The 72,089-nt window shown below is 34.8% G+C and overlaps 1 long non-coding RNA gene across 1 annotated transcript; it reads left to right on the top strand.

Annotated features, from left to right (window-relative positions):
• Positions 1–18,262: 18,262 nt before the first annotated feature.
• On the top strand, positions 18,263–45,408 carry LOC113465634. The gene is made up of 2 exons (XR_003390277.1): positions 18,263–18,539; positions 45,245–45,408. It is a non-coding gene; the product is annotated as an uncharacterized LOC113465634 (long non-coding RNA).
• The last annotated feature ends 26,681 nt before the right edge of the window (positions 45,409–72,089 follow it).

The raw sequence follows: 72,089 nt of genomic DNA, 5'->3' as shown, positions 1-72,089 counted from the left end.
TAAATTCAACATGGCCGTAAGGCAAGATCTTGTACTGCCCGAATCTAGAGACATTTGTCTTGTCCTGTTGGGAGTTATTTTATTAAATTAAGTCATTAGTCATTTGTCAGATTAAGATTATTATTTCAAATATGTAGATTGGGGAAATTTAAGTTGATCTTGGTCCAGTTTGGTGTGAACAACTAATTTGAATAACTTCTCCCTTATTGAATTTGATATCGAAACTCTTATCATAGCTGCATAGGTCCAATATCCACAATTTTATAAACATATTGAAAATTTGCATGATCTTTCCTAACTGACAATTTGAATAAATGGCCCTATCGCACGAAGGAACTTTGAAGGAACATAGTAGACTTGTAGATTCTTTGGTCATAAGAAGTCGAGCATGTAATGTGCTTTCCCTGAGGCAATATCGAACAATTGAAATACCATCACATATTTGAAAATATGGATCATCTAATTCAATGGTCAATGAAACTTTGGAACATGTTATCAAAGTCATTACTGTGTAACAGTAGTCGAAAGATGATCCAATAGATCTACTTTTAATCGAAAATTCCATATTTATTTTCTTGTACCTTCTTGTACTGCCCGAATCTAGAGACATTTGTCTTGTCCTGTTGGGAGTTATTTTATTAAATTAAGTCATTAGTCATTTGTCAGATTAATATTATTATTTGAAATATGTATATTGGGGAAATTTAAGTTGATCTTGGTCCAGTTTGGTGTGAACAACTAATTTGAATAACTTCTCCCTTATTGGATTTGATATCGAAACTCTCTTCATAGATATCCATAACTTTGTAAACATAGGTACTGAAAGAAAAGTTACATGATCTTTCCTGACAATTTGAATAACTGACCCTATCGCATGAAGAAACTTTGAAGGAACATGCTCTAGACTTGTAGATTCTTTGGTCATCAGAAGTCGAGAACGTAATGTGCTTTTCCTGAAGCAATATCGAACAATTGAAATACCATCACATATTTGAAAATATGGATCATCTAATTCAATGGTCAATGAAACTTTGGAACATGTTATTAAAGTCATTACTGTGTAACAGTAGTCGAAAGATGATCCAATAGATCTACTTGTAATCGAAAATTCCATATTTCTTTATTTTCTTGTACCCACTAATACTCTAATGGAGTCTTGGTCTATTTCATTGATAAATAGTAGGTCAATAGGTAATTCTAAAAGAAGGTACCAAATCCGGAAGTGAGAATAAACATTTAAATTAATATTCAAGAATTACAGAGCGATATTGTTCTTATGGGATGATTTATTGTTAGAACCCATCAAAAGGCGATGTAAAGAACACCGAGCAACATCGAACAATTGAAATACCATCACATATTTGAAAATATGGATCATCTAATTCAATGGTCAATGAAACTTTGGAACATGTTATTAAAGTCATTACTGTGTAACAGTAGTCGAAAGATGATCCAATAGATCTACTTGTAATCGAAAATTCCATATTTCTTTATTTTCTTGTACCCACTAATACTCTAATGGAGTCTTGGTCTATTTCATTGATAAATAGTAGGTCAATAGGTAATTCTAAAAGAAGGTACCAAATCCGGAAGTGAGAATAAACATTTAAATTAATATTCAAGAATTACAGAGCGATATTGTTCTTATGGGATGATTTATTGGTAGAACCTATCAAAAGGCGAAGGAAAGAACACCCCAGTCTCTCGATTATTATGTTTTAATTCACTACTGTTTATGAGTTTGAACATTTTCATAATGCTGCATTTATAAGATTAGCAGTATTGTCCACCCACACCTTGGTAATAGTCTACATAGTTCCATTGTCATTATAACATATAACATGGAGCTCAATTAATTTCTGACCTTGCTTCGTTTTTCATAATGCTGCATTTATAAGATTAGCAGTATTGTCCACCCACACCTTGGTAATAGTCTACATAGTTCCATTGTCATTATAACATGGAGCTCAATTAATTTCTGACCTTGCTTCGTGTCCACTGGTCCACTGGATTTTCTAACAAGAACAATAAAAATAGATAATGTAGAGATACTTGGAGGAAAGTTGCATATAATTACACTTAGGAGACCACGCCAAGCACTCCTAAATAATGTACTGTAGGTGAACGCAAAGTAGGACAACTAAGCATTTGTATGTTGGTGGAATTTTCAATAGAAATTGTATCTTTATGTTGGTCTCGAGGCTTATTCCATGAAGCCCTTCGCACTCTATTTCAAAATAAGGAGATTAAAAGAGCCTACCTTTCAAAGGTACCAAGATTCGTATAAAAATCAGCAAAATATAGTTTATTCTCAAATAATCCAAGGAGTGTACATAAATTTTGTAGACATTAAAATAAAACAGATAACAAATAGACTTATTGATAAGCTGATAAAAGAAAGTAGAGATATAAATAGTTGGAAATATTTAAAAAAGGCTTTGATGACACATAGTGAATCACATGTTGTTAGGGCCAAATGATGAATAAGGACATAGATAGTTCGATGTGCAATTGACGCACAGTCAGTTACAAGTATTCTCAGTACTAAATTATCGGTAATAAGAGTTCCTTGTCCGTAATACAGAATAGATGACTTTGTCACAATACTTTCATTCTCTCGACATGCAAGCTCGCATTATCCAACTTACATGACGTAGGATTACAAGTATTCTCAGTACTAAATTATCGGTAATAAGAGTTCCTTGTCCGTAATACAGAATAGATGACTTTGTCGCAATACTTTCATTCTCTCGACATGCAAGCCCGCATTATCCAACTTACATGACGTAGGGATCATATCTATTGATGACGTCATGATTGTCAATTAAGACAATGAGTTCTATTAGAATGGATTCGACCAGTTCATGCAGCCTATTAGTCACTTCTCGTACGTTTATCTGCTATACTTGGGCACGTGTGTTTCTAGAATCTAGATTGATTTGATCTCCTTTCGAACACAAATATGGCACAGATTGTTACCTTGTCCCATTAATAGATTTGTCAAACCCTAGATTAGAATGATAATCTGTTCGAAGTTCCCATACTTCCTATTCATCTGAATTAAGCTGATGTAGAAGCTTAATATGTCACTGGAATGTCTTCCTGGAGCTTGGAGTGTCTTGAAATCTATGTAGATGTGGTATGTGATTTAGACAGACTCTGGTGCTCTGGTGGTCTTTGATCTAAAGAATGTGTAGACCCTCCTTCAATTGGGTTGTCATTAAATTTGATTTCAAGTTATGTATTGTGCCCAAAAAGGAGAGCCGTCCAAAGAACAAGAAGCTTCTCTGGTCAAAAAGGAACCAATAAGAAGATTAATGAATCTAAGAGAAGAACTCTCTTGAGGACGCTAAAGAGTCTGAAAAACGAGCTATCTTTTTCTACAATTATGTTTGGTAATAATTGTCGAGGAACATTATTTTCTAGAGCACTTTAATTTATCTTATTGAAAGACTGTCATTAACTTAATATTGTTTTCCATAATTTGCTGGACAACATATAGGTATTTCAACAAAATCATTGGGCAATGTGTTGACTTTATACCTACTCGTTTATCAGACACTCTAGATTTGAAATCTAAAAGAATAGGCCGAACATAAGTCATACCGGTGAACTTTGTGGTGAAGCCCAAAAACCACAACTACTGGAAATCAATAACAGAGTGTAGATAATGAATGAAATGCATGAGTGGAACAAGTAGAAGGTCTAGGGCTAAGGGGTCTCATAGTGAAAGTACATGAATGAAACTTCTCAAGTTCACAACCGGATCCCGGATTCCATGAAAACTTTGGCACAACTATTTCTCATTCATATCGAGTTACAACATCGCCTAGTCAGGTTTTTGGTATGTCTGACGAATTTCCCATGACGATATCAAGTGTTTCAACAAGGTGACTGATGGTCACTTCTCTGCTTTTATTTCTCAGACACAACTATTTCTCATTCATATCGAGTTACAACATCGCCTAGTCAGGTTTTTGGTGTGTCTGACGAATTTCCCATGACGATATCAAGTTAGTGTTTCAACAAGGTGACTGATGGTCACTTCTCTGTTTTCATTTCTCAGCCACAACTATTTCTCATTCATATCGAGTTACAACATCGCCTAGTCAGGTTTTTGGTGTGTCTGACGAATTTCCCATGACGATATCAAGTGTTTCAACAAGGTGACTGATGGTCACTTCTCTGCTTTTATTTCTCATCTCGAAATAGGTATTCCAAAGTTGTTGTCCTTTGGTTATTTGATAGATACATATGTCTATCTTTGGTTTTATTTGATTGCCAAGCGAATAAAAAAATCAGTTTTATTTCCAACAATAAATTTTGATTTACATTTTCGAGCTATTTTTCTGGTTCTTTCAAATTGGTGATTTGTAAACCCTAAACTCCAATTAGAGATACATCATGTAAACAATAAAGATGGGTAATAAAAGTTGGACACAAATTATATTATTAGTAGCTCCGTAGTAAAAATTTGAACCAATAAAAGTGAACATGTACAGGAATTTGCCATACTCAAGACCCTGAAATGGCACGGCTATTATTCAAAATACAAAGTTGTAGGAAGGCAGAAAGATTGTCCAAATAATTGGAAAATTTGGACAGTAATAAAATATCTTTTTGGTTATTCAATATCGATTAGGTGTTCTTTACTACTAGTTTCCATCGCCATACGTCCTTGTCATTCCTCATTATTTTTACTGCTGAGAACTTTGCTGAGTAGCAGGATGCCAAAAACCAAAATGTGAAAAGCAGTTTTGACCATCTACGAGTATTTCATCTACGGGCATTTTTTTAATTCGATTCACGGAGCAGACACCTATAAAAAACATCAATGATTTCCAAAACTCATCAACCAGAACGGCAGACCTATCAAAAAACGGAAAGCCTGTCCAATACTCCCCAATAATGTCCATCAGTTTAATTACAAATTAATAGTGAGCTCTGTCTGTCTGAATGTTAATGGAATAATTAAAACGTTCCACTAGGAACAGTTAAAATCCTGTTTCTGAGGGAAGTCAATCTCCTCTGGGGGGAACACAGAGCGGAGAATCTTTTTACATTTCCATAAACAATCAAAACATAATTCTAGGGTAGACGAACCAATACTGTCCACCATTGGTAATTAAATAAATGGGATCTTGAACGACAGGAAAAATGAGTCTGAATTCAGATTCCTTCCTTTCCTGCTTCCTGGGGAACACAGAGCGGAGAATCTTTTTACATTTCCATAAACAATCAAAACATAATTCTAGGGTAGACGAACCAATGCTGTCCACCATTGGTAATTAAATAATGGTGGGATCTTGAACGACAGAAAAAATGAGTCTGAATTCAGATTACGTCTTTTTTCCTGCTTCTATTGAAGTTATAGCGGTTTTCTGAAGGAGTTTTTCCACCAAAACACTGATCTTTTCTCTCACCGCGGCAACGCCGTGAGCGTTCAACACATACACGACCGGTTGGGTCACCGGTGGTACAAACGTGTCTTGACTTACTGGATCAGTTGGGCCATAGAAGTATTGAATATTTCTAGACTTTTTGTGCATCTTCTTTACCTACTGAGTGACATGTGTTAGAAGCAAGGCCTACTACCTGGGTTCTCTACCCGACACGTAGGATCTTGGCTCATGTTCTGTTGGCTTCCTGCTGCTCCCCGAAGTCATGATCCTTATATCCTGTTCCATGCTTCCATGTTCAATACACTTGTCCTCAGTCCCCCGAACATCTGTAAACTTACGACTGTCATTTTTATTTCCGTATCCTCCCGGATTTGATATGTACGTGGGGATTCCAAGCGCGTTCATTAGGAGCAGCTTCATCTGGAACAAAAACATGGAAAACAGGTGTAATAGTTACAACATATCACGAGAATAGAACAAAAACTACATAATATTACCTCTATGACTCTATGGAATCAAAAAGGAATTGAAAATTAAGTTTCAGACGCCTAATTTCGGTCATTTGGTGTTTCATTTAGTAATTATGGTTAATTTTAAGCGAGTATGACACAAATGGAGCCTTGATTAAAATTTCCCAAGAACAAGAAAACAGTAGGATTTTCTGATGGGAAAAATTCCTCCGACCATATCAGTACAGTTTGTATTACCCAATCTAGAAATGTTGCAACTTGCAACGATCATCGGGTATTGAATGAGATTTTCAATGCCATTGTAATTATTTCTTAATTAAATGTCAACATCCAATAAAGAAAATCAGAGTGAACTAATAGTTACAACATATCACGAGAATAGAACAAAAACTACATAATATTACCTCTATGACTCTATGGGATCAAAAAGGACTTGAAAATTAAGTTTCAGACGCCTAATTTCGGTCATTTGGTGTTTCATTTAGTAATTTTGGTTAATTTTAAGCGAGTATGACACAAATGGAGCCTTGATTAAAATTTCCCAAGAACAAGAAAACAGTTGGATTTTCTGATGGGAAAAATTCCTCCGACCATATCAGTACAATTTATATTAACCAATCTAGAAATGTTGCAACGATCATCGGGTATTGAATGGGATTTTCAATGTCATTGTAATTATTTCTTAATTAAATGTCAACATCCAATAAAGAAAATCAGAGTGAACGATTTTCTTTACTTCAGTATCAATATTATCAATTGAAAACGTCGATCAAAGCGGTTGCGGATTCAAGAACACATTTACTTAACTTTCCACTGAACAAACTGATCTTGTGATCTTGATAGTCATATAAACTTGAAACAAATCCAATCACAAGATAGTTCAGTGGCATTTGGATGTGCAATTAGGTTGCTACACATCTGTTCGATACATAAGTAATGGTGTAGCCTTGGCCTTCACTATTTCATCATCAAATGAAGTTCAGACAAGTACAGTAATGCTCCAGAGTCCAGTGTATCTATAACTCTTGTGCTCGTAATAATCGCGTATTTGCCCATTTTAATCACTCGAATAACAGTATCAGTGAACCCATTATTACCATCACTTCTATCACTATCTCTAAAAGCCAGAACCATCAAGCTTCTGACATTGAGTGTTGCTATTGAACTCAAGCCATTGTTGACTGGATGTTGATGTCTTCATAATAAACTTGGAATGACTGAGCGGTACTTTCAACAAAAAAATATCTTATGTCGGTCAGAATATTAATATTAAAATTAACAAGGTATGCCAGGATGATACTCACACGGCTTTCATTCAGATTCTAGTTATTTCGTTTTGTGAATTTACTGCAAAATAAACGCTGATTGAAGAGAGGATTCACACACAAATAATAATCTGAAAAGAAACAACAAGTTGTAAATGAAATTTTAGTTGTGAGTTATAATAAAAGTTAATTACATTCCCCGCCTGCTTTCTCCGCGGTTCAGTCGATAGTTTTTTCCTCTCCCAAATTTTTTGAATAACTTTGGTAATAATGGTTTAAGAGTGGTGTAATTTTGCATAGACCCTCATTTTGGGGCAATAATTAATATAAAGGTACTTTTTTCTACTAATCAGTGCATTTACTCTGTTTTTCATACGTTTTTTAGTTGTGTCCATCCCCCTCTCACTATTTTGCATGTTTTCCTTTGTTTGCTAATGCCCTGTCTTTAAATTATGTTCCATATCTAATTTTCTTGTGCCTCTTTTTGATATCTATCTTCTTTTTTTCTTTTTTAGGGGAGTGCAGAATAGGGTCCTGGCTTAGAACGCCCCAGGCAGTACTCCAGAGTCTACAGTCTACAGCCAAACGGATTTTCGAAGTAACTATGACGCACAGTCAGTTACAAGTATTCTCAGTACTAAATTATCGGTAATAAGAGTTCCTTGTCCGTAATACAGAATAGATGACTTTGTCGCAATACTTTCATTTTCTCGACATGCAAGCCCGCATTATCCAACTTACATGACGTAGGGCGTAAATCTTTCTCCAATACTTCTTATAAAAAGAAAACATGGGTAGGTAAAACCTTTCTCGGAACCTATTTATATCGCAAGACACAATGGCGTGTGTCAATACAAGGTAGAATTTGCTATTACCTGATATGGTTCACTAGGGACATTCCTACATAATTGCCGTAATGTCTTACACGTACGTTGATAGTATTGCGAGTGACTCCCCCGTCTGATTCTCAGTACAGTAGTATACTGTTTAGGTGTGGTATGCTATGCAGAGGTGCGGTCCGAATTCGCACCAAGCCACGTGATATGGTTCACTAGGGACATTCCTACATAATTGCCGTAATGTCTTACACGTACGTTGATAGTATTGCGAGTGACTCCCCCGTCTGAGTCTCAGTACAGTAGTATACTGTTTAGGTGTGGTATGCTATGCAGAGGTGCGGTCCGAATTCGCACCAAGCCACGGCAGCAAGCGACTAGAATTGGAATAATTACACATGGAATTTTCAAATAAATCATATCTATTGATGACGTCATGATTGTCAATTAAGACAATGAGTTCTATTAGAATGGATTCGACCAGTTCATGCAGCCTATTAGTCACTTCTCGTACGTTTATCTGCTATACTTGGGCACGTGTGTTTCTAGAATCTAGATTGATTTGATCTCCTTTCGAACACAAATATGGCACAGATTGTTACCTTGTCCCATTGCGAGTGACTCCCTCGTCTGATTCTCAGTACAGTAGTATACTGTTTAGGTGTGGTATGCTATGCAGAGGTGCGGTCCGAATTCGCACCGAGCCACGGCAGCAAGCGACTAGAATTGGAATCTAATTATGAACGCAGATAGACAGCCATGTGGTCTGCTTTGCCGATACTATGATAAACCATAGGGTTGTTATGTTCGACAAAAGGCCAAAGCGGAACCTATCAGTAATCAATAAGACACGATTAGACGAAGTGTGTGTCTTGGAATCAACTTATCATTGGACTTTGCGTGAGACTATTGGCAATTTTATTGCACTTTCGAGGTTAGTTTTCAACCATATCTCCTTGTAAGATGACATTTTGGATTTTGATAATACTGCTGAAGTATGTACCTAACTGAATACTCTAATCATTATTCAAGATTCAATTCCCCAGTATCCTAGGAAGAGTGTCGATGAGTCGATATCATATAGGTTCATTGGACTTTGCGTGAGACTATTGGCAATTTTATTGCACTTTCGAGGTTAGTTTTCAGCCACATTTCCTTGTAATATGACATTTTGGTAATAATGCTAACTGAAGTAAGTACCTAACTGAATACTCTAATCATCAGTCAAGATTCAATTCCCAAGGTATCCTATAGGAAGACTGTCGATGAGTCGATTTCATATAGGTACTGAACCCTGTAAGTTATTTTCAATATTTTCTATTCAAAGAAAATCTTGAACTAAAGAAGCTTAATCTATTCTTAGCACCCACCCACTACTCCCCCGTGCATATTTTACTAAATAATCTTTAGGAAGGGTGTTGCTTGCAAAGCTTCTCAATTTTAATTCAAAATTCACACGGGAGTCTTGTTCTAACCCTTGAGTAATTTTATAATTATAGGTTCCCTGAATTACCTGATGCTCAGTGATAGACAAGCCCACGAAAGGGTTTCAAACATCTAGATCTGACATAGTGAATCACATGTTGTTAGGGCCAAATGATGAATAAGGACATAGATAGTTCGATGTGCAATCCCAAATGGTGCATCATCACTCGTGGCTGTATACTACCTACGTTAGAATTTGATAAGGCTTTGTTTACGCAACACCCACATGTGAATTCTTCAGATACTCGTATGTTTATGTTTGCTTCCGAGGTTATCATAAATAGCGGAAGCACAGAAAACATCTATACCTATAATATCCTATATCTTTGGTCATTATTATTATTATTATGTATTATAATATTTTTTATACTTGCATTTATTTGCTTTTCAAAGCTGTCTGGGTGATTTTCTTTCAGTTTTGTCCTAGAGCTCCTTGAGATGTTTCCTTGAAGCTTCTTTGAGAAAGGCCTCTTTATTTCTTCTCGCGAGAAAGTTTTGTGAGAACCCCAAGTATACTTGCATTTATTTGCTTTTCAAAGCTGTCTGGGTGATTTTCTTTCAGTTTTGTCCTAGAGCTCCTTGAGATGTTTCCTTGAAGCCTCTTTGAGAAAGGCCTCTTTATTTCTTCTCGCGAGAAAGTTTTGTGAGAACCCCAAAGTCGAAGTTCCGTTAGATATTGAATATTTATCTTTCTAATTACACATGGAATTTTCAAATAAATCATATCTATTGATGACGTCATGATTGTCAATTAAGACAATGAGTTCTATTAGAATGGATTTGACCAGTTCATGCAGCCTATTAGTCACTTCTCGTACGTTTATCTGCTATACTTGGGCACGTGTGTTTCTAGATTGATTTGTTCTCCTTTCGAACACAAATATGGCACAGATTGTTACCTTGTCCCATAAATAGATTTGTCAAACCTTAGATTAGAATGATAATCTGTTCGAAGTTCCCATACTTCCTATTCATCTGAAATGGATTTGACCAGTTCATGCAGCCTATTAGTCACTTCTCGTACGTTTATCTGCTATACTTGGGCACGTGTGTTTCTAGATTGATTTGATCTCCTTTCGAACACAAATATGGCACAGATTGTTACCTTGTCCCATAAATAGATTTGTCAAACCCTAGATTAGAATGATAATCTGTTCGAAGTTCCCATACTTCCTATTCATCTGAATGGCCCACCTGTGAGTCTACGCTACATAAGTCTGAACCGGACGAACTTTTTCAAGATCCAATTTTATCAAAAGAAAGGGCTTAAAGAATTCTATCGAACCAGTGGTATTCCAAAATTGTAGTCATAAAAACAAAAATTAGAAAAATCAAAGTTTCTTCCTAAAAAAAGTTTTTGGTCGACTTTTGCTAAAATCTAACCGTTTTTCTTAAGGATTCATATTTACGCCTTAAGGTTTCTACACGTTATTTTTCATTATTATTCAATCTTAAGATATATGTGATAAAGTAGACAATATTCCACGTCTTTTGGTTAAAGTATCATGCCTTTAAGTAAATCGTGATACTCTTCAGATTTCTAAAGGGTTTTTGGAGAACTTCCATTTTGTCTCCAAAATCCAAAATAGAAAGCTGGGACATACCGGCCTAATATTTTTTACAATGTCAATTATTATGGTCCAGGTTTTTATAGTGATTCCACTACTTCCTGAAGGCACCGATATCATATAGGTACTGAACCCTGTAAGTTATTTTCAATATTTTCTATTCAAAGAAAATCTTGAACTAAAGAAGCTTAATCTATTCCTAGCACCCACCCACTCCCCCGTGCATATTTTACTAAATACTCTTTAGGAAGGGTGTTGCTTGCAAAGCTTCTCAATTTTAATTCAAAATTCACACGGGAGTCTTGTTCTAACCCTTGAGTAATTTTATAATTATACGTTCCCTGAATTACCTGATGCTCAGTGATAGACAAGCCCACGAAAGGGTTTCAAACACCTAGATCTAGCTCAGGAAAGGTGATGGATTCAGGACTTCCTTTATCTCTTGTGAAAGGGTTGCGCTGAGAACAAAACACACATTTGCAACACTTTCAATCCCTCATCTTCTCTAGAATGAAATACTAGGGTGAGTTCATCAGAACTTCATTTTCCTATAACAAAACACACATTTGCAACACTTTCAATCCCTCATCTTCTCTAGAATGAAATACTAGGGTGAGTTCATCAGAACTTCATTTTCCTATGTTGTCTCCTGCCGCAGGATGGCCACAATGATGGCAATCTTTTCTATTGGAGCTTTTGGAGTCACAATGTTCCATGTATTGTCTCTCTCTCCAAAAATGAAAGTACCGAAAAAGCCACTATCGCATTTTCAATTGCATGTAACGTCAGTTCCGAAAACGTCACCAGGACTTCCTTTATCTCTTGTGAAAGGGTTGCGCTGAGAACAAAACACACATTTGCAACACTTTCAATCCCTCATCTTCTCTAGAATGTTGTCTCCTGCCGCAGGATGGCCACAATGATGGCAATCTTTTCTTTTGGAGCTTTTGGAGTCACAATGTTCCATGTATTGTCTCTCTCTCTCCAAAAATGAAAGTACCGAAAAAGCCACTATCGCATTTTCAATTGTATGTAACGTCAGTTCCGAAAACGTCACCTATTTTCAATGGACATACCGGCCTAATATGTTTTACAATGTCAATTATTATGGTCCAGGTTTTTATAGTGATTCCACTACTTCCTGAAGGCACACTACACTACTCAGTACGATTTGGGAACATGGGGAGTTGTTCACTGTTCCATTGAGGCAATCATGTGGAAGTCAGAGTGTTAATCTGGGGTAACTGTTCAATTATATTTCAGGTATTTTTTGGCTTCTGAGTACCACTGTTTCCTTTCCTTGCTGTTCAATTGCTCAGGAGTCCATATGGTTGTTTTCCCATGTTTTGTGTAGTGTACAGTGTACCAATATAACAGTTCAACATCTGGATTTTATGCCTTTAAGTAAATCGTGATACTCTTCAGATTTCTGAAGGGTTTTTGGAGAACTTCCATTTTGTCTCCAAAATCCAAAATAGAAAGCTATCCATAGTTAAAACAAAAGAATCTTATCTTACCATAATTAAAAGCATAGGTTCAGGTTACATAAAATCACAAAACACGCCTCAAATAATCAAAATAAATACCCATCATCAAATTCCTACCAATTTAGTTTTTGCTGACTCACCAATAATCTGGTAATTTGACGCCTCCACTAATGGTAGCGACGATATGTCTATGACTTATATTCTCAGTCTGCTTGATTGACCTTGATAATTTCTGCTGACTGGGTTGTAAGTGCTGACATTCGATACCACGATTACCAGCTATTTGCAGTTTTTATTGGTAACAAATGAGTTCAGCAAATGGAAAAGACAACATGGAATATAGAATGTTTTGTTTACTGTGTTTAGAATTGTAGCTTGTAACTGGGTTGTAAGTGCTGACATTCGATACCACGATTACCAGCTATTTGCAGTTTTTATTGGTAACAAAATGAGTTCAGCAAATGGAAAAAACAACAAGGAATATATAATGTTTTGTTTACTGTGTTTAGAATTGTAGCTTGTATGGTGAAGAGGTCCTTTACCTTTGCAGTCTAAATAAAATTGAATTCATTAGATTAAAACGTATCACGGTTCGGTAATTCGAGAAATGAATGCCTTGAGAAAATTTGGTTATCAATTACACTAATTGAGGAGTGTCAAAGTTTTAATAGGTACCTTTGGAGACCAATTAAAGCGAAGAACAGTAATCTAGCTGAACAACCAAAAAAATCCAAATAAGAATTTTCTGCAGAAAGGTCTACGAAGAGTGCGAAGACTACGAAGTCGATAATCTACAATTTATATTTTACCCAAGCTCACAGAACTAAACAATATTAAAGGGATCATGCGGCTATCAAATTCTGATCCTAGTATTAACTTTACCATACAGGTAAAAGGGGCCAAGTGTTGTTTGGCTTCCAACTTCCAACACAAAACCCCTGCGTATCAATTATGTACTTCCGTTTCATTTTATTTAGGTAAACGTCGATAATCTACAATTTATATTTTACCCAAGCTCACAGAACTAAACAATATTAAAGGGATCATGCGGCTATCAAATTCTGATCCTAGCATTAACTTTACCATACAGGTAAAAAAAAGGGGGCCAAGTGTTGTTTGGCTTCCAACACAAAACCCCTGCGTATCAATTATGTACTTCCGTTCATTTTATTTAGGTAAAACTATTACTTGTATTGGATATTTCTGTACTTAAGGTTTCCGTAATAAGCTCGGGTGATAATTTGATAAATAACCATTTAACGCTCATCACTTCTTATAAACATGTCAGTTACAATCTATCAATCAACGATCAATATTTGCCTCCGAGATTATCGGTCTACTGGGTGGATCAAGATACCGAGAATTTCAATTTGAATTCCGTCAAAATCTACTTCAGTATCATTCAAGAGGAATCTTTGGAAATTAATTATGACATCTATCTTTTACATTATAGTTATAGCATTATGCCTACTGATTTCTTTGATTGCATTTTGAGTTTTTTGCCTTGAGAAAATTTGGTTATCAATTACACTAATTGAGGAGTGTCAAAGTTTTAATAGGTACCTTTGGAGACCAATTAAAGCGAAGAGCAGCAACCTAGCTGAACTACCAAAAATTCCAAATAAGAATTTTCTGCACAACTAGATTAAAACGTATCACGGTTCGGTAATTCGAGAAATGAATGCCTTGAGAAAATTTGGTTATCAATTACACTAATTGAGGAGTGTCAGAGTTTTAATAGGTACCTTTGGAGACCAATTAAAGCGAAGAGCAGCAACCTAGCTGAACTACCAAAAAATCCAAATAAGAATTTTCTGCACAAAGGTCTACGAAGAGTGCGAAGACTACGAAGTCGATAATCTACAATTTATATTTTACCCAAGCTCACAGCTCACAGAACTAAACAATATTAAAGGGATCATCAAATTCTGATCCTAGTATTAACTTTATCATACAGGTAAAAGGGCCCAAGTGTTGTTTGGCTTCCAACACAAAACCCCTGCGTATCAATTATGTACTTCCGTTCATTTTATTTAAGGTAAACCTATTACTTGTATTGGATATTCCTGTACTTGAGGTTTCCGTAATAAGCTCGGGTGATAATTTGATAAATAACCATTTAACGCTCACATTATTATGTAGAGCATGAAATTGTGTAACTCCGTAATCGAAAGGTTAAACGTAATCTTTATTTACAAAGGTTAAGCGTTCATTAACTAACTACTGCGTATACAACACCGCCGTGCCGACATGATATTTTTCCATAAGGATGTACATTTTTTAACTGAATGAATTACGTATTTGTTCAACTAATGGACTGGCTACTTTGCGTTGGCGATTGACGGTCTCATCTAGTAAATGGAGTAAATATAGCGAATCTAGTAAACCTACTTACATATTTGACTTCTGGTGGTCATTTGTTGTTTCTTGAATGCGTTTTAAAATTAGGTAAATTATTTTCATCAATATTTTTCCATAAGGATGTACATTTTTTAACTGAATGAATTACGTATTTGTTCAACTAATGGACTGGCTACTTTGCGTTGGCGATTGATCGTCTCATCTAGTAAATGGAGTAAATATAGCGAATCTAGTGAACCTACTTATTTGACTTCTGGTGGTCACTTGTTGTTTCTTGAATGCGTTTCAAAATTAGGTAAATTATTTTCATCACTGTTTGTATTTCCGACTTGATATTCAGATTAATAATTTCTACGTAGAACTCAGAAGAACAGGGTCTTTAGCAGTTAGCACCCATTTTCAGGCAAATATTAGAACTATTTAATTAATTATTTTTCTCCCTTTGATTTTAGGCAAAAGGGATTATCAGACAACATAACATCAATACAAGTATTTCGTCAAAGGTTCCCTGCACTGAACTATCACAAAGACCTGTTGACTGGGTCAACTATGCAATATAAGACAGGACTGCACTCCAACGATACGACTAGTTTCTCACACACGCTGCAACCAAAAACTCCCACACCACATGAAGATAGTTGCAACAGATGCATTACATATATTCTATTGATGGGAAGCTGGCTATCCTGATTTCGGTGTGGCTGGTGGCTCATTAGAAGCTAATTACTTGACTTCAGATTAATAATTTCTACGTAGAACTCAGAAGAACAGGGTCTTTAGCAGTTAGCACCCATTTTCAGGCAAATATTAGAACTATTTAATTATTTTTCTCCCTTTGATTTTAGGCAAAAGGGATTATCAGACAACATAACATCAATACAAGTATTTCGTCAAAGGTTCCCTGCACTGAACTATCACAAAGACCTGTTGACTAGGTCAACTATGCAATATAAGACAGGACTGCACTCCAACGATACGACCAGTTTCTCACACACGCTGCAACCAAAAACTCCCACACCACATGAAGATAGTTGCAACAGATGCATTATATTCTATTGATGGGAAGCTGGCTATCCTGATTTCGGTGTGGCTGGTGGCTCATTAGAAGCTAATTACTTGACTTCGACAAAGAGTGTCGATCTAAACTCGTAAAGTACCGCGAGAACCTATCCATATTCACACAATTTCGTATAAATTGCTAAACCTACTGTTTTTTCTTCTTTTTTATTATTTGAGTGCAAGATATTGCAAAAATTAACAAGGTATGCCAGGATGATACTCACACGGCTTTCATTCAGATTCTAGTTATTTCGTTTTGTGAATTTACTGCAAAATAAATGCTGATTGAAGAGAGGATTCACACACAAATAATAATCTAAAAAGAAACAACGAGTTGTAAATGAAATTTTAGTTGTGAGTTATAATAAAAGTTAATTAAGAGGATTTCTGATTTCTCTTGACTTGAAAGTAAAATGATATTTCTTCTCTATTGTTATTCATAAAACAAGGATAAATTTAATGTTCGACATCATTGTACAAATAATAAGTCTGATAAACAGTGGATGTGGGTAAAATACTTTTCGCTACTTACCTAGATTTGAGCCCTTTAATCCAGGAGGTGTTTTTTTTTTTCAAGTGATCATTTATTCTAAAATCACAATGAACAAGATAATAACATGCTGATAGTCAAAGATTCTGTTGATAATTTTAAAGACACATGCAAAATATATGTATTAGAAAGTCCAAATCCAAGAAAAAACAGAAGGAAAACAGATACTTAGTTGATGGGGAAAAGAGTAGAAGCTCAGGTATTCATAATACCCCCAGATCAATTTCATCCTCATATGATACCTATGCTTGATATGCTATTGATGATGTTAATCAGAAAGAATCAATATAACATGTATGGGAAAAAAATCAGGTCCGGTGATTTCTTTTCAATGAAATATTTCTTCATGTTTCCTCACAGAGAGTGTTCTGTTCGAAAGTTGGTAGACCTGAAAATGTGAAACTATTTATTTATTTTATTTGCCATGCCATGTTGATGTTTTTCTTTAGCTAAACATTTACAAACTCTTCCAACCTTCGTAAAAAGACTTTCAACTTCAGCAAAAAATAAAGCAAATTTACCGGACAAAGGAAAGTTTTGAGTTTTGGATTCACATTGCTACAGATATTGATACGAGTTTTTAGAGTAAGCATCTAGATGTCTTCATTTTCTTGTTGTGCTCTTTCAAAAGGCTCTCTATGATCTGACCTAATCCCAACATTGTTATCTTCAAATCCACCATCCTGATCACTTTGGAGTGTTATTCCTTTACCAATATCTTCAGCAGGGGGTCGAACCTAATCCCAACATTGTTATCTTCAAATCCACCATCCTGATCACTTTGGAGTGTTATTCCTTTACCAATATCTTCAGCAGGGGGTCCAATGTGATTGTTTTTAACAAAATCACTGCCCAAATCCGTTCACAAGGATCAGTCCGGGAATTTATGGATTTTGTTTTCAAATATCGTGGAAAAATGTGATTTGTTTTATCGTTAATCTTCCTCAATCATTTATCAATTCTATCACATTTCCGTGAATCTCTTCGAGGCTTGTAAGTTCTAAGGGTATCTCACACATTCCTTTGGACCTTTTTCAATTTATCTGAATCACTGCCCAAATCCGTTCACAAGGATCAGTCCGGGAATTTATGGATTTTGTTTTCAAATATCGTGGAAAAATGTGATTTGTTTTAACTTTATCGTTAATCTTCCTCAATCATTTATCAATTCTATCACATTTCCGTGAATCTCTTCGAGGCTTGTAAATTCCAAGGGTATCTCACACATTCCTTTGGACCATTTTCAATTAAATTCTTATTTGTTCAATTAGACAACTTTGAATGACGGTAGTGTTGTCTCATATCATATATCTGAAGAGGATGACATTGCCATTACAAATACCTGATGTACGTTGTGTGTGTTAGTGCAGTGAATTGAAGATAAAAAAATCAAGACAGAAAAATGTGGATTAGTGAATTGAGACGATAAAAAACTTTTGACTTCCAAACCAATCCAGATAAATCAAGACCAAAATAATAAATTGGAACACTAAACACACAAAAATCCCGACCTTGCCAAGGGGCATCCCAACTGATCGAAAATCTTCACATCTCCAGGCCCAAGACAGATGGAACGACTGTGGTTCTCATGAGATCCAAGACTGCACTCCATATGCAGCTATAGATGCACTACACAGTCTGTACACCCCCTCACTGCAGTGAGAACTTGGTTTGGTATCACTAATCACTGAAATTCCAAGCGTTTGGACCTCTACACTATACCTAATCAGAAAGACACGTTATTCTACGAGCAATGTTCAGTGTTAGATTAGACGCTGATGTTGTTGGATTACTCGTGACCGAGGGTTTGCGTGTCCGTGGGTAAATAGTGTTTTAAATAATTTTTTTACGAGTTGTTTTTTCAGTGATTTTCACGTTTTATTTTTCTTTTTAAATATTATTTTAATTGTCAAATAAATATTAATTGTCATTTTTTAAAATGGGATAAGCCCTAGTGTGAAGTGTTTTGTGCTGATTGAGTGAAGTGTGTTCCTGCCTTTACTACTATTGCTAGTAGTAGGAGTAATTTCTTTGGATAACCTTTACAGCTAAACCGGTAAGTTTGAGACTTTTGTCTGATTATTGTAGCATGTAGCTTGTCAAAATAAATTTTAGCTTTAGCTCACTAATGAAAGCAAAATTATCTTTTATTAATTTTTTTTTTTCATTATTATTACTATTATTTTACTAGTTACCTTTTCTTTAATTTAGATATGTAGATATTCTTCTTCTCTAATGTATGCCTACTAAGGTATCATGAATCATGATGTACTTACCTATATGATACCTATACATATTATGTACTCAATTACTCATGTATGTTTTGTTGGTTGAGTATTATGGCACTGTGTTCATTAGTACTTCGCTGATATCCATGATCCATGTTTCTCACTGTATGGAGTATGCATGTTGCTGATATTATTGTTTGTGGTTCAAGCGGTTTTACGTATTCCGGCGAAACGAAAACTTTCCTGACACATACTCAATTACTCATGTATGTTTTGTTGGTTGAGTATTATGGCACTGTGTTCATTAGTACTTCGCTGATATCCATGATCCATGTTTCTGACTGTATGGAGTAAGCATGTTGCTGATATTATTGTTTGTGGTTCAAGCGGTTTTACGTATTCCGGCGAAACGAAAACTTTCCTGACACACAACTTTTTCTTTAACCCTCTTCGTTTGTGTTTCACCTGTTAGAAAGAACTAATGAAAGTTCTGAGCCATGTGTTAAAACCTAGTCATCATAATAATGAATGGTATTTCCCAGTAGTAGCAAAGGTGAATTCCCCATACATGACACCAGTAAATTCCGTAGAATAGGTAGATAATATCCGATTGTAGGTATTAGGTAAAACCTACAACTGGTTAGGGAAAATCATGGAAAAAATTATTTTATGAAAAACAATTGTGTTATGAAAACAACTAATAAGTAAGTGAAGATGAACGTCCAAATTTACAAAATACTTATATAGATATATTCGAAACAATCAACAAAGAAAGTAGTATAATGACACCCAGTAAATTCCGTAGAATAGGTAGATAATATGCGATTGTAGGTATTAGGTAAAACCTACAACTGGTTAGGGAAAATCATGAAAAAAATTGTTTTATGAAAAAAAATTGTGGATGACACCCAGTAAATTCCGTAGAATAGGTAGATAATATGCGATTGTAGGTATTAGGTAAAACCTACAACTGGTTAGGGAAAATCATGGAAAAAATTGTTTTATGAAAAACAATTGTGTTATGAAAACAACTAATAAGTAAGTGAAGATGAACGTCCAAATTTACAAAATACTTAGATATATTCGAAACAATCAACAAAGAAAATAGTATATATTTTAAGAACTTTTCTTACTGTTTGGGTCACAATGGGTTAGTAATCAGTATTAATAAGTACCTAATTTTATTCTTAAATGAAATTATAGCTAACTTTCAAGTTAAAAATAAAAACCGCCAGACCGCCAGACATATCCGCCTAATACTAATAGCTCCTTAGCTCCTAATATCAACAAACATGTTACTGTTGAAGATTTCTCGAAATTTTTCAAAATTCAAGAACATTGATCAAAAGATTATTACACCAGCCATTAATTCTTATTAATTTTGAGTAAAAGGATTGTACAAATAATCAAACGTATAAAAAATTAAAACAATAATGTTGGAATGTTGATAATATTGTTATCGTGTGTTCCCCTAAGCGTCTTATTTTATCCTTTGATTTTAGTGGCGTACACTGCTATGAGTGCTATGTAGCCGATGCGAAGGGACTATTTTGAGCAGTTTAATTTTCAATTATTTGAAACAGATGGAAGCCCAACACAACAAAGTACCAGTAATGAACTCTCTTCAACTTCAAAGCCAGAGCCATTAGTCATCCCTATTAATGTATTAATCTTACCCTACTACCCAATTTGGCACAAGCAAATCATGCTGTCATTATCATTCTATTGGTTTGATGTCTCTCCTAATCTATGAATGTGGTTGAAATTAATATCAACACGTTGACTGCGGTCAAGTCGCCACTGATCAAGAGGTTCACTTCTTATAAACATGTCAGTTACAATCTATCAATCAACGATCAATATTTGCCTCCGAGATTATCGGTCTACTGGGTGGATCAAGATTCCGAGAATTTCAATTTGAATTCCGTCAAAATCTACTTCAGTATCATTCAAGAGGAATCTTTGGGAATTATTTATGAAATCTATCTTTTACATTATAGCTATAGCATTATGCCTACTGATTTCTTTGATTGCATTTTGAGTTTTCAAACGGCCAAAGCCCAAAACTAACCAGAACTCTTTTGACGATATACCTAAACATGAATCACTTTATCTTCTGTTAATGTTTGCAGTTTAAATACCTACTCTGTTATCTACTTACTGACCACCAACACCAACGTAATTTGCGGATGTAGAAATTGAGGATTGGAGCCTTAAATGTTGCTACCCACTCCATGGAGAAGAACCTACAGGAATTGTCCATTTGCAGATTAAGGTCCACTAAGAATTTGATTTGGAAATGAACTGACGAATATCATCATCTGACGAACTAGATTTCAAGTTTTTTTTTTCTTTTTTTAATTTTAATTTGGACTTGATGTTACTGTAGGTTTATTAAACGTTGTGTATATTTAGCAAGATTGAATCAGATAACTGAGTAGGTACCTACCAGTAGTCGGATCTTCACAAATCGTCTCATGAGCCATCCTGTAGGATATAATATCATGATCTAAATAGGCTCGTATAAACAAACCAAATACATGTTTGATTTTATACTTGTTATCACAGGGAATCATCTAGCTTTCTTGGTTTTCGCTTAATATTATGAGGTGATTATGACGAATAAATATATTTTATATCACCGGTGTTATGTCCTGCTACCGCATGAACCAATGTGATTGGTCTTACTTTCTTTCAAACCTTATATAATCGAAGAAATGCTAATGATATCTTGGATATAATCTTCACAAAGAGGAAGAACATTCACGTCAATGTTTCAATGTAGCTTGAAATGATAAATTGATAGGTTCAGTTTAACATGTTCAGATGTATTCGAACTGACTCGACTGCCAAACACAAATTTGACCAAGTGCGAACTGTTATTCGGCTTATCTTACATCTAGATTAAGATTTTGCCAGATATAATCATAAACTTGCAAGGTTCAGTTTAACATGTTCAGATGTATTCGAACTGACTCGACTGCCAAACACAAATTTGACCAAGTGCGAACTGTTATTCGGCTTATATTACATCTAGATTAAGATTTTGCCAGATATAATCATAAACTTGCCAAGTGTCTGACGCGTAAGATTACACTTGAACCGAAATCCGCCAGAAGTTGATACCATCTGATACAACATTCCCAACAAGGTCTTCTCAGTGAAAGGTCAAACAAATCCTCTGGGCGACCAACCGGACCATAATGTTTGAGAATATTGTTTGCAGAACTAATGTTCAGATTTGGAAGACGTTGACTTTTTTCAATTAAAAATAAAACCTCCGGGTCTCTTCTGCATGTTAATGGTGATGGGTTCTTTTAATTGTTCATAACTGCTTGGATAAATTTATTATCACTTTTTCGTTGCACTTTTGCAGGCGCTTTAGTTGTTTCAGGTCTTTACTATGAAATAATCAACTTGCGCAAACAAATCCTCTGGGCGACCAACCGGACCATAATGTTTGAGAATATTGTTTGCAGAACTAATGTTCAGATTTGGAAGACGTTGACTCTTTTCAATTAAAAATAAAACCTCCGGGTCTCTTCTGCATGTTAATGGTGATGGGTTCTTTTGACTGTTCATAACTGCTTGGATAAATTTATTATCACTTTTTCGTTGCATTTTTGCAGGCCCTTTAGTTATTTCAGGTCTTTACTATGAAATAATCAACTTACGAGCAAACATTGACACTTCCTGTCCATATTTGACGTTGATAATAGAGATCAACATTCAACATTCTTGATAGAATTGTATCAAAATAGTAAACAGAAGTCGATAAACAACTGACAAAATACTCCAAAGTTATCAAAATAGTAAACAGAAGTCAATAAACAACTGACAAAATGCTCCAAAGCTTCCTAATATCAAAACCTTATAAGGGCTACGGAAATCGGAAAAATTCTCCAAAATACGGTTCAGATTTGGAAGACGTTGACTTTTTTCAATTAAAAATAAAACCTCCGGGTCTCTTCTGCATGTTAATGGTGATGGGTTCTTTTAACTGTTCATAACTGCTTGGATAAATTTATTATCACTTTTTCGTTGCACTTTTGCAGGCGCTTTAGTTATTTCAGGTCTTTACTATCAAATAATCAACTTGCCAGCAAACATTGACACTTCCTGTCCATATTTGACGTTGATAATAAAGATAAACATTCAATATTGTTGATAGAATTTATTATTTATCAAAATAGTAAATAGAAGTCAATAAACAACTGACAAAGTGCTCCAAAGTTTCCAAATATCTTATCAAAACCTTATAAGAGCTACGGAATTCGGAAAAATTCTCCAAAATACGCCTCCCTGCCCCATTAGTGAATGATCAATAAAATTTATACCAAAACTAACCAGAACTCTTTTGAGGATATACCTAAACATGAATCACTTTATCTTCTGTTAATGTTTGCAGTTTAAATACCTACTCTTTTATCTACTTACTGACCACCAACCACAACCACCAACGTGTTTGTATCGTCTCATGAGCCATCCTGTAGGATATAATATCATGATCTAAATAGGCTCGTATAAACAAACCAAATACATGTTTGATTTTATACTAACTTGTTATCACAGGCAATCATCTAGCTTTCTTGGTTTTCGCTTAATATTATGAGGTGATTATGACGAACAAATATATTTTATATCACCGGTGTTATGTCCTGCTACCGCATGAACCAATGTGATTGATCTTACTTTCTTTCAAACCTTATATAATCGAAGAAATGCTAATGATATCTTGGATATCGAATATCAAACATATCTAATTAGCTATAGTCCCAGCTTTAATTACCAGGTAGCAGGTACATTAGGGCCGCGGGCCATTTCCATGACTACTTCTGTGGCTTTACTAATTTGTTGAATTTTGGGAGGTTTTGTGGACTTTATAATATGGTTCATCATTACAGTTATCACTGGATCCTGTATAGTTTCAATGTCCAGAAGGGATAATCTTTCATATGTTTTTGGCTTCTTGGTACTTGGAATTTTAAAATCTTTGACCAAATGGTTAGAATGGAAGGTTTTCATCACCTGAGAGACAGGTTCCCCTTTGACGTCTGAGGAACTCATACAAGTTAGCGATTTCAAAGACATTGGTAAACGTATTTTTCCAATAGATGTGATAATCACGATATCAGTATTACCTGACAGTTATGCAAAAACAGAAACAGCTTCAAAGAATATGATTACCGAGGGAATGAGACTAGTTTTTACAATGAGAAATCCTAGTTTTTGAACCAAGTTGTTGTGCTATCTCCTTGCACTGTTTAGATTAGGTAACATTAGTGAGATGGGCAAACTTAATCCACTGAAGAACACGTTTGATTTATCCATACAATATCAAATGATTAATATTTTGGTGACATTTTACGTTTATAAAGGTTTTGTGGACTTTATAATATGGTTCATCATTACAGTTATCACTGGATCCGGTAGTTTCAATGTCCAGAAGGGATACTCTTTCATATGTTTTTGGCTTCTTGGTACTTGGAATTTTAAAATCTTTGACCTAATGGTTAGAATGGAAGGTTTTCATCATCTGAGAGACAGGTTTTCCTTTGACGTCTGAGGAACTCATACAAGTTAGCGATTTCAAAGACATAGGTAAACGTATATTTCCAATAGATGTGATAATCACGATATCAGTATTACCTGACAGTTATGTAAAAACAGAAATAGCTTCAAAGAATATGATTACCGAGGGAATGAGACTAGTTTTTACAATGAGAACTCCTAGTTTTTGAACCAAGTTGTTGTGCTATCTCCGTGTTACTTTTTAGATTAGGTAACATTAGTGAGATGGGTAAACTCGGCCCACTGAAGAATGAACAAGTTTGATCTATCCCTACAATATCAAATGATTAATATTTTGGTGACATTTTAACATTTTACGATTATAACTCTACTATGGGTACTGGAATCCTGGAATGTAGTTTGGTTGCTTTAATAATACCCAAATTTTGAAGTTTTGTTTACCATTTGCCTAATATGAACCCATTTCTGGTTGGTTAAGATGTCGCTATAAATGTCCTATTTTGCCTAGTTCATAAGAATTATAATGAACTCAAAGCAAAGCGAGACTACTTCTCTCCATAATGAAAATAACACACTTTTGTAATTCGTTGCAAAAATAATAGCAAGCCATATTCTGTTTCTATTAATTTGAATAATAGCGCGGAGTGCCCTATCAGAGCCATAAGTGGTAAGGCAAGTGCTTATCATCTAATGCTCGAGACTTGAAGACACTTGAACAGATGTGAAGAACCGGTCTAGGATTGCTCTTCGGTCTTTTGGTGGAATGGTTTTGCCACTCAGTGGGAGTTATTGTTTTATCATGACGTTGTTCATGGCTTCGATGCTTTATCTGAGTTTCAACAAGCTTCTGATCCTGAATCCTGGCAGGGGCCTTGCTCAAGACCGAGCGCAATAGAGGTACAGAGTGGAGTAGGCATATGGTCGACAAGGCCTTAGCCACGGATAAGTAAATAAAGTAAAGTTCAACCAGCTTTCCTGAACGTCCAACAGAATCGAACAGGCTCGACAATTTCATCCTCATATGATACCTATGCTTGATATGCTATTGATGATGTTAATCAGAAAGAATCAATATAACATGTATGGGAAAAAAAATCAGGTCCGGTGATTTCTTTTCAATGAAATATTTCTTCATGTTTCCTCACAGAGAGTGTTCGAAAGTTGGTAGACCTGAAAATGTGAAATTATTTATTTATTTTATTTGCCATGCCATGTTGATGTTTTTCTTTAGCTAAACATTTACAAACACTTCCAACCTTCGTAAAAAGACTTTCAACTTCAGCAAAAAATAAAGCAAATTTGAAATCCCATGTGGGTGGATGCTAGGATGCTTGGTTCATGGGTCCGGGGTTCAAGTTGAGATTACGTTGAGTGGGCGCTGAGTACAACGATGACCACATGTGGCACTAGGGGCTCTCGAGATCTTGAGAATGTGTTCTGGTCTTTTTAAATTTGAAGTTTTTGAAGCTAATATGTACATTTGTTATGTTCCGATGTGAACCGATCTAAGTTTGAATGAACTAGTACCTATTACAAAATTGGTTGGTCCATCTATCTTGAATAAGTAATGTAGCTCGTTATTCTTATTTGTTTTGGGTGACAGTCATCTTGCAACTTGCACCATTTCATTTATTTTTACATTCGCCTTCATTCTAACTAACCTTTATTTAGCTTTAAATTTAAGTTCTTTTAGACATTTTTTCACCATCTAGGTAATTAGTAATTACCATCAAAAACCTATTGATTTCTGAGATTGTATTTATTCTTTGGAAACATACCTAGGTAATTCGAATTTCAGAGAACAACCAGACCAATGAACTTGTCTAGAAATAATTCATATACAATCAGTTTGATCAGGTAAATATTGATTATTAAATTATGTAATACACTGCCTGATTGCCAAGTGATAGATGATGCCTGATTGGAACTCTTTCCCAGAATATCTCAGGTAAATATAACATATTTCAAATTGACAAGTTTTCACCTACAGTACCTACTATTGAAGGCTTACCTATTAATGATTAAGCGCCACTTGATTTTAATCTTTTCAGAATCAATTTACTTACAGTTCCACTTCAGTTTTCGTAAAATACAAAACAAACATAGATTCTTTGTATAAAGTAAGCATGTATAGTTCACAGAATTGCATATTACAAACCTATCCACATGCTTTACAAAAACATTTACCTGATAACATTGACTGATAATTAATCTTTATCATGTAATTTGTTGTCCAAGAATCTTCGCTAATTGCTATTGCTACAAGTACTATGTACCTGTCTTGGTTCCTGGAAAAAAATGGATCTCTCAACCCTTGTCAAAGTGGTGGCCGCTTCAAGCGCTCCACCATGGATAATCTTGTATCACTAGAACATGAAGTGACCCAAGGGTTAGCCAAAAAAGAGATCTTCACAAAGAGGAAGAACATTCACGTCAATGTTTCAATGTAGCTTGAAATGATAAATTGATAGGTTCAGTTTAACATGTTCAGATAAATTCGAATCAACCCGACTGCCAAATACAAATCTGACCAAGTGTGAACTGTTATTCGGCTTATCTTACATCTAGATTAAGATTTTGCCAGATATAATCATAAACTTGCCAAGTGTCTGACGCGTATAACAAATTGCCAAGTAATGGCATGATCTTGCAGTACATCTACTCATAAAGCACGTGTTGGATGGCTCTTATTGAATAGCAATACATGAGTAACATGAGAGTTCAATACAGGGTATTACGAGGCAAACCAGTAAAATAAAACGATCTCTTGCTCATCTTTAACTTGATTGCCTTTAGTCTAATGATACAATAATCCAAGTTCTCTAAGCAAAAGAAAATGCTAGGGAATTCAAGCTCTCTTAGACTTTGCTCTTAAAGCATAACAAATTTGCTCATCTTTAACTTGATTGCCTTTAGTCTAATGATACAATAATCCAAGTTCTCTAAGCAAAAGAAAATGCTAGGGAATTCAAGCTATCTTTAGACTTTGCTCTTAAAGCATAACAAACACATATAGTATCCACAAACTTACCATCACATCCCTAATTGTGTATGTCCCTTCCACTTGAATGCCAATTTTCGTATCTCTATCAAAATATTATTAACTGCTTCACTATCAGCTTCTTCATCTCTTACTATACCAAGTACCATTACGTCAATACTATAAATAAGACTCGCACACATTTTCACATCGTGTTATTATTGACTATTGTGTCTTCTTGTACTATGGTACGTAATAGTGTGATTGTAATAACTGAGATAACAAATCACACTTCCCAAGACTGATGTCTTTCTTTATCACTTGACACTTGTGTGCGCTCTTTCAACTGATTAGCACATCCTTTGTAAAAACAATGCGCCTTTTGCTCAATAGCCTTCTAGTTTTCCATGTGTTTGTAGGCAATATAGTGATTGTGATAACCTGATAACATTAAAATAAAACGTTGCTCATCTTTAACTTGATTGCCTTTAGTCTAATGATACAATAATCCAAGTTCTCTAAGCAAAAGAAAATGCTAGGAAATTCAAGCTCTCTTAGCCTTTGCTCTTAAAGATGCTCTTTAGCACTACAATACCTATAGTATCCACAAACTAACCATCACATCCCTAATTGTGTATGTCTCTTCCACTTGAATGCCAATTTTCGTAACTCTATCAAAATACAGGTGTTATTATTGAATGGTTCACTATCAACTTCTTCATCTCTTACTATACCATTACGTCAATACTATAAATAAGACTCGCACACATTTACACATCTATTATTGACTATTGTGTCTTTTTGTACTATGGCACGTAATAGTGACTGTAATAACCGAGATAACAAATCACACTTCCCAACAAGAGTGATGTCTTTCTTTATCACTTGACACTTGTATGCGCTCTTTCAACTGATTAGCACATCTTTTGTAAAAACAATGCGACTTTTGCTCAATAACCTTGTAGTTTTTCATGTGTTTGTAGGCAATATAGTGATTGTGATAACCTGATAACATTGACTGATAATTAATCTTTATCAAGTAATTTGTTGTCCAAGAATCTTAGCTAATTGCTATTGCTACAAGTACTATGTACTCGTAAATACTTACGAGTCAGCAGTCAGATCAGATTCTGTATTCATAACAAAGTGTAAGTTCGAAGTCTTCGCCATAGTCTTGTGTAATCGTCATCATAGACTTGTGTAGTTCTTTTCCAACTCAAGGAAACTTTACTGGAAAATTTGACCACTTTTGCTGTGACTTTACAAATAAATGCTACCACCAGATCACCACAGGAGAAATAGGTAATCTATTTTCTTGGCATGAGGATCCTAATAGCATTATACTGTTCTAGTGTACGTTAATCGTGTCAAACATATAAAATCCTATATCCTACTGAACTTTATTACGATTTTGGCTATAAAACCCAGAAAAAATGTGTCAAAGTTTCTGTTCTAGTCGTAAGTGAGACATCACAGTTCTTATTTGATCTCGAGGACAATAGGGACCAGATAGAAATCTTGATAAGATCTCTCCGTTGTTTTACGGAGCCCTGGCTCCTAGTGCTGTTTACTGTTTGGTGAGTAGGTAACCTGAATACAAAGTATCATAACCGTTGCGGTTATGATTTGTGATTTGTTGTGATACTTTTCCTAACCTTTCTCGGCAGTATAACATGTCATGCTCACACTCAAAGTCCGCTTTCAAATTGTTGGTACTAATCTTAGTAGCTTGAATGAATTTCATATTTGGAATAGCTAAGTAATTATGAATAATCATTGAAATAAGTTTGGGCTTTTAATGCTATTATGTCGGTTAAACATTACTCAGAGAATCTGGATGGGAACAGTTTTACACAGAAGCAGCACTTATGTTCTAAAAAATTTAACACCAAACTTTCAAAGTTCATTGAATCGTTCAAATTAATACATTCAATAGAGAAGCTAGGAAGCAATGAATTATACAAAACAAACCAAGTATCAATAACTGTGGGAACAGAAACCAAAAACAGAAAACAATCCTCCTCCAGTCTGATTTAAATACCGGAACATTTCAACAACATACGAGTACTACACTCAAGAACAAAGTTGTTCTGTTTGTGTTTGATGTTAATGAACATCAAATTGATAAACTGGGCATGAAAGAAGAACGAAAATTAAATCCAAGAGAAGAGAGAGACGTAAATGACTCGCAGCTTGATCATGATCTTATTGGGTGTGGAGACGTCAAGCTGATATCAGGTTCAGGAGGAAACTTTATGATCTTGTTCAATATGGTATCAGGATTCAGAACTTCAGGACTGGGGAGTCTATTGTTTTACATAATCATGACGGACAAAGAATTGGACCACCTTTGAACAGATTAACACTCGGACATAGTCTGGCCGTCTTTAGTCTGGATCCTGAGATTCGTCTTGTAGGATCATACGTGAATATACCATTGAAGTCATACAACGGTATCGTACAATTTGTATTCAAAAATGAGGAATACCGAATGCAAATAAAATGTCGACTGAATAATGCATGGTACCTTACACCTACTTACTATTCTGTAATGATTAGAAATTCAGATGCAGGAAAATAAGGTATCAAGCAGAATTCAGATTTTGGCTCCATAAGCAAGGGCTGAGTCAAAGTTACATTTATGTATAATGCCCGAAATGTTTGGAAAAGAGCAAATTTTAACTAATAATGACTTGGTACTAGCGTGGCTAACCACAGCCTTACCAGATGGGTACATTTGCTTCCAATATTGTTGTCGGCATCCACTATTGATTCTCCAAAGTTCCCTGGACCTTCTGGCAAACACTTTCGTTGCCATTTCCAGCACTAACCTAATGAGGTCTCCGCCACTTTCACGGGTTCTAATTGAGGTACTTAGATGAAGATGGTTTTTGCTTGCCAGATAGACGAGAAAATCTCCTCAGACGTTCTTCCATAGTACAATAAGTTCCATTAGTAAGAGAACATTTAACAACAAATTAAGACTCTAGGGAACAACAAACCCAAACCCAAAGCAGTCTAGTCTAGTCTACCAAACCAGTCGGTTTTGCTAGATTACCATGCCATATCCGGCATACGATCTCGACGAAAGAAATAAGACCAACATTAAGTTCCATTAGTAAGAGAATATTTAACAATAAATTAAGACTCTAGGGAACAACAAACCCATAGCAGTCTAGTCTAGTCTACCAAACCAGTCGGTTTTGCTAGATTACCATGCCATATCCGTCATACAATCTCGACGAAAGAAATAAGACCAACATTCTAACAAAACAGCAAATTGCGAGGAGCGAATTTGATATGGAAAAAACTGAAGATAGATATGTCCACATCATGATCATCATCTTCACGGACAACAGTATTTCCACGATGTCCAATTTTCACATTCCTTCAAACAGTTTTTCACGGAGCTTGTCAATTGCCAATAGTTTAACCATAACAAGTTCTTACTTTACGCCCCTTTAGTTTTTGTTCTACAAATAATATGAGTCCCAGAAATGTTATTCTTGTCTTCTGTTATTATAATCATAAAGAGCTCCTTGTTTTCTAATTGTTCTTATTTTAATATAATTATTATCCTAGTTGTTAGGTTTCGTATTCATAATCCCTTTGATGTTTTAACGACCTGTCATTTTCTCTTCTTTGAACGCTTCCGTTAAGGTCACAATCATATGTATCACAGCTCTGCATTATGCATTGTATTTTCATTTATGTAGATTACTTAGTTGGTTTTGGACCTTTTCTTCGAATCAACTTATTTGAAATTGATCTTCAAAATCATCTGGATCTGAAGAAACATCTTCTAAAGTTCACTATTGCTCTTTGAAACCCGTTCAGAAAAAAAATCCACTGAACTTGGCTTTCAGGAACCCTTTTGCAAAATTCCTTCAAAACACCCGCTTCCGTTAAGGTCACAATCATATGTATCACAGCTCTGCATTATGCATTGTATTTTCATTTATGTAGATTACTTAGTTGGTTTTGGAGCTGTTTGTTTCATTTTTCGAATCAACTTATTTTAAATTGATCTTCAAAATCATCTAGATCTGAAGAAACATCTTCTAAAGTTCACTATTGCTCTTTGAAATCCGTTCAGGAAAAAAAAAATCCACTGAACTTGGCTTTCAGGAACCCTTCTGCAAAATTCCTTCAAAACACCCTCCAGAGTCCAGAGGATGTAGCATTGTAGCAACCCACTAAGTCATTGTGTAATGTAATTCTGTTCCAGTCTAGTCCGGAATTTCAATGAAATAACTTCTCCTGTTGTCAAGGCGAAGGAAGAATGGTCCATTAGGTCTGATAGTATTGTATGTGAGGGTGTGTCATTAATAATAATCATATGCATTGTGCTGGGGACTGGGTTATTGCTTCTATTCGGTACTACAGTTGTGATCCCTTGGTATACAGGGTTTCTTGAAGAGGAAAATAGTTTGGTGACAGGACGAAAGCCCTTGCTTTTCCATAGGTTTTCCGTTGAAACTTGAAAGTTTTACATGTTGGGCTCTTTAAAAGTTGAACCACCTAATCCGATTGATCCGTGAGGGTGTGTCATTAATAATAATCATATGCATTGTGCTGGGGACTGGGTTATTGCTTCTATTCGGTACTACAGTTGTGATCCCTTGATATACAGGGTTTCTTGAAGAGAAAAATAGTTTGGTGACAGGACGAAAGCCCTTGCTTTTCCATAGGCTTTCCCTTGAAACTTAAAAGATTTTACGTGTTGGGCTCTTCCCTTGAAACTTAAAAGTTGAACCACCTAATCCGATGGATCCGTACGTGTTAAATTAACGTACCTACAATCCTGAATCCTGCTGGATTAGATTTATTAAAATCTCACTCAACCCACCCTGGATTGTACCCAACGAAAAAAGGTGTCTAAGTTTTTATCAAAGGAAGATGATTGCTCTTGAAGGAATAAAATTTTATTGTGGAAGTGTTTTTTATTTCCTCTCCGAGTCCCATTATGTTTACCCATGGAATTCCTTGATCCCTTCTTCTAGGCTTAATCAATTAGGACCTATTTATACCCCGCTATAGTAAAGGTATTATCAATAGAGAACAGAATGCTTGAGGGAAAATGAACCTGTGCTCATATTTATCGGATACAGTCAGAATGGGATAGGAAATAGTCTTGTGTAATCGTCATCATAGACTTGTGTAGTTCTTTTCCAACTCAAGGAAACTTTACTGGAAAATTTGACCACTTTTGCTGTTAGATGTGAAGTCTATGTAGGTAACTAACTTTACAAATAAATGCTACCACCAGATCACCACAGAAGAAATAGGTAATCTATTTTCTTGGCATGAGGATCCTAATAGCATTTAGCATTATACTGTTCTAGTGTACGTTAATCGTGTCAAACATATAAAATCCTATATCCTACAGAACTTCATTACGATTTTGGCTATAAAACCCAGAAAAAATGTGTCAAAGTTTCTGTTCTAGTCGTAAGTGAGACATCACTGTTTTTATTTGATCTCGAGGACAATAGGGACCAGATAGAAATCTTGATAAGATCTCTCCGTTGTTTTACGCATCACTGTTTTTATTTGATCTCGAGGACAATAGGGACCAGATAGAAATCTTGATAAGATCTCTCCGTTGTTTTACGGAGCCCTGGCTCCTAGTGCTGTTTACTGTTTGGTGAGTAGGTAACCTGAATACAAAGTATCATAACCGTTGCGGTTATGATTTGTGATTTGTTGTGATACTTTTCCTAACCTTTCTCGGCAGTATAACATGTCATGCTCACACTCAAAGTCCGCTTTCAAATTGTTGGTACTAATCTTAGTAGCTTGAATGAATTTCATATTTGGAATAGCTAAGTAATTGCATGCTCACACTCAAAGTCCGCTTTCAAATTGTTGGTACTAATCTTAGTAGCTTGAATGAATTTCATATTTGGAATAGCTAAGTAATTATGAATAATCATTGAAATAAGTTTGGGCTTTTAATGCTATTATGTCGGTTAAACATTACTCAGAGAATCTGGATGGGAACAGTTTTACACAGAAGCAGCACTTATGTTCTAAAAAATTTAACACCAAACTTTCAAAGTTCATTGAATCGTTCAAATTAATACATTCAATAGAGAAGCTAGGAAGCAATGAATTATACAAAACAAACCAAGTATCAATAACTGTGGGAACAGAAACCAAAAACAGAAAACAATCCTCCTCCAGTCTGATTTAAATACCGGAACATTTCAACAACATACGAGTACTACACTCAAGAACAAAGTTGTTCTGTTTGTGTTTGATGTAAATGAACATCAAATTGATAAACTGGGCATGAAAGAAGAACGAAAATTAAATCCAAGAGAAGAGAGAGACGTAAATGACTCGCAGCTTGATCATGATCTTATTGGGTGTGGAGACGTCAAGCTGATATCAGGTTCAGGAGGAAACTTTATGATCTTGTTCAATATGGTATCAGGATTCAGAACTTCAGGACTGGGGAGTCTATTGTTTTACATAATCATGACGGACAAAGAATTGGACCACCTTTGAACAGATTAACACTCGGACATAGTCTGGCCGTCTTTAGTCTGGATCCTGAGATTCGTCTTGTAGGATTATACGTGAATATACCATAGAAGTCATATTGAACAGATTAACACTCGGACATAGTCTGGCCGTCTTTAGTCTGGATCCTGAGATTCGTCTTGTAGGATCATACGTGAATATACCATTGAAGTCATACAACGGTATCGTACAATTTGTATTCAAAAATGAGGAATACCGAATGCAAATAAAATGTCGACTGAATAATGCATGGTACCTTACACCTACTTACTATTCTGTAATGATTAGAAATTCAGATGCAGGAAAATAAGGTATCAAGCTGAAGTCATACAACGGTATCGTACAATTTGTATTCAAAAATGAGGAATACCGAATGCAAATAAAATGTCAACTGAATAATGCATGGTACCTTACACCTACTTACTATTCTGTAATGATTAGAAATTCAAATGCAGGAAAATAAGGTATCAAGTAGAATTCAGATTTTGGCTCCATAAGCAAGGGCTGAGTCAAAGTTACATTTATGTATAATGCCCGAAATGTTTGGAAAAGAGCAAATTTTAACTAATAATAACTTGTTACTAGCGTGGCTAACCACAGCCTTACCAGATGGGTACATTTGCTTCCAATTGTTGTCGGCATCCACTATTGATTCTCCAAAGTTCCCTGGGCCTTCTGGCAAACACTTTCGTTGCCATTTCTAGCACTAACCTAATGAGGTCTCCGCCACTTTCACGGGTTCTAATTGAGGGTACATTTGCTTCCAATTGTTGTCGGCATCCACTATTGATTCTCCAAAGTTCCCTGGGCCTTCTGGCAAACACTTTCGTTGCCATTTCCAGCACTAACCTAATGAGGTCTCCACCACTTTCATGGGTTCTAATTGAGGTTTTTTCTTCCTTAATTTGGACTTTCTATCTGGTTCAACTCGTAGATCTATGATTATTACAATTAGAATAAATTCGCTTAATTGATACATCCGCAGTCCGCGCGGGATCATGCCTCTGCTCCGGTCATTGCAGTAATCCTCACAGGATGTGTTCAATAATTGTTCGCGTTTAGAGTAGTGTTTAGCATGTTTTCTCCATGTTTATTTTCTGAAAGTTAAACAATCCGGCACCGTGCCGCCGAGAGTATCTTGAGGAAAGTAGAACAATGATACAATGAACTAATTTGCGGTGTAATCCTCACAGGATGTGTTCAATAATTGTTCGCGTTTAGAGTAGTGTTTAGCATGTTTTCTCCGTGTTTATTTTCTGAAAGTTAAACAATCCGGCACCGTGCCGCCGAGAGTATCTTGAGAGAGTAATCCTCACAGGATGTGTTCAATAATTGTTCGCGTTTAGAGTAGTGTTTAGCATGTTTTCTCCGTGTTTATTTTCTGAAAGTTAAATAATCCGGCACCGTGCCGCCGAGAGTATCTTGAGAGAAGTACGTCTTTACATGCCTGCTTCATATTCATCACTTCAATGAGAGAACTTTCAATTTCATTTATTTCTTTGAACCCTTAATAAAAGATAAGCTTGAAAATATAGAGTAACGATGTGGGATACATTTAGAAGGAAGTGTAGGATTTATTTAGTGTGCAGTAAAAAGACTGCATTCTTGCTCAACCCACTGCACTAATTTCCCAAAACTACTCGTGGATTCATCATTTTCATTACAAATTTGAGGGAAACAAACTAAAACTTTCATTGTGTATTTTGCTGAAAACTATTTATCTTCATCTCCTCAATATCAATAGATCATTGACAGTAGGCATCGACAGATTATCCCTAGAGAATACCCAAAGCCCCTGTACATAACACACGGATCATTCTAATAAAAATACAATTAGAACGTATCATGCTGACAAATCGTGAGCCATGAGCAAATGAGTATAACTTATGGAACTCATAGTATACCTGTATATCTCTACATTCTCTACACTAGTACTACATATACAGCTGTGCGCGTTAATTGAGTATGTAGTGCTCAAATTATCGAGTAATTCCCTGGACATAAGTATGTACCCTTGCCCATGAACTGACCAACCTGTTTACACGCGATATGACTGAGGTATTATTAGACTGCCAATTTCTGTGTTTAAGTACAATATTTAGCTACTCACTTATCGAAATAAAATTCATACACCTACCATAAAGCATAAACTAATAAAAAAAAACTACTTAACGAACTAATAACAGCACACTGGCATATTTTTCCGCTGACAGAAAGTGAAATTCGCTTGTGGTTGTTGGGGCTTTACAGACACCAATCTGATAATGATCTTATCACGATAGATGCTGAGTCTAGTACTTCTTTGAAGAATTTCCCCGAGTGGAACGTCTGCCTTTGCTGCTCAAGGCAGACTTCTTCATAATACGAATTGACGGAACAATGTTAGTACTTGACGATAATCCGGGAGAGCCCATGATATTCTACTCATAGATAAAGCCAAAAGATGTTTGCAAATTTTGTTGATTCAGTTTCTGGCAGAGAAGGAGCTTTCTTTAAGATGCTCAAGAGATCTCAAGATCTTAACAGGAGGAAATTTCCATTACATCGTAGAGTGACGTAGAGACAGCTGCTGGCAGTTCTAAACACATTGTACCAACACCATGATCTCTGACCAAGGGATAACAAGTGAATTACGGAGTAGTAATAAGTGATTTGACTTTACCTATCAATCCAAATATTTCCCCTTACGAAATTGTTTATCGCGGTGTTATAATGTTGTTTCCAGGAATTTCGATCGTTTCCTGTTGGAGTTTTAACACCTTTACTGATAATAATATCAACGTTCCTATTGAGTAGTCTTCCATTTTAACTTTTGTAGTGAGTAAATTATTTATAAGAGCTTTCAGCTAAAACACATCCACAAAAATCTTAGTTACCGGACTTGGCGAATCTTGCCGAAAAATGTCAAATTGATTATCGAGAAACTCGAGATTTCTAGAGTCACTTCTCCAAACCATTTTGACAGATCCTACCAAATAAATCAGATGAGATCTACAAGTGACATTGTTCCCAGTTTCCAGTCCAGGAGGTCTCCAGGATGTCTTTAATTAATGGAAACATTTCATGACCGGATGAGAGTGTTTGGGAGAATCAATATCTTTTGTTATCTAAATTGGATAAATTTATGAACGCCTCTCATGTTGAGCGCAGGATAATCCTTTTGTAAGAAGTGCAGACACGGATACAAATATCCAAGATCCGCTTCTCTGCTTGGAGTGCTTCGTTATTTTTGAAGATGCTGGCATTCGTTTATATTTGACAATATGAGACATCCTTGTAGTTTTTTTTCCATCATTCTTAACATTTTAAAACATTGACACTTCCTGTCCATATTTGACGTTGATAATAAAGATAAACATTCAATATTGTTGATAGAATTTATTATTTATCAAAATAATAAATAGAAGTCAATAAACAACTGACAAAATGCTCCAAAGTTTCCAAATATCTTATCAAAACCTTATAAGAGCTACGGAAATCGGAAAAATTCTCCAAAATACTCCTCCCTGCCCCATTAGTGAATGATCAATAAAATTTATAGTTTATCAAAATCAAATAACTTCCAAATAACCTAGAGGAAATCGAGTTTAAACGAATACATTGTGGAATCCAATCTCTCTATCATCAAAGTGATTAGCGTCATCGGAATGGTTATATGGTCTGACCTAGAGGAAATCGAGTTTAAACGAATACATTGTGGAATCCAATCTCTCTATCATCAAAGTGATTAGCGTCATCGGAATGGTTATATAGCCTCATATAAATCCCATGTGGGTGGATGCTAGGATGCTTGGTTCATGGGTCCGGGGTTCAAGTTGAGATTACGTTGAGTGGGCGCTGAGTACAACGCTTAGAATGACCACATGTGGCACTAGGGGCTTTCGAGATCTTGAGAATGTGGTCTGGTCTTTTTAAATTTGAAGTTTTCGAAGCTAATGTGTATTTTTTGAGTTCCGATGTGAACCGATCTAAGTTTGAATGAACTATTATTACAAGAGTATGTTTATGTAGCTAGTTACCTACCTACTTTCTTTTGTTTTTGGGTGACAGTCATCTTGCAGCTTGAACCATTTAATTTATTTTTACATTCGCCTTGATTCTAACTAACCTTTATCTGGCTTAAGTTTTTATCTGACTTTAAGTTTAAGTTCTTTAAGACATTTTTTCACCATTTAATACCATCAAAAAGCTAATGATTTCTGAGATTCTAGGTATTCTTCGGAAGCATACCTAGGTAATTCGAATTTCAGAGAACAACCAGACCAATGAACTTGTCTAGAAATAGGTAATTCATGTACAATCAGTTTCCCTTGTGATCAGGTAGGTAAGTAAATATTGATTATTGTATTATGTAATAGCGTGCCTGATTGCCAAGTTATAGATAATGCCTATTTGGAATTTTTTCCCGGAATATCTCAGGTAAATATATAACATAACATATTTCAAATTGACAGGTTTTCACCAACAGTTCTATTGAAGGCTTACCGACCTATTAATGATTAAGCGCCACTTGATTTTGATCTTTTCAGAATCAATTTACAATTCCACTTCAGTTTTAGTAAAATACAAAACAAACATAGATTCTTTGTATAAAGTAAGAATGTATAGTTCAGAGAATTGCATATTACAAACCTATCCACATGCTTCAAGAACATGGGAAGCCAGAGAATTCCGAAAGGGTTACCTTGTCCTCCACACTATACTTATCTCGTGGTCCGGACTCCTCTCTGATTACTCTTCAAAACTTGTAGACGACCGCTCGAGAATTTCACTGATTCAAGGGATATTCGAATCCTATATCAATATCAATAAACCAGAAGTTATAGGAAGAACATGGGAAGCCAGAGAATTCCAAAAGGGTTACCTTATCTTCCACACTATACTTATCTCGTGGTCCGGACTCCTCTCTGATTATTATGACCGCGGGGGACGTGACCTAAAGTCCTAAAGATCACAGGATCGCTTTTAATAGCCTCACGGGTCCTAACTGCGGTAGGTTGACGGACGCACAAAACACCCCAAAGTCATTCCAGATAACATAAATTTAATTTTATGATTTTGTTATTAGAAGATATTCAAATATCTGTTCCTGTTGTTTTGATCATTTGATTTATGGGTGTTTACCTACATTGTGGCAGAATATGGGTACCGGGGACCTTTCTAATAGAACAATATCACTTTAGGTTGTAGTAACATTTTCATGTACATTTTCCATTGTAGATAAGATTTGATTTGGATACCTATAGGTTTATAGTTACAAAGTTACGTCAAATTGTATAATTCTTTGATTGAACTAGCCATTGTTTTGATCATTTGATTTATGGGTGTTTACCTACATTGTGGCAGAATATGGGTACCGGGGACCTTTCTAATAGAACAATATCACTTCAGGTTGTATTAACATTTTCATGTACATTTTCCATTGTAGATATGATTTGATTTGGATACCTATAGGTTTATAGTTACGAAGTTACGTCAAATTGTATGATTCTTTGATTGAACTAGCCACATGACTTGAATGACATGTATGTTCATTGCTTAATGAAACCGTTAGAAGCGGACAGTTCCTTTTAAAGTAAGAAACAGGAAACTCACTACTTGTATGGATTTCACAACTTAGTCTTAGTCTCATACTGATATGAAGTCAATTGTAAAAATGAGTTTTTTGCTATGTTTTTGTTTATAATTAATTTCTGAATTAATTAAGATACCTACCTGTTTCGTGGGTTTAAGATCTAAGATCGCAAGAGAAAAACTTCTGTGGAGTGTGGTCCAGTGCAAAAATTAAGACTGACTTTATTAGTTCCCAAAACTGATTGACCACAAATAATATCTGTTTTTAAATCAAGTACGTAGGAAGGTACCGAAAATTCGATTAAAATGCAACGAAGTATAGTTCAAATGAAATAATGAAATACGAGTTTGTATATCTTTGAAAACCACTATTCATAAATTTCGAGTGTTGACCGGATGTTTTTACTCAATCTGTCCGGTGATTTATCCAAATAAAATATACCAGTCGTCATTTTATTGGGAGTTTAAATTATGAGCCATAACCAGCAGACGTGTTTGATGTATCTTGTTATCTTGATTCATCTGTGGCCGGATTTAGTAGAGGTGTTGGGTTCGTGACATTGACACATCCTTTGCTTGGAAACATGACTGACATTTTAAAACAATACCCATTCATCTTGGATGAACAGCTACTAGCTCATGTCAATCTTAATATGATAATTGGTTTAGAGGAGAATATCGTTGAACGTGATTCTCGAGAAGTCAAAACGACCAGTATAGTATGTATTTTCCATGGGATTCTCAATTGGTAGCAAATGTTGTTGAACTTTAACATGTAGCGGTGATAGTAAAAAGTGAGCAATTCCTACTAGCTCATGTCAATCTTAATATGATAATTCGTTTAGAGGAGAATATCGTTGAACGTGATTCTCGAGAAGTCAAAACGACCAGTACCTATAGTATGTATTTTCCATGGGATTCTCAATTGGTAGCAAATGTTGTTGAACTTTAACATGTAGCGGTGATAGTAAGAAGTGAGCAATTCAACAACATATTTAATAAATATACAAAACCGACTGGTTTGGTAGACTAGACTAGACTGCTATGGGTTTGTTGTTCCCTAGAGTCTTAATTTATTGTTAAATATTCTCTTACCTACTAATGGAACTTATTGTACTATGGAAGAACGTCTGAGGAGATTTTCTCGTCTATCTGGCAAGCAAAAACCATCTTCATCTTCCAGTAGTTAGAAGAGACATGGTAAGTAATGAGGAAAAGGTTTGTAAGGCGACTTTGCCTTGGAAATTGTGAATATTTTTAGAGATATTCAGCGCGTGTAAAGATGTACATAGTAAGTTGTTTTGACATAAGTGTAGATAGTATGGAAGAAGTTGACCAAAACATATTAATTTAACAAGCGTGTATTAGCTAACATAAATTAAATAATCATATTCGGAACATAATTTAATTCTTTGGGATTTTAACATGACAACATCTGCAGAACTTATACTGAGATTAAACTTACCAAACGAGAAATAAGACAAGTGCTGATATTCCTTGTCACCTCAGATGAAAAGATAGCTTGCGATTTATTAGTGAAGAATGTAAGATACCGTTTTCTCTCTATTTATACAATTTCCAAGGCAAAGTCGCCTTACAAACCTTTTCCTCATTACTTACCATGTATCTTCTAACTACTGGAAGATGAAGATGGTTTTTGCTTGCCAGATAGACGAGAAAATCTCCTCAGACGTTCTTCCATAGTACAATAAGTTCCATTAGTAAGAGAACATTTAACAACAAATTAAGACTCTAGGGAACAACAAACCCAAACCCAAAGCAGTCTAGTCTAGTCTACCAAACCAGTCGGTTTTGCTAGATTACCATGCCATATCCGGCATACGATCTCGACGAAAGAAATAAGACCAACATTATAACAAAACAGCAAATTGCGAGGAGCGAATTTGATATGGAAAAAACTGAAGATAGATATGTCCACATCATGATCATCATCTTCACGGACAACAGTATTTCCACGATGTCCAATTTTCACATTCCTTCAAACAGTTTTTCACGGAGCTTGTCAATTGCCAATAGTTTAACATCACAGGTTCTTAACCTTCGCGCTCCGCTGTGTTCGATAATAAAACCCATGGCAAAATAATAGTGAACCCAATGCTATTAGCAAGTGTACCTACAAGTGAATCCAACAAGTGGTGCTTGCTGAACCGGTCTTCAAGATAAGTCTCTTGTTAAAACTAAACAACGAATTGATTTGCTGAGAAAACGATATTCTGGCGATTCTCCCTATAAATAGAAAATGTAGAAATTATAATGCTACGGACTGTGGAGTTGTTCTGAAGAAAATGACATCATGTTTGTCTGCATTGATGGTGATGGTTAACACAAGTTCAATGGAACTTTGATCGTGTTTTACTTTGTGTCTTGGAAATCTCCCATAGCGGATTGAAGTCATGGGAAGAAAGCTCTCTTCAGAAGACTGTTGAAAATCTCTTGAAGTTATTTTCTCTTGATGCCATTGCTAGCTAAAATCTTGCGAAGTATAATAGTGAAAAATAAGGCTATGAAAGAATGATCAAGACAATTTATATCAACAAAATGTTCATCAGATCTACATACTTGACTGTTCCATGAGAATATGATTTCGAAGATTTGAAAAGTTGAACCTCATGGCTGGAGAGGTCAGTCCTTCACAAAGATAGTCAAGGGTGAAGGAATGATTCTTCTAGAGCTTTCATTTCAATCCCTCACTCTCAATACTACCAGAGTGTTTCTCGACCATCTGTGCAAATTCCTCATTACTTTTGCTAACATTTCTCTTACTGATATAGAGACAACGTCTGAGATTTTATAACAATAATTAGTACCACATTGTTTTCAACTCTGACTAGAACTCATCTGTTAAATATTCACACAGCTCTACTTTATCTCCCTACGTCTGACGTATGTGTAGAGATTACAAATTTAGTTCAACTCTCATAATTTTTTTTTTTTTTTTTTTTTTTTTTTTTTTTTTTTTTTAAATATTCCCACTTTAACAATCTCTTGTCCTTCGTGGGGCCTCTCTTAGGGTGTTTTTGTTAAGAATTTAAAATTTTTTTTAAACTCCAAAATTTTTTTTTTTTTTTTTTTTTTTTTTTTTTTTTTTTTGCAATAATACGTCATTGTATGAGTAAGTATTAGACTCCTACTTAGTGACAAGATGGATCAGAAATGGTGAGACATTCTATGATCTTTAGCACATGCCGCCTCTGGTACACAACACTTCTGACTGTTTTAAGACGGTTCGTGCTGTCTTTAAATAGGTAAATTAGTCAATAGTCATTTACCTTCCTGGCTAATTATTAGGAACTGACACAAAGTGAGTCATGTTTCTTTGAACTCCTTAGTCAAACATGTTTGTGTCATTACCATCTGTCTACATATTAGTTGATTGATTCATTCTCACTTTCATCTCTTTGAATAACTTTCTTGTTGTCTTAGTGATCCATGTTGACTAGTTGTGTAAGGAACATCTGCTGTGCCTACATTGCGCATGTGCACGGCCAACACTTCTGACTGTTTTAAGACGGTTCGTGCTGTCTTTAAATAGGTAAATTAGTCAATAGTCATTTACCTTCCTGGCTAATTATTATTAGGAACTGACACAAAGTGAGTCATGTTTCTTTGAACTCCATAGTCAAACATGTTTGTGTCATTAGCACCTGTCTACAACTCTACATATTAGTTGATTGATTCATTCTCACTTTATCTCTTTGAATAACTTCGCTTGAACTTCTTGTAAACATTGAAGATCCAAGTTATGAACTTGCTGTCTTAGTGATCAATGTTGACTAGTTGTGTTAGATAAGGAACATCTGCTGTGCCTACATTGCGCATGCGCATGTGCACGGCATGAGTACTGTAATGAATAAATTATGTTTGTTTACATTATTTAGAATATCTAATTGTCCATACAGCACAACATGTGTTCATGTACAATTTATGAAATGATGCGAACTGCGGACTCTCCTTAATATCCGCCCAAGGTTAAATTGTTTTACAACTCAATTGGAGAATTATAATTGTGTGCCTCGAAATGATGCGAACTGCGGACTCTCCTTAATATCCGCCCAAGGTTGAATTGTTTTACAACTCAATTGGAGAATTATAATTGTGCGCCTAACAATGTGTGAAAATTCCTTTGCGAAATGAGGTCCTTGGCGTTTACCCTTTGGAATTAAGTCTATCCTGCTTTTGTAAGGTTGTAGCGTTCCTTGGGAATGTAAGGGAATATATGTAAGGCATTCCCTGTTTCCTGATATAACTAGGTAATTGCTTTTGATTACCTACTACCAAACCATCATGCAAGTCCAACACTTTTGAGCTAAGCTTTATAGACCACAATCTAATAGAAATGGAAGCATATCCGAAGGGAGTTCAACTTTTGAATAAAACCCACCTGATACAAGAGTATGTTTATGTAGCTAGTTACCTACCTACTTTCTTTTGTTTTTGGGTGACAGTCATCTTGCAGCTTGAACCATTTAATTTTTTTTTTTTACATTCGCCTTGATTCTAACTAACCTTTATCTGGCTTTAAGTTTTTATCTGACTTTAAGTTTAAGTTCTTTAAGACATTTTTTCACCATTTTTAATACCATCAAAAAGCTAATGATTTCTGAGATTCTAGGTATTCTTCGGAAGCATACTTAGGTAATTCGAATTTTAGAGAACAACCAGACCAATGAACTTGTCTAGAAATAGGTAATTCATGTACAATCAGTTTCCCTTGTGATCAGGTAAATATTGATTATTGTAATATTATGTAATAGCGTGCCTGTTTACCAAGTTATAGATAATGCCTATTTGGAACTTTTTCCCGGAATATCTCAGGTAAATATAACATAACATATTTCAAATTGACAGGTTTTCACCAACAGTTCTATTGAAGGCTTACCTACCTATTAATGATTAAGCGCCACTTGACTTTAATCTTTTCAGAATCAATTTACAGTTCCACTTCAGTTTTAGTAAAATACAAAGCAAACATAGATTCTTTGTATAAAGTAAGCATGTATAGTTCAGAGAATTGCATATTACAAACCTATCCACATTCTTTACAAAACATTTACTTAAACGCTTTCTTTTATCAATGACAGAATTTCTATTTTTAATCAAAATCCAACATTGACACTTCATTCATAACAAGTCTCTTCAAAACTTGTAGACGACCGCTCGAGAATTTCACTGATTCAAGGGATATTCGAATCCTATATCAATATCAATAAACCAGAAGTTTTAGGAAGAACATGGGAAGCCAGAGAATTCCGAAAGGGTTACCTTGTCCTCCACACTATACTTATCTCGTGGTCCGGACTCCTCTCTGATTATTATGACCGCGGGGGATGTGACCTAAAGTCCTAAAGATCACAGGATCGCTTTTAATAGCCTCACGGGTCCTGGTTTTGTGGCTTCCAGGTAAAATAATCGTAGGTACGTGGAAAATCTTTTACAAAAATGAGAAAGCGTAGTGCTCATTATGTTTCTCACATCTCATATCCTGAGATCACTGGAATTCAATAGATCATAACAGGTATTGATTTCAAGTACCAAAACATTGTTTGTGTCTTGAAATTGAACTTCATCTGGAAGGGCTTGAAAACCAAATTTGTCTTCCTGTGGTTTGCCGAAGGTTACAGATTTTATGACGATATGCATGGGAAGAAAATGTCATCATGACTGGTTACAGAAGTAGGTAAGGTGTTACTCGAGCATGACGCACTATGCATGTTTTAAAAACAATTTTAAATCAATGCAGCTTTCGAGATCTGCCACTTGCTTTGTAACAAGATTCATCGATGATAAATTGATATCCAAATCTAACCCTTTACTCGTATATGGGTAGATTATCCTTTTATTGGTTGTTTTAATATCCACAATATAGATATTAAGAGCATTTTTGTTTCTTTGTTTCAGAGTAGATGTTGAAACACGTTCAGCTAAGTCCTTACAGGACAAGAGCTGCAGATACTCTGAGTTTGAGTTCCACCGCCAGTTATTCCAGTCTTAGTCCAGAACCTTTGTCCAGTCGATCTTCTAGTTACTCATCACTCAGTGAAACAACCTCCTCACCACCATCGGTAAGTTTAATATCGACTTTCTTATTCTAGCTCTAAGTAGAAATTATGAAAAGAAGTAATTAGCACATTGTTTTCATTTCTTCAGCAATAAGATCTTGTGAGAGCTCATGAAATTCTTTACATGTACAGTATGAGATCATTGTTTTACTAATTTCAAATAATAAAAAAAATGACAGTCAAATTCTTGTATGTACTTCCATCTACACGAAAAATATTTGCTTATTTACAACCATATTAATATCGATAAATCCTATGCGTCCTATGACAAACTTAACTCTAGAAGTTTTACATCATCAGATAGATACTTCTATTCACGTTATTGGAGTACGATGATTGAAAATGCATTTGGATGCCAAGAGTATTTTGAAGTTTCTAATAAAAACGAATTGGATTAGAATTTTATTAAACTGTTTGTCTTATTTTATAATTAAAACATTAATCTTCCTCTCTCTCTCTACAATCTGTACCCACATCTACATCCTCATGTTCCTGACTTTGGAATTTTAATTTCTCGATGTGAGGCTCAGTGATTGAAGTGCAGCATTTATGTTGCATGAAAAATTACGTTCACTCAAGAAAATGATCATCCAAAATAAAATGGCATGATGAAGGTTAGGGGACTCTTAGTATGTTGTTTCACATACATACATTTTAGGTACTATTAATATAACGGATTTGATGACAAGAAGAAATCATTGCTAAGAATATTCATAATTACTAAATCTGAAGAAAAACACAATTTATTCTTCCACGAGCCGTTAAAACATTAATCTTCCTCTCTCTCTACAGTCTGTACCCACATCTACATCCTCATGTTCCTGACTTTGGAATTTTAATTTCTCGATGCGAGGCTCAGTGATTGAAGTGCAGCATTTATGTTGCACGAAAAATTACGTTCACTCAAGAAAATGATCATCCAAAATAAAATGGCATGATGAAGGTTAGGGGACTCTCAGTATGTTGTTTCACATACATACATTTTACTATTACTATAACGGATTTGATGACAAGATATCATTGCCAAGAACATTCATAACTACTAAGTTTGAACAAAAAACACAATTTATTCCACCACGAGCCACAAATATTTATTTAGGTGCTGTGATTTGATATTCTAAGATTTTAATTAATGGAGGCGTTAGGTACTGTTTCCTGTGATATCATAATCAACTCATTATTGTTTAATATTACGCCATTTACAGACGTATATTGATTTGACCTTTGCCATCGAAATTTGATTTTGGTGTCAACCGAAAACGTACGTGAAAGCTATTGTGCTGTGACTCAAATATTTAGTAGCTTTACTTGAAATCTTGGGTAACTTTCTTAATATCTTTATGATTTGATATTCTAAGATTTTAATTAATGGAGGCGTTAGGTACTGTTTCCTGTGATATCATAATCAACTTATTATTGTTTAATATTACGCCATTTACAAACGTATATTGATTTGACCTTTGCCATCGAAATTTGATCTTGGTGTTAACCGAAAATGTACGTGAAAGCTATTGTGCTGTGACTCAAATCTTTAGTAGCTTTACTTGAAATCTTGGGTAGCTTTCTTAATCTCTTTCTGATTTGATATTCTAAGATTTTAATTAATGGAGGCGTTAGGTACTGTTTCCTGTGATATCATAATCAACTTATTATTGTTTAATATTAGGTACGCCATTTACAGACGTATATTGATTTGACCTTTGCCATCGAAATTTGATCTTGGTGTTAACCGAAAATGTACGTGAAAGCTATTGTGCTGTGACTCAAATCTTTACTTGAAATCTTGGGTAGCTTTCTTAATCTTTTTAGAAGAATGGCGGTAGATAGTAATAGATTCAACATACTTTTTCGGCAAAGTTTGGCCGCAGATTACCTTGTTTACATAACTGTTTAATCAACCTTTTAAGGTCTTGTGTTTGCTTCGTGAATCATAGCGGTGGGCCGAGAAGTTACACAACAATGGAATCTACTCTTTTACGAGTAAAATTAGAACTGATAACAACCAGAGAGTCCCGTGACGCTCTTTGATCCCCGATAACCATTAGTGGCAGCCGTCAGATCAATTGATGAAGAGACTGACTGAATCCTTGGAACCAACTCAGTGTTACTCATTACAAAGTCAAGCGAGTCAATGCATGAGTGCAATATTGTAATCTCTAGGAATATTAACTAATCATTTGATTCTCAGAACCTTATATCATAAGTTCGGATCGGGTATATCAGAACCTCCACAAGTTCTAATAAAAGTTCCAATAGTAATATTACTCAGTACCTACCTGTTGAATAAACATTTGCGATATGATGTAAACATTTCTTGGATGTACCTATAGACAACATCTAGGATGCTCTTGTTGGGTTTCATGACTTGACTTACTCTAGTATAATCTCCTGGATACTGACCGCTAGTTATTGCGCTACCTAACCAAATGACTTTACTAGTAGCTATAAACGTTTTACTACAGCAATCATGACGGTACCGATAAAAGTCAATTGACCGCGATGGTCACTTTTTTGGTCAGCAGATCCAGAGAACTTTCGATTACTTTTCAATCGACCTCTTTTAAGACTGTCGTTATTACAGTAAGTATGTTGATGTTGTAACACAAAAGATTTGCTTGGAGTTAGCAAAAAAACCATCAAAAACAATAATATCTGTTTTTAAATCAAGTACGTAGGAAGGTACCGAAAATTCGATTAAAATGCAACAAAGTACAGTTCAAATGAAATAATGATATACGAGTTTGTATATCTTTGAAAGTACTGATAGCGGAGTCATGCGTTACAATTTTCGTGATCTTCATAATTGATTTGAACCAAATTTTTCTGTTCAAGAATGGATTAGTGAGCGACAGATACCTGTAGCATAATGATGATGCTAAGAAGGCAAGGTGGTGTTGCCGTACACCCATACAGTTAATGAACTTTGTTTAAGTCCCGGAGGTAAAATAGTGTTAAATTTAGACCAGTTATTAGCAAAAAAACCTACTAACTAGTCTAAAATCTAAATATCCTTTGTAGAAAATCTAACCCTATGAGACGATCAACTTGGTGAAATTTCGATGAAAATTAATTAATCATTAGTTTAAACTTAGCCGCTTATTCATGTTGGACCTATTTGAAGTCGTACTCATCCCAAGTTCCAAGATATTATTGATTAAAAGGAACTATAAGGCTGAGGTCATCAACACTCATCAAACTCATCATACATTTAAACTTTGAATTGTGTGTCAGCTAACAGTAAACCAATGTCAAAAGTACACTGACTATTATTTTAGACAACATAAATTACTACAAAACATACTGTCCCAATTCTCAGAAAGAACAATAATTAATAAACCACCACCCTTCCAGGCAATCGCAAAAAAGACGATCAACTTGGTGAAATTTCGATGAAAATTAATTAATCATTAGTTTAAACTTAGCCGCTTATTCATGTTGGACCTATTTGAAGTTGTACGCATCCCAAGTTCCAAGATATTGATTAAAAGGAACTATAAGGCTGAGGTCATCAACACTCATCAAACTCATCATACATTTAAACTTGAATTGTGTGTCAGCTAACAGTAAACCAATGTCAAAAGTACACTGACTATTATTTTAGACAACGTAAATTACTACAAAACATACTGTCCCAATTGTCAGAAAGAACAATAATTAATAAACCACCACCTTTCCAGGCAATCGCAAAAATGATTATGCAGATATGTCAGTTTTCTAGAGACAGGTGATGGTTTTAAATTTTCGCCGCTATATTTATTGACTATTTGTTCATTTATCACAAAGTTCATTGTAGTCCTAATGTATAGGATACTGTGTTCATTGGACTCCAACAACCAATGTATGGTCCTCATGATGACCGAAATTTCTTACCCAAAACTATTAACGTGTTGAAGACGTCCCCATAAGTCACAAGCTTAATGTATTCAAATTAGAAGAGCTATTCCTCATGTGTGACTATCAGCACGAACAACCAACTGGATAATATCGACCATCGACCAATCGTACACATTAATAGGTTCTCAACGGGATGTCAAATTTATTAAACGTTATTGAAGGTGTTAGAGGCAATTTTTGTCAAAACAGTTCTTGGCCTGGTAGACACCTAATAAGCAAGATATTAATGTGTTTCCTAGGAAAGTATGGCGGTAAATCAAAGCTAAAGAACGTGGATATTAAAGTTGTGCTATAATGTGAGAATTATGTGAATAATGAAAGTAGAAGTTTAGTTTTACTATAAACAATGTTTTGAATCAATACAAAAGAGAGTCAATTGAAAAAAGATGATCCGATGGGTTATATGAAGAATGGAATGATAATAATAAAACAATAGTACCTAGGTGACTATGAAAGTAAGAAGAAGAAGAAGCAGAAGAAGAAGAAGAAGGTTCTAATAAAAGTTCCAATAGTAATATTACTCAGTACCTACCTGTTGAATAAACATTTGCGATATGATGTAAACATTTCTTGGATGTCTAGACAACATCTAGGATGCTCTTGTTGGGATTCATTCTTTCTTTCTCAAGTTTATGATCATTGCCCGAGGCTTTGTTTATTTTGTTCGGATAAACAAAAAAGACTACCTCAGAGTAATATTTTACTCTCAGAGCGCTGTGTTGGAGATGAGTTTCTACTCAGGTTTTTACAGCTACTAGAGGAGCTGATGAATGTTATTTTGAAGGTGGGAATCCTAGCTTAGATTAGAGGTGGTATTAAGTTCATAATGCTGTTTTTATGGAAAAAGTTCCTTAAGGGTGTCGGCCATTGGGGGTTTTACCCTATTATTTTAGACAACGTAAATTACTACAAAACATACTGTCCCAATTCTCAGAAAGAACAATTAATAAACCACCACCTTTCCAGGCAATCGCAAAATTGATTATGCAGATATGTCAGATTTCTAGAGACAGGTGATGGTTTTAAATTTTCGCCGCTATATTTATTGACTATTTGTTCATTTATCACAAAGTTCATTGTAGTCCTAATGCATAGGATACTGTGTTCATTGGACTCCAACAACCAATGTATTACAAATTTGAGGGAAACAAACTAAAACTTTCATTGTGTATTTTGCTGAAAACTATATATCTTCATCTCCTCAATATCAATAGATCATTGACAGTAGGCATCGACACTATCGACAGATTATCCCTAGAGAATACCCAAAGCCCCTGTACATAACACACGGATCATTCTAATAAAAATACAATTAGAACGTATCATGCTGACAAATCGTGAGCCATGAGCAAATGAGCGAACTCATAGTATACCTGTATATCTCTACATTCTCTACACTAGTACTACATATACAGCTGTGCGCGTTAATTGAGTATGTAGTGATCAAATTATCGAGTAATTCCCTGGACATACAGACAAGGCCTGGAGCAATCTGATAATGATCTTATCACGATAGATGCTGAGTCTAGTACTTCTTTGAAGAATTTCCCCGAGTGGAACGTCTGCCTTTGCTGCTTGAGGCAGACATCTTCATAATACGAATTGACGGAACAATGTTAGTACTTGACGATAATCCGGGATAGCCCATGATATTCTACTAATAGATAAAGCTAAAAGATGTTTGCAAAATTTGTTGATTCAGTTTCTGGCAGAGAAGGAGCTTTCTTTAAGATGCTCAAGAGATCTCAAGATCTTAACAGGAGGAAATTTCCATTACATCGTAGAGTGACGTAGAGACAGCTGCTGGCAGTTCTAAGCACATTGTACCAACACCATGATCTCTGACGAAGGGATAACAAGGTAATTACGGAGTAGTAATAAGTGATTTGACTTTACTTATCAATCCAAATATTTCCACTTACGAAATTGTTTATCGCGGTGTTATAATGTTGTTTCCAGGAATTTCGATCGTTTCCTGTTGGAGTTTTAACACCTTTACTGATAATAATATCAACGTTCCTATTGAGTAGTCTTCCACTTTAACTTTTGTAGTGAGTAAATTATTTGTAAGAGCTTTCAACTAAAACACATCCACAAAAATCGTAGTTACTGGACTTGGCGAATCTTGCCAAAAAATGTCAAATTGATTATCGAGAAACTCGAGATTTCTAAAGTCACTTCTCCAAACCATTTTGACAGATCCTACCAAATAAATCAGATGAGATCTACAAGTGACATTGTTCCCAGTTTCCAGTCCAGGAGGTCTCCAGGATGTCTTTAATTATTAATGGAAACATTTCATGACCGGATGAGAGTGTTTGAGAGAATCAATTCTTGAGGAGTTTACAAACACGTCGTAAAATTCCTAACATCCGAGATATCCAGATTGATTTGACGAACGATGTGTTGAGAAACTTGTTGCATTCGATCGGAAGTAATAGCATGAGAAATGTAATTGCCATGGTTATTTTGGAGTTTTTAGATGATTCTTTAGAATGCACACAAAATGGATAATGATTCCAAACATCCGAGATATCCAGATTGATTTGACGAACGATGTGTTGAGAAACTTGTTGCATTCGATCGGAAGTAATAGCATGAGAAGTGTAATTGTCATGGTTGTTTTGGAGTTTTTAGATGATTCTTTACAATGCACACAGAATGGATAATGTGTGTATTCTGAATAGACTGTGGGTGTCACTTCCCTAAATATTAGTCACCATCACGTATGACGTGCAGTGTTGAGTTTAGCACCACACAGTCTCTCATAGTTCTTACACATGAAATACCAAAATGATCAAGCAAGCCATGGGAAAATTTTATCCAGCTTCATAAACCGAGAAACCCACATTTATTTAAATGACTCTCAATAATGTATTCGATTTCCTTGTTTATACAATTGTCGCCCACTATGAAGCTGGAGTTTTCAATCAGCCATTCCTGTGTACACTCCTAAATATTAGTCACCATCACGTATGACGTGCAGTGTTGAGTTTAGCACCACACAGTCTCTCATAGTTCTTACACATGAAATACCAAGATGATCAAGTCCTAAATATTAGTCACCATCACGTATGACGTGCAGTGTTGAGTTTAGCACCACACAGTCTCTCATAGTTCTTACACATGAAATACCAAAATGATCAAGTCAAGCCATGGGAAAATTTATCCAGCTTCATAAACCGAGAAACCCACATTTATTTAAATGACTCTCAATAATGTATTCAATTTCCTTGTTTATACAATAATTGTCGCCCACTATGAAGATGGAGTTTTCAATCAGCCATTCCTGTGTACACATAAACCGAGAAACCCACATTTATTTAAATGACTCTCAATAATGTATTCAATTTCCTTGTTTATACAATAATTGTCGCCCACTATGAAGCTGGAGTTTTCAATCAGCCATTCCTGTGTACACAATGTTAATTAGTTTGACTGCAATTGCCATTGATTTAAGACTTCCGAAAATCGTAAGCACTGAACTACATATGTACGAGTTTGTCGTGCTTGAAAATCTTGAAATAAATTATTGGCATTGTTTTGGAGCTCTTTGTGTTTATTAAAAGTTTCATTTATTCCAATCTGAACTAATAATATTATGAAAAGTGTGGTCATTTGAGAAAGTATGATGGAAATAACCTCCTAATACTAGACATTGTTTGACCAAAAACCAAAAGCCACTTCATCTGATATTAATATGGCAGGAGCTACAATCTCAGATGTCCTATATTTGAAAGAAATATTCACCAAGTTCCAAAAGTAGACCAAGCAATATGACCAAACAAATTAGATTAGTCTTTTGTTATCTAAATTGGATAAATTTATGAACGCCTCTCATGTTGAGCGCAGGATAATCCTTTTGTAAGAAGTGCAGACACGGATATAAATATCCAAGATCCGCTTCTCTGCTTGGAGTGCTTCGTTATTTTTGAAGATGCTGGCATTCGTTTATATTTATTTGACAATATGAGACATCCTTGTAGTTTTTTTTATTATTATTATTTTTTTCATCATTCTTAAACATGTTAATTTTATTACTTTCTAGTTTCTATTAATGGATGGATATTTCTTTTCAGACATAATCGACGCTACTGCTGCATTCTTCTCTCTGGATGCATTACCAATTTCTTCGCCTCTTTCCAATAATTCCAATATAACTTCCTCATCCATGTTCTTTCTTTCTCAAGTTTATGATCATTGCCCGAGGCTTTGTTTATTTTGTTCGGATAAACAAAAAAGACTACCTCAGAGTAATATTTTACTGTCGGAGCGCTGTGTTGGAGATGAGTTTCTACTCAAGTTTTTACAGCTACTAGAGGAGCTGATGAATGTTATTTTGAAGGTGGGAATCCTAGCTCCAATTTCTTCGCCTCTTTCCAATAATTCCAATATAACTTCCTCATCCATGTTCTTTCTTTCTCAAGTTTATGATCATTGCCCGAGGCTGTGTTTATTTTGTTCGGATAAACAAAAAAAGACTACCTCAGAGTAATATTTTACTCTCGGAGCGCTGTGTTGGAGATGAGTTTCTACTCAGGTTTTTACAGCTACTAGAGGAGCTGATGAATGTTATTTTGAAGGTGGGAATCCTAGCTTTATCGATGATGATCCTCTGTGGTGGCTTGCGGTTTCTATTGTTCAATGAACTGCAATTTTTATGTACACACAAGCTTGGGATATCTAGAGGTGTACTCTTGGACTTTTGTTTTCTCTTCGAAGAAAGTTTTGATAGTATGTAATGATTTTTTTTTTTTTTAAAAAAAGAGTAACAATTGAAGAATGTAAAAGTGAACAAAAATCATGATTCATGGTATACATGGAAACAAAATATAGATTCATATTTACGTATTGAGTGTATCATCATTACTCATATGAATCGTAATCGGCCAAATACCTTAATGCTTTTAATGAGCATATCATGCTTGGGATAAGTAAAATTTCTCCAAGAAGTTTTGTGGCGTTTCCCAGTAAAAGTGCTATTTAGGTAGGTACGTCAGAATCATAATTTATGAAATCTCCCAGCATATTATTTGTATTGAGGAAGGAAAATAAAACATTCAGAACAGACCAGCGCACGTCCCACGTCTGAGGGGGGAGCATCAATTATGTCCTCATATGGTCTTCATCTTCAGGATCAAGAGCATCATCGTCCGATATAGATATTAGGTGAGCAAATTTCTTGGTACAATGATAGCCTGCAGATTGCAGAAGCCCACTCAAGTGTGTCTGAAAAAAAGAATCTCGGGGTTTCCGCTGTTTAAATCGCTCATCTCGCTTCTTTTGTTAAACGACCAGTATAGTATGTATTTTCCATGGGATTCTCAATTGGTAGCAAATGTTGTTGAACTTTAACATGTAGCGGTGATAGTAAGAATTGAGCAATTGAACAACATATTTAATAAATTTGTTGTTAAAATGTTATTTATATTATTTCGTAATGATACAATTATGTTGTAGGATTAAGAGACATTTTTATTGAATTCTGACACCGTTTCTAGATCATATTTCTGACTTCCGTAAACTAGATACCTTTCTATCTACTAATTTATTACCTACTTTTTATCTGATTTGAAAGTTTATAGATCTCAGGTGATTTTCTGGTCTGCTGGAGGCATCCAAAGTACGCTATGATCCAGAGTGCTACATATGAATGGTACATAGTACATACTTTCCTAATAATTCCTGGCATAGATTCCTCTGTTAGCTTGATCATCATATTATGCCTTTGCAATTTCGTCTATTAACATAAATTTCAAGTTCAAAGTTTTTATTATAAATTGTTCTTATAATATAAGTGAGCAATTCAACAACATATTTAATAAATTTGTTGTTAAATTGTTATTTATATTATTTCGTAATGATACAATTATGTTGTAGGATTAAGAGATATTTTTATTGAATTCTGACACCGTTTCTAGATCATATTTCTGACTTCTGTAAACTAGATACCTATCTATCTACTAATTTATTGCCTACTTTTTACCTGCTTTGAAAGTTTATAGATATCAGGTGATTTTCTAGTCTGCTGGAGGCATCCAAAGTGCGTTATGATCCAGAGTGCTACATATGAATGGTACATACTTTCCTAATAATTCCTGGCATAGATTCCTCTGTTAGCTTGATCATATTATGGCTTTGCAATTTCGTCTATAACATAAATTTCAAGTTCAAAGTTTTTATTATAAATAGTTTAACATCACAGGTTCTTAACCTTCGCGCTCCGCTGTGTTCGATAATAAAACCCATGGCAAAATAATAGTGAACCCAATGCTATTAGCAAGTGTACCTACAAGTGAATCCAACAAGTGGTGCTTGCTGAACCGGTCTTCAAGATAAGTCTCTTGTTAAAACATAGTTTAACATCACAGGTTCTTAACCTTCGCGCTCCGCTGTGTTCGATAATAAAACCCATGGCAAAATAATAGTGAACCCAATGCTAATAGCAAGTGTACCTACAAGTGAATCCATATAACAAGTGGTGCTTGCTGAACCGGTCTTCAAGATGTCTCTTGTTAAAAGTAAACAACGAATTGATTTGCTGAGAAAACGATATTCTGGCGATTCTCCCTATAAATAGAAAATGTAGAAATTTTTCAATCGACCTCTTTTAAGACTGTCGTTATTACAGTAAGTATGTTGATGTTGTAACACAAAAGATTTGCTTGGAGTTAGCAAAAAACCATCAACAATAATATCTGTTTTTAAATCAAGTACGTAGGAAGGTACCGAAAATTCGATTAAAATGCAACGAAGTATAGTTCAAATGAAATAATGATATACGAGTTTGTATATGTATCTTTGAAAACCACTATTCATATTTCGAGTGTTGACCGGATGTTTTTACTCAATCTGTCCGGTGATTTATCCAAATAAAATATACCAGTCGTCAATTTATTGGGAGTTTAAATTATGAGCCATAACCAGCAGACGTGTTTGATGTATCTTGTTATCTTGATTCATCTGTGGCCGGATTTAGTAGAGGTGTTGGGTTCGTGACATTGACACATCCTTTGCTTGGAAACATGACTGACATTTTAAAACAATACCCATTCATCTTGGATGAACAGCTACTAGCTCATGTCAATCTTAATATGATAATTGGTTTAGAGGAGAATATCGTTGAACGTGATTCTCGAGAAGTCAAAACGACCAGTATAGTATGTATTTTCCATGGGATTCTCAATTGGTAGCAAATGTTGTTGAACTTTAACATGTAGCGGTGATAGTAAAAAGTGAGCAATTCAACAACATATTTAATAAATTTGTTGTTAAATTGTTATTTATATTATTTCGTAATGATACAATTATGTTGTAGGATTAAGAGATATTTTTATTGAATTCTGACACCGTTTCTAGATCATATTTCTGACTTCTGTAAACTAGATACCTATCTATCTACTAATTTATTGCCTACTTTTTACCTGCTTTGAAAGTTTATAGATATCAGGTGATTTTCTAGTCTGCTGGAGGCATCCAAAGTGCGTTATGATCCAGAGTGCTACATATGAATGGTACATACTTTCCTAATAATTCCTGGCATAGATTCCTCTGTTAGCTTGATCATATGGCTTTGCAATTTCGTCTGTAACATAAATTTCAAGTTCAAAGTTTTTATTATAAATTCTTCTACGGACTGTGGAGTTGTTCTGAAGAAAATGACATCATGTTTGTCTGCATTGATGGTGGTTAACACAAGTTCAATGGAACTTTGATCGTGTTTTGCTTTGTGTCTTGGAAATGTCCCATAGCGGATTGAAGTCATGGGAAGAAAGCTCTCTTCAGAAGACTGTTGAAAATCTCTTGAAGTTATTTTCTCTTGATGCCATTGCTAGCTAAAATCTTGCGAAGTATAATAGTGAAAAATAAGGCTATGAAAGAATGATCAAGACAATTTATATCAACAAAATGTTCATCAGATCTACATACTTGACTGTTCCATGAGAATATGATTTCGAAGATTTGAAAAGTTGAACCTCATGGCTGGAGAGGTCAGTCCTTCACAAAGATAGTCAAGGGTGAAGGAATGATTCTTCTAGAGCTTTCATTTCAATCCCTCACTCTCAATACTACCAGAGTGTTTCTCGACCATCTGTGCAAATTCCTCATTACTTTTGCTAACATTTCTCTTACTGATATAGAGACAACGTCTGAGATTTTATAACAATAATTAGTACCACATTGTTTTCAACTCTGACTAGAACTCATCTGTTAAATATTCACACAGCTCTACTTTATCTCCCTACGTCTGACGTATGTGTAGCTTGTGAGAGCTCATGAAATTCTTTACATGCCTGCTTCATATTCATCACTTCAATGAGAGAACTTTCAATTTCATTTATTTCTTTATTTTTCACATGAACACAATGGTTTAGGTAGATCGTGATCATTGTTTTACTAATTTCAAATAATGTGCGACCTTCAGTAGAAAGATTCTCATGAGATTTTAAGCCCCCTCAAAGATGTGCTCATTATTAGATCCATCCAGATATCCAAAACAACTGTTCGAATCTTCAGAAATGTGTTTGAACAATGGAGAACACATTCCCTAGAAGGTGTCTACGAGAAGATGTCTGTATTTCGTGTGAATATTTCAAGATGACACTGTCGGAGGAATAAAGGATCACATAGATTTGATGAGTAAGGAGTGACAAGCAATGAAATATGAGATATGGGGTCAAAAGAAAGGATTATATTATTATCCTTATTTGGATTTGATTTTGCAAGAATATTTCAAGGATTAGTATCCATTACGTTTAAATTGGTGACAATTTAATACATAGGAGGATACCTATTACATTCATTTGTTAAGGTTACTATGTTTGTAAACATTCATTACGTTTAAATTGGTGACAATTTAATACATAGGAGGATACCTATTACATTCATTTGTTAAGGTTACTATGTTTGTAAACATTAGAAGATTGTTATTGAGATCTTCATAAACTGGAACTGGAAGTCCGTCAGACAAATATCATATATCACCTAAATCACCTTGTTTTAAAAACCCACCCATCTTGCCATTCTCTATCAAGATTTTTTTTCTAATGCCCATTTGAGCCTTTTTGTCAAGATTTTTATGCTCATCTGAAACTGCGATTATCTTAGTAGGCACAGGGAATTTGCGGAATGTGAAGTCCGTCAGACAAATATCATATATCACCTAAATCACCTTGTTTTAAAAACCCACCCATCTTGCCATTCTCTATCAAGATAAGGTCTTGTGTTTGCTTCGTGAATCATAGCGGTGGGCCGAGAAGTTACACAACAATGGAATCTACTCTTTTACGAGTAAAATTAGATCTGATAACAACCAGAGAGTCCCGTGACGCTCTTTGATCCCCGATAACCATTAGTGGCAGCCGCCCTGCGGAATGTTTTTGAGTTGAGCTGCTCGACTTTCACCGTTTGACTTCACATGATCTTTAGCATAACATAAATCTGATACATTATAATTGCGGAATGTTTTTGAGTTGAGCTGCTCGACTTTCACCGTTTGACTTCACATGATCTTTAGCATAACATAAATCTGATACATTATAATACTATCCTCTTTGATGCGCACATCATGATCTCCATTATAAAATTCACGAACATTTTACTTAGAACTCCATTGTTAGTAGAATCCACCATACTGATAGCGGAGTCATGCGTTACAATTTTCGTGATCTTCATAATTGATTTGAACCAAATTTTTCTGTTCAAGAATGGATTAGTGAGAGACAGATACCTGTAGCATAATGATGATGTTAAGAAGGCAAGGTGGTGTTGCCGTACAGTTAATGAACTTTGTTTAAGTCCCGGAGGTAAAATAGTGTTAAATTTAGACCAGTTATTAGCAAAAAACTTACTAACTAGTCTAAAATCTTAATATCCTTTGCAGAAAATCTGACCCTATGAGACGATCAACTTGGTGAAATTTCGATGAAAATTAATTAATCATTAGTTCTGTTTAAACATAGACGCTTATTCATGTTGGACCTATTTGAAGATGTACTCATCCCAAATTCCAAGATATTATTGATTAAAAGGAACTATAAGGCTGAGATCATCAACACTCATCAAACTCATCATACCTACATCTAAACTTGAATTGTGTGTCAGCTAACAGTAAACCAATGTCAAAAGTACACTACGAGTTTGTCGTGCTTGAAAATCTTGAAATAAATTATCGGCATTGTTTTGGAGCTCTTTGTGTTTATTAAAAGTTTCATTTATTCCATTCTGAACTAATAATATTATGAAAAGTGTGGTCATTTGAGAAAGTATGATGGAAATAACCTTCTAACACTAGACATTGTTTGACCAAAAACCAAAAGCCACTTCATCTGATATTAATATGGCAGGAGCTACAATCTCAGATGTCCTATATTTGAAAGAAATATTCACCAAGTTCCAAAAGTAGACCAAGCAATATGACCAAACAAATTAGATTAGATGCAAGGATGAACTCAAGGAGCATCTCTCATCAGAAACATGCTCCTAAATAATCTTTGGGAAGATTATTTAGGAAGATGACTTACGTCCTCACCTAGTTACCTACTCACGCAACTTGTGCATAATGAAGTCCAGCATGCAATTCATTTCGTAACCTTAATTAAATTTACATTATTTACATTTTGGACGAAGACCTCACGCAACTTGTGCATAATGAAGTCCAGCATGCAATTCATTTCGTAACCTTAATTAAATTTACATTATTTACATTTTGGACGAAGATCTAATGAAGTTTGTAATTTAAAACTGGAACTCATCTTCGCTGTACCAGGGGATAAGCTATGAGATTTCAAACTGAAGATGTCTGTGCACCTGTCATGACTGATGTAGGCTTATTCCAACTTTTAATACACATTTTCTGAATTTTAGTACATTACCTACTTTAGATGGATTAGCATCAATTGCACACCTACTTGGAGAGTTCTACCAACTTGTCCATTGATTTTCATTATCTATATTGCAATTTTGCCATCTCTTCTACGTACGTACCTATTTACTTCTTCTTTTATCATTTTCGTTTTCTAGTCTCTTACTTTTTTCGTGCCTCTGTAATCCCTGTTCAATCCGAAAGTCATTTTGACTCAGTGGATTTCTGGTAGATCGATCCTGATACTCCTGATAGGTCTGCAATGTGCATGTCGTGTAAGCCACATTTCTCAAATATGAGAGTCCGTATCTTATCAACTCTTCAAACTGAAGATGTCTGTGCACCTGTCATGACTGATGTAGGCTTATTCCAACTTTTAATACACATTTTCTGAATTTTAGTACATTATTTTAGATGGATTAGCATTAATTGTATACCTACTTGGAGAGTTCTACCAACTTGTCCATTGATTTTCATTATCTATATTGCAATTTTGCCATCTCTTCTACGTACGTACCTATTTACTTCTTCTTTTATCATTTTCGTTTTCTAGTCTCTTACTTTTTTCGTGCCTCTGTAATCCCTGTTCAATCCGAAAGTCATTTTGACTCAGTGGATTTCTGGTAGATCGATCCTGATACTCCTGATAGGTCTGCAATGTGCATGTCGTGTAAGCCACATTTCTCAAATATGAGAGTCCGTATCTTATCAACTCTGTTTACTTATCTCCTAGTACATTTTCAATTTAGGAATGTGTAACTATTTCTTCATTTATGGTCATGATATTGATTCCTCCCGTACGTATGATGATGTAATCTCTATAGGACGTCTTGTGAATTCCAATTCCAGTGGTTGATCGACTTTCATATTACAACTCTGTTTACTTATCTCCTAGTACATTTTCAATTTAGGAATGTGTAACTATTTCTTCATTTATGGTTATGATATTGATTCCTCCCGTACGTATGATGATGTAATCTCTATAGGACGTCTTGTGAATTCCAATTCCAGTAGTTGATCGACTTTCATATTCTATCGGATGTTTTACCTTCACAAGATATTAGTAAAATTATAACTAAGTATGACAATATTCACAATCATCATATGTTTGAAAATGTTATCCAACTCTTTTGAAATAAAAGTTGAACGTGTTAAATTTGATAAATAGATTACCACAAACTTGTAAGTTTGTATGCAATAAAAAATCATAAAAGTTGAATCATCCAATGCTGAGCTTCGGTTTAAACTTGGTAGCCATATGACTTATTACGAGCAATCAGGCGAGCTAATAAGATTAAAAGATCTTATATCTGATTTAAAAACCCAAAATAGTAAACAACAAAACAGCAGTAAAAAAAACTTTGGTGAGTAGGTTGTAACACATTTGCTGAGAGCCCGTGAAATCTTCAACCTTGTGAACCAAAGTTTGATTTCGGTACTTTTTATTAATGCTTGTAAATTATACGATTTATACCTACGCTACGTTCAAATGAATCCTTAATAAAAGATAAGCTTGAAAATATAGAGTAACGATGTGGGATACATTTAGAAGGAAGTGTATGTAGGATTTATTTAGTGTGCAATAAAAAGACTGCATTCTTGCTCAATCCACTGCACTAATTTCTAACTGTCGAAAAAAACTAATTAAAGTCAGCAATACGGATTCGGATAGAGGACTAAACAATTTTCTTTACTTCCCTCTATCAGTCTATCTTATGTATCTCCTTTTATATTTTTATATTTCTGGCATAGCAAGTTTCCTTCAATTCTGGCATAGTAAATTGGCCACATATCTTTGATTAAATCATTTTATCGGACATTCCTCAATTTTCTTTACTTCCCTCTATCAGTCTATCTTATGTATCTCCTTTTATATTTTCATATTTCTGGCATAGCAAGTTTCCTTCAATTCCGGCATAGTAAATTGGCCACATATCTTTGATTAAATCATTTTATCGGACATTCTTGCTATCTCAGATAGTACTTCGTCTGTTTAAATTCTTTCATAATGTTATGACAGCCATATTCTTTACTTCTTCAGTCTCCCTTGAAGAACACAAAGTTCATCTAGAGGCAAACAACGAGAGGAACTAAGAACTTCCATAGTAAATCTAGAAGAGCTCAAACAAATTTAAGTATCACACAAGACCTGATTTCATAATGTTATGACAGCCATATTCTTTACTTCTTCAGTCTCCCTTGAAGAACACAAAGTTCATCTAGAGGCAAACAACGAGAGGAACCAAGAACTTCCATAGTAAATCTAGAAGAGCTCAAATTTAAGAATCACACAAGACCTAATTCCACCAAAGAGGCAGGGCCGATATTTATCAGCACTATTAAAAGCCTATAAGGAAAAAACACTTAGGTACTTAACGTGTTGAAGACGTCCCCATAAGTCACAAGCTTAATGTATTCAAATTAGAAGAGCTATTCCTCATGAGTGACTATCAGCACGAACAACCAACTGGATAATATCGACCATCGACCAATCGTACACATTAATAGGTTCTCAACGGGATGTCAAAAAATTCAAATTTATTAAACGTTATTGAAGGTGTTAGAGGCAATTTTTGTCAAAACAGTTCTTGGCCTGGTAGACACCTAATAAGCAAGATATTAATGTGTTTCCTAGGAAAGTATGGCGGTAAATCAAAGCTAAAGAACGTGGATGTTAAAGTTGTGTTATAATGTGAGAATTATGTGAATAATGAAAGTAGAAGTTTAGTTTTAGTACCTATAAACAATGTTTTGAGTCAATACAAAAGAAAGGCAATTGAAAAAAAAGATGATCCGATGGGTTATATGAAGATTGAAGAGGTATACTTTGATCTTGCCTGTTTTATAGCAAGTCAATTCTTCAGTATGATATTCAATGGTAAAGATAGGAGTTGAATAGTAGAGTTTACCTTTGACAATAATTTCGCCCTTTTATTGTACATATTTTGTACATAATTAAAGCCAACAAAGAGTCTCATTATTATTAGTTTTGGTATGCTCTTCATTGGTGAGCAGATAAGATCTTCCCATTCCAGTATTTTATCGAGGACGAGGACAAGAGCTTTCAATATCTTCATCTGTATATCTCCAAGAGTCAAACTGATATTCGATACATTCTTTATCACAACTTTTATAATGTCAGTTGTTTCAGTTAATATCAAAGTATTAATTTAATAGAACCTACTTGCTCATATGAAAATATCATATTCTAACCAAACCAATCATAACGTATCAAATGCCGAAATAAATAAAAGCATAACCAATGTTTTATGCAACTTTCTGGTGAACGTATGGTCTGACGGTGTGTTTATGCATGCCAACGTAATAATTATTATATTCGAAAAAGTATTAACAAGTGCCAACTTGTCAATTATGAAGATCAAGATAACATTTAAAGTCTTGCAAAATTGAAACACTTGTAGGTATGGACCTTGATAAATTTGACCAGTTGAAGTTCTCGCGTGAATAAACTTTAACTGAACGAATATGTCAATCCTTTTTTATTTATTGATACATATTACCAATTGGCCATATCTGTAGGGCAATTGGCCATATCTGTATAATATCTTTTCCATGGGTTTTCTTTATTCTTAGTCCTTATTGGGTATCATTCTTTTGATTTTCCTAAAACAATATTATAGGCATCTTTTCCCAATTTTGCATTGATAATCTTTCCTGTTAGTTAATCGAAAATTCAAAGAAAACCAGAAAACAACTTTCCATAGGTTCATGTGGGATTTTCTATACGGTTTTTAGTTTACCATACTACAGGTGGAAACAATCCCACAAGTTGTGAAAACGAACAGAAATCAACAAAATTCATGTTATAGTTGATCAAGCAAATCAAATGAAGATGAGGAAACGGAACATTGTGGTTTGGTGGAAATCAATAGAAACTGGCATTCTTGCTTGTCAAAATAATCATCATAACTTCTAATGCAAATACCAATCTTGTCTCAAAAAGATAACAATGACAAAACAATACCAATGCTTAAACACATATGAGTAATTGTAGTCTGACTAGATCCAATAGAATATGGATCACCAGTGCTTCTACAGCACATCCATCTCTACAATCACACGGGAGCCAGTAATGACCTTTCAAGGCATCACGTCCCTTCCTCAGTAGAGGAATGTGCTGATGCTAGATCTGTGTGTATTGAAGTTTAAGTATTTAGATCCGCTTGTTGAATGCCTCTGATGCAATATCCGATCTATCAGGTGGAAACAATCCCACAAGTTGTGAAAACGAACAGAAATCAACAAAATCCATGTTATAGTTGATCAAGCAAATCAAATGAAGATGGGGAAACGGAACATTGTGGTTTTGGTTGAAATCAATAGAAACTGGCATTCTTTCTTGTCAAAATAATCATCATAACTTCTAATGCAAATACCAAACTTGTCTCAAAAAGATAACAATGACAAAACAATACCAATGCTTAAACTCATATGTGTAATTTTAGCATTTGTAAGTGTAATTTTTAGCAGCATCAGCATTATTTCAAAGCTTCTGTTAACAAGATCGTTAGGGTCATACCAGACATGAGGCACAGACCAATACAAATTTTTCCAACACACAGATAGGTACTTCATAATTATTATGAATTTGGTAGGTATACAATTATTGTAAAATAAGAATAAAAGTAAAATTAGGTGGAAAGGTATTTAGGTATTAGGTACGAAAAAATCAAAGTACCCTTGCCCATGAACTGACCAACCTGTTTACACGCGATATGACTGAGGTATTATTAGACTGCCAATTTCTGTGTTTAAGTATAATATTTAGCTACTCACTTATCGAAATAAAATTCATACACCTACCATAAAGCATAAACTAATAAAAAAAAACTTAACGAACTAATAACAGCACACTGGCATATTTTTCCACTGACAGAAAATGAAATTCGCTTGTGGTTGTTGGGGTTTTACAGACATATCAAGTTTCAAAATTTCCAAACACACAATAGCTCATATAAATATGTTTTGCATAGTACCTACCTGTCTCTTACCTTGAGTACTTGCTAGTAATAAATATCTAATACAGGGTATTCCAAATTGACAGACATGAGGCACAGACCAATACAAATTTTTCCAACACACAGATAGGTACTTCATAATTATTATGAATTTGGTAGGTATACAATTGTAAAATAAGAATAAAAGTAAAATTAGGTGGAAAGGTATTTATTAGGTACGAAAAAATCGAAGTATATTATTATGAATTTGGTAGGTATACAATTGTAAAATAAGAATAAAAGTAAAATTAGGTGGAAAGGTATTTATTAGGTACGAAAAAATCAAATTACCCATGCCCATGAACTGACCAACCTGTTTACACGCGATGTGACTGAGGTATTATTAGACTGCCAATTTCTGTGTTTAAGTACAATATTTAGCTACTCACTTATTGAAATAAAATTCATACACCTACCTATCATAAAGCATAAACTAATAAAAAAACTTAACGAACTAATAACAGCACACTGGCATATTTTTCCACTGACAGAAAGTGAAATTCGCTTGTGGTTGTTGGGGTTTTACAGACATATCAAGTTTCAAAATTTCCAAACACACAATAGCTCATATAAATAAGTTTTGTATAGTACCTACCTGTCTCTTACCTTGAGTACTTGCTAGTAATAAATATCTAATACAGGGTATTCCAAATCGACTAAAAAAGTAGTTACGTAAATACCTATTTCACAAATATCTAGGTATTTAGTAATGGGAGCATCCCGTATACACATAAATATTTCCATGGTGGTGTATTGAGCGTTTTACCAGAATTTCGAATTGTTCTCGTATCAAATTTCCAGTGGTCTTCAGAAACAATGGTAAAAAAAGTCTCACCTATAGCTGTATTTTGTACTGACATTGTAAAACTAGTATGCAACAGGTACACCACAAGTTCATCCTTTAACATTTTACCTTTAATATTTGGTCAGATTGGTTGGATAACCACAGAATCTCAGAGATTTCTTAAAGGGCTCTAAGAGGAGAATTTAATACCTTAAACTCGACCCCTTCCTGAAAAAGTATAAATTCAATGGTAAAAAAAGTCTCACCTATAGCTGTATTTTGTACTGACATTGTAAAACTAGTATGCAACAGGTACACCACAAGTTCATCCTTAAACATTTTACCTTTAATATTTGGTCAGATTGGTTGGATAACCACAGAATCTCAGAGATTCCTAAAGGGCTCTAAGAGGAGAATTTAATACCCTAAACTCGACCCCTTCCTGAAAAGTATAAATGGTTTTGGCAACAATAATCGGAATCACGAATCACTAGTCTAAATAATTAAATATTCCATCTATGTATGATCCCACTGGATCATTGATCCAGCTACAGCTAGCGCAATAGCAGTATCTACCCTAGCACAAGTCAAAAGTGTTATCTCCAGCACTATTCAACGACATCGACATAACAATATTAAAAGATTACAAGTTAATGTTACTGAACAATTATTTATTGCTGAAGACCTACTGAAACCGGATTTGCTACCTGCAATAATCGGAATCACGAATCACTAGTCTAAATAATTAAATATTCCATCTATGTATGATCCCACTGGATCATTGATCCAGCTACAGTTAGCGCAATAGCAGTATCTACACTATCTACCCTAGCACAAGTCCAAAGTGTTATCTCCAGCACTATTCAACGACATCGACATAACAATATTAAAAGATTACAAGTTAATGTTATTGAACAATTTATTGCTGAAGACCTACTGAAACCGGACTTGCTACCTATCGGGGTCAAACGGCCTTGACGTGAAATTACAACTATTAATTCGGTTAGTAAAATTAATTAATTACACTAAAATTTATCTATCATAGCTATCAATTAATACATAATACTAATTGGCATGATGGAATTTTTATTGAATTTGGCGTCCATCATTGAGAATATTAGCTTAAGTAGAATTATCAGTTTTGTTTGAAATATTTTGTAAAACATGCCTCTGTATTAGTTGGCAGGTTGTAAAATAAATCACTCATTTTCAAGATCAACATGTAATAAACAAGTGTTTTAATCAACTTTTTAGCCAAACTCCCCTTTAGGAATGAGCTATTTTTTATTTGTTTACAAGCGGTTATGAAAATTCATTATTGTAGATCTCAATATTTTTAGTAGATCTGAAATTAGTAGTAACATTTGAATCATAGCAATCTGACAACAAGTTTGTAAAACATGCCTCTGTATTAGTTGGCAGGTTGTAAAATAAATCACTCATTTTCAAGATCAACATGTAATAAACAAGTGTTTTAATAAACTTTTTAGCCAAATTCCCCTTTAGGAATGAGCTATTTTTGATTTGTTTACAAGCGGTTATGAAAATTCATTATTGTAGATCTCAATATTTTTAGTAAATCGGAAATTAGTAGTAACCTTTTGATCATAGCAATCTGACAACAAGTGATATAACCAAGAAAAAATTATTCCAATCAATAAGGCCAAATGTTTTACCCGTTATTATCGCTACTTTTGATTGCTTCAAGTGTTATTTTTATCTACAAAATATTACTATCTGTAGGTAGTGTTTACAATTGCAAGAGCTAAATTATCATTGTTTATTTCAATATCTACAACAAGTCTACTACTTGATAATTATACTGTATCAACTGTATCAAATATTAGCATGTTTATTTTTAAACAGGCGAATTAGATACTTATACCTTTCTAAGATCTATAATATAGCAATAAACAATACTGATCGGTAGCGTTAATACGTCGGAGAGTTGCTAGCTAGTTAGCTCTATTTACTGGAGAGCTAGATCATATGATTGGCTGTATCTAGATACCTACCTATGCCATTATTATAGGTATTTTTACAAAAGACATGTGTACAAAGGACATTTAGATTAATATCTGAGCATTTTTCAAAATCGGCTATGAAATTATGTAGCAAATGTGCAAACCACACAATTTATTGCTCCATGAACAAAACTTTACTATGTTTGTACATTCTAATTGTGCCGTGGGAAATAGTTCATCTATTTTCCCATGAGTTTTCTGATGGTACACAAGGACATGTTCGTTTGTTTGATACTAATAACTTACTACTTACTGCGTTCTATGTGTACTTTTTAATTAATAGTGTTTTTTCTAGTTTTTAATGAGATCGTCTTGGCCGTTTATAGGGTCCTTGAATACACGTACGTCAGAGCCTTCTTCATCGAATTATGAGGTAAAGTGAGAAAATTTACACTAATATTACGATGTTTTACTAACGCTTTTGAACTATTTGCAATTAAAACAATTTTTTATTCACTTTGGGGTAGAAACTAGGAACAAAAACTTCTATGAGCCGCCTAGACGTCAGAAATCATCATTTCATACAATCCCCTTGGAACTGCGGGAGTAAAGGGACTTTTCAGTCTCATTCTGGCAGGATAAACAAGGTATATTCTATTCTATTCTATTCTATTCTATTCTAATATTACGATGTTTTACTAACGCTTTCGAACTATTTGCAATTGAAACAATTTTTTATTCACTTTGGGGTAGAAACTAGGAGCAAAAACTTCTATGAGCCGCCTAGACGTCAGAAATCATCATTTCATTCAATCCCCTTGGATGCATGTCTTGATACAAATTTAAATCTCTACGAACACAAATCTGAAAGGTACAACATTACCAGAAATACTGAAATCCTCACAGAGATTTATGGTCATCTTTTACTGATTGGGTTCGAATAGTTATTGGTTCATTATTTGGAGAACTGGTTTCAATAAGTGGTGAACTGAATTGTTTATTGGTGACAAATAATGTGGACGGAGTTTTTGTCAGTTTGATACTAATAACTTACTGCGTTCTATGTGTACTTTTTAATTAATAGTGTTTTTTCTAGTTTTTAATGAGATCGTCTTGGCCGTTTACAAGGGTCCTTGAATACACGTACGTCAGAGCCTTCTTCATCGAATTGGAGAGCGGTTATGAGGTAAAGTGAGAAAATTTACACTAATATTACGATGTTTTACCAACTCTTTCGAACTATTTGCAATTAGAACAATTTTTTATTCACTTTGGGGTAGAAACTAGGAACAAAAACTTCTATGAGCCACCTAGACGACAGAAATCATCATTTCATTCAATCCCCTTGGATGCATGTCTTGATACAAATTTAAATCTCGACGAAACAATTCTGAAAGGTACAACATTACCAGAAATACTGAAATCCTCACAGAGATTTATGGTCATCTTTCACTGATTGGGTTCGAATAGTTATTGGTTCATTATTTGGAGAACTGGTTTCAATAAGAAGTGGTGAACTGAATTGTTTATTGGTGACAAATAATGTGGACGGAGTTTTTGTCAGTTTTTTTTCGTGTTTCTTACGAGGCAATCAAAAACACTTCAAGATTTTTATCGTCTTTCTTTTTATGACTTTATTTCTGATTTCCTTTTTGCTGTTCTTATCCCTTGTTTAACATTTTTACAGAGATGTTTGTTTCAACAATCTTTCTAAGTAACATTGACCGCTTTGGTTAATGTTACTTAGAGGGGTTTTTCTTATCTTAAATATTGCTTACTTTGATTTGAACAAGATCCGGCCGGTATCGGTACTGGTAATACTAAACCCATTTCCCCAATGAGGTGGGTCCAAAGGATGCTGGCCATGTGTAGGATGCGGATGATGTATAAATTTAGCAGCATTTGGAACACACACAGGTAGAAAAAACTACATGAACAGCGCGGTCTTTTTCAGTGATTATTTTTTCATTACAACAATTTCAGCAATTTCTTTTCAATGACATTAACCATAAGGCAAAGAATGAAACATCTCTATCTCAAAATTATGTATCGTCTGAAATGAAAAATGTCAATTTTTTACACGTTTCTTTTTTTTTATTATTATTATTTTTTTTTTAATTTTTTTTAACTCGTTTATCTATTTTTGAGAAAGACAAAAATAATGTTGTTTAATTCAAGTTGACAGAGCAGCTCTTTTTGTTATTTCAAATTCGTTTTCATTTGTCAGTCTTCATTTTTTACGCGCTCCTCAATTTGATTGACAACCGGCTCATTTTGGCTCCCTTCATGTAAAAATTTTGTTCAAGTAGAATTATCAGTTTTGTTTGAAATATTTTGTAAAACATGCCTCTGTATTAGTTGGCAGGTTGTAAAATAAATCACTCATTTTCAAGATCAACATGTAATAAACAAGTGTTTTAATCAACTTTTTAGCCAAATTCCCCTTTAGGAATGAGCTATTTTTGATTTGTTTACAAGCGGTTATGAAAATTCATTATTGTAGATCTCAATATTTTTAGTAAATCGGAAATTAGTAGTAACCTTTTGATCATAGCAATCTGACAACAAGTGATATAACCAAGAAAAAATTATTCCAATCAATAAGGCCAAATGTTTTACCCGTTATTATCGCTACTTTTGATTGCTTCAAGTGTTATTTTTATCTACAAAATATTACTATCTGTAGGTAGTGTTTACAATTGCAAGAGCTAAATTATCATTGTTTATTTCAATATCTACAACAAGTCTACTACTTGATAATTATACTGTATCAACTGTATCAAATATTAGCATGTTTATTTTTAAACAGGCGAATTAGATACTTATACCTTTCTATAATATAGCAATAAACAATACTGATCGGTAGCGTTAATACTTCGGAGAGTTGCTAGCTAGTTAGCTCTATTTACTGGAGAGCTAGATCATATGATTGGCTGTATCTAGATACCTACCTATGCCATTATTAAAGGTATTTGTACAAAGGACATGTGTACAAAAGACATTTAGATTAATATCTGAGCATTTTTCAAAATCGGCTATGAAATTGTGTAGCATATGTGCAAACTACACAATTTATTGCTCCATGAATAAAACTTTACTATGTTTGTACATTGTAATTGTGCCGTGGGAAATAGTTCATCTATTTTCCCATGAGTTTTCTGATGGTACACAAGGACATGTTCGTTTGTTTGATACTAATCTGACTAGATCCAATAGAATATGGATCACCAGTGCTTCTACAGCACATCCATCTCTACAATCACACGGGAGCCAGTAATGACCTTTCCAGGCATCACGTCCTGGCACAGGCACGAATCTGACTAGATCCAATAGAATATGGATCACCAGTGCTTCTACAGCACATCCATCTCTACAATCACACGGGAGCCTGTAATGACCTTTCCAGGCATCACGTCCCTTCCTCAGTAGAGGAATGTGCTGATGCTGGATCTATGTGATGGTGACTGGTGTGGTCAATGGAATTCTTTGTTCTGGTATTTCTTTCATTGTCGAGAGCCTCTTCAGGAGCTCAGGACGATTAATCTTTTAACTGTCCAAGTGATCCACTTGGTGCTTCCTTCTTTGACGAAAATTACATTTTTCCCAACAAACTAAATTTAATTAAAACTAGAAGTCTTCTTCTAGTTCTTGCAGAATTGGATGTTTGCTAGAGTCGTGTGTTTTTGTAAAATAGTTGTCATCACTTTTATCATTTGATATTCTTGATATTCCAGTTTTTGTTGTTTTCCAGTTTGTTCAACGAATAATTCTACCATATTCTTCCTGTTTGGTCGAAATTTTCATATTCTGGTCTGTCCACTCTGAAGAGTCTGTTTGCTAAAGTCGTGTGTTTTTGTAAAATAGTTGTCATCACTTTTATCATTTGATGTTCTTGACATTCCAGTTTTAGTTGTTTTCCAGTTTGTTCAACAAATAATTCCAGCATGTCCTTCCTGTTTGGTCGAAATTTTCATATTCTGGCTTGTCCACTCTGAAGTGTTTGATGAAGTTGTGCCAAAATTCTACTACTTCAGTCATCCAGGAAAAGGTCTTCTTCAGTTTCTAGTATAATTTCCTCAACCATTTTGATGTTTACACATCTATTTAGATCTAGCCTGATCAGGTTTTGACATACTGATAGTCTGACGTGACTCTGCGAA

Source organism: Diaphorina citri, unplaced genomic scaffold (assembly GCF_000475195.1).
Source record: "Diaphorina citri unplaced genomic scaffold, Diaci psyllid genome assembly version 1.1 scaffold136, whole genome shotgun sequence".
In the NCBI taxonomy this organism is placed as follows: Eukaryota; Metazoa; Arthropoda; class Insecta; order Hemiptera; family Psyllidae; genus Diaphorina; species Diaphorina citri.
Note: the sequence above shows the minus strand (reverse complement) of the source record. Positions and strands in the feature narration are given on the sequence as shown.